At 39.7% G+C, this 60,948-nt stretch overlaps 6 protein-coding genes across 6 annotated transcripts; 4 read left to right on the forward strand and 2 right to left on the reverse strand.

Annotated features, from left to right (window-relative positions):
* The first annotated feature begins 5,376 nt into the window (after positions 1-5,376).
* On the forward strand, positions 5,377-6,541 carry LOC143272162 (vomeronasal type-1 receptor 90-like). The gene has a single exon (XM_076566056.1). The coding sequence runs from the start codon at positions 5,377-5,379 to the stop codon at positions 6,292-6,294; it is 918 nt and encodes a 305-aa protein (XP_076422171.1). The 3' UTR covers positions 6,295-6,541.
* Positions 6,542-17,720: 11,179 nt separating this feature from the next.
* LOC143272163 (vomeronasal type-1 receptor 90-like) lies at positions 17,721-18,713 on the forward strand. Its single transcript, XM_076566057.1, has one exon. The coding sequence runs from the start codon at positions 17,829-17,831 to the stop codon at positions 18,711-18,713; it is 885 nt and encodes a 294-aa protein (XP_076422172.1). The 5' UTR covers positions 17,721-17,828.
* A 3,325-nt stretch (positions 18,714-22,038) lies between these two features.
* LOC143272218 (uncharacterized) lies at positions 22,039-39,359 on the reverse strand. The gene is made up of 3 exons (XM_076566100.1): positions 39,277-39,359; positions 24,974-25,447; positions 22,039-23,245 (listed from the first exon to the last, which is right to left on the reverse strand). Exons 1-3 carry the CDS (start codon positions 39,357-39,359, stop codon positions 23,143-23,145), a joined length of 660 nt encoding a protein of 219 aa, XP_076422215.1. The 3' UTR covers positions 22,039-23,142.
* Positions 22,770-24,967, reverse strand: LOC143272365 (uncharacterized). Its single transcript, XM_076566861.1, has 2 exons — positions 24,793-24,967; positions 22,770-23,977 (listed from the first exon to the last, which is right to left on the reverse strand). The coding sequence occupies exons 1-2, from the start codon at positions 24,948-24,950 to the stop codon at positions 23,722-23,724; spliced, it is 414 nt and encodes a 137-aa protein (XP_076422976.1). The 5' UTR covers positions 24,951-24,967; the 3' UTR covers positions 22,770-23,721.
* Positions 39,360-43,559: 4,200 nt separating the features above from the next.
* Positions 43,560-44,477, forward strand: LOC143272219 (vomeronasal type-1 receptor 90-like). Its single transcript, XM_076566101.1, has one exon. It carries the CDS (start codon positions 43,560-43,562, stop codon positions 44,475-44,477), a length of 918 nt encoding a protein of 305 aa, XP_076422216.1.
* Positions 44,478-54,566: 10,089 nt separating this feature from the next.
* Positions 54,567-55,610, forward strand: LOC143272164 (vomeronasal type-1 receptor 90-like). The gene has a single exon (XM_076566058.1). It carries the CDS (start codon positions 54,702-54,704, stop codon positions 55,608-55,610), a length of 909 nt encoding a protein of 302 aa, XP_076422173.1. The 5' UTR covers positions 54,567-54,701.
* Positions 55,611-60,948: the final 5,338 nt, after the last annotated feature.

Consider the following 60,948-nt stretch of genomic DNA (forward strand, 5'->3'; position numbering starts at 1 on the left):
ATTCTATTGCAATGATTTCTAATAAACTCTATCTTTTCTGTTTACTGCCGAAGTATCTGGAAGCCTCATCTCACTTATTTATGAAACCTTTTAAATTTATCCTTACCAAAATGTAAACTGTAAAATTTCAGCAGCAGTTCCACTCTTTAAATTAAAGTAAATTCATTTTTAATATTTCAAGTTTTTAAAAATGAATCATGTAACATTGATACTGATATAATATTGAGTAAGCTTTTTATTAGCAGTGATAAAAATATTTTCAATTCTCAAATAGTATAAAATTACTCAAAGTCAAAATCCCCAGGGTTTTCTCTAATAGTTACAAAATACAATTGCTCATTAAAATACACATTCACAAAATATGCCAAGTAAATTTAAGTTTAGCTGCTGACTATCAGAAGTTCATTTCAGTTTTGCTAAAATATCATTTACTAATGTATACAGGAGATTAAAATGGAAAATGAAGGCAGGTGTAATGGCACACTTTGAGGGCTAAGACAGGAACATCAAGAGTTTGATTGAAGTCAGTTTGAACTATAGAATGAGACTCTATGTAACACCCCCTTACACACACTACAGCAAAATTAAAGTGGAAAACCGATAATGTAGAATTATGAAATTGTTGTTTTTAAAATATAGAACAAAATGATGCCAGTAAATGTCATTCAGTCCCTGGCCATAGAGTATCCAAACTACAAACCACAAAAAACAAATGACAGAAACATGAGTTTATTTCTGCAAGCATTAAAGAATTTTCAGTTTGTTTTGAGTAATGCACATTAAAAATCTGTGCTGATGCACTGGGCAGGGCCCACAGATCTGGCCAAGTCAACCATAAAATAGAGGACACACTCTCCATTTTCTTTAAGGCTCATTTTATTTCATGAACATATTTGATGTAACTCTCAGTTTTTCACTCAAGTGCTCTATAGTTATTTCTGATAGCAGCTCCAGCACACAATATGATATTGTTCTAGTCTCAGGCCCAGTAGTCCAGTCATTTCACACACACACACACACACACACACACACACACACACACACACACACACACACACACACAGAGTGAACATTTTCATATCTTTCCCAGACTTACACCGTGTGACCTGTGATCCAGCTGTGGTGTGACTGCTTCCCCACAGGCTCTGCAGTGACGTTCTGCTGCTGCTGCTTCATCTCAGGGAAACTGGCTCATAACTGTGAGAATGTCATGTTCTAGTCAGTGTCTGTGGGTTTCCAGTTTCACCTGTGCTAAACTCAATTTCCAAAGAATAAGTTGTGTACTAAAATTATTTGAGTATCAGGCAATTACTATGAATTCATACTTTACAAAAAATAATCACTATTTATTTCTGCTGACATTATGTATTTCATAAAGATTTCATGGACTTAATTTGAGTGGCTAAGGTCTTCACCATTCTGAGATTCCTGAAGATTTATTAATGTTGCGACAGTGGCCCGTGCACCAGCCAACACCATGTATCTTGTCACCTGAAAGTCACACAATCACTCTGTGTTCTCTCTGAGCGGTCCTGCTGCCTTTTGGTCATTACTCACTAACTATGGTAAAATTGAAAATGAAAATGATACTTTTGATCTACTATGTTTGTATGTTTATCATATTATTATCTCTTCAAAGCATCATAAATTCATGTTTAAAATGCAACACTGTGATAATGAATGGGTAAAGTGATGTTTCTCAGAAGAATGTAGAGCTATGCACTAAGGAACTATGCCACTCTACATTGGTTCCTTTTTTTGTACATCTTTCCAGACAGCTGCCTGCAGACTGTTTGGTCTTTGAGTCTGGGTCAATTCAATAGTGATGGCTTCTCCACAATTATGAATGTTTATTGGTACACTTAGGTTTTAGTACTTACAACTTAAACTATTGTGAAAACCAGAAATAGCAATAACATTCATTTCCAGTGTCTGCTTCGAATGTGCTCCAGTGCTTTTGTGGCCTGAGCAGCCCTGACCTTCATACACCTATAGATTACAAGGTATGTATACAGATAGTAAATTTCAGCATGTCACAGAGGGTCTAATTCTCCTCGGCACTATACTACTGTGTAGATCTTATCTCTGGTGTTTTAATCTATTCTATGACTTCCTGGTTAGCATTACATTAGTATAGATGTTTTGAATCTTCTATTTGGGAACTGCCAGAGTCATCAAATAAAAATGTCTGATAAATTCTTAAAATTTAAATTAAATTAAACACCTTGAATTGGCATGCACACCAGTAACTCCAGCACTCAAGATACAGAAGCAGAAGGAACATGAATTTGAGAACATCCTGGACTACATAGCAAGCTCAAGGCCACCATCAGCTATATAGTGAGGTCTGTAAAAGCATAAACAGAAAATAAACAAGTGACAAATACTCAGAGCTTCAGGGTATGCCTTCGTTTTAGAGTGCTTTCCGAGAATGTGCAGATTTACCCCAGTGTTGCATTTTTTTCCAAATAAAACAAATGAGTTTTCTCAATGCATATATGTGTCAACACCTCAGCTTGTACCCATAGTAGCTATGGACTTTTCTGGTCCAGTCTCACCTCCAGTGAGCCTAAGAGATGGATGACGCTTGATAAAGATGTGTCATTTTCTTCATGGGATAAACATTTACAAAGCTATGGATAGGAAAAGAAGGGGCTGAAGTGCTGGCTCATCTTTGGGATAAGAAAAAACATTTGAGATTACTGTCTTCTACCTGATTGTAGTATCATCTTTTTGTATGACTTACAATACATATGTGACATTAAGGAATTGTATATTAATAATATATTAATTACTATTTTTAGTAATTATCTATGAATAGATTAATTCATAATAAATGGTTGTACATATATGGTTTGTGCATTTGCATTTTTGAAGTTGTAATTGGGCTACAAGTCTTTTTGTTTGGAGATCAAGCCTTGAATCAAATGGTACCTTCAAGCTTTTATTTATTTATTTATTTACTTACTTACTTACTTGCTTATATATTTATGATTTTGTCCATCTGTGATAGGAGGATTTGTGCCCATTCTTATTGTATCTTGTTCGGCCATGTTTGGTGGATATCCCTGGGAGGCTGGCTATGAGATTCTTTTTTTGTTGAATGGAAACAGAGGATGAATTGATCTAGGGGAGAGAGGAGGTGGAGGGAGGGACTGGGAGGACGAGAGGGAAGGAAAGAGGGGAAACTGCAGTCCGGATGTAATGCATGAGAGAGGAATGAAAGTTTAAAAAGGTTTATTTTATTTTCCATGTATGAGTGCTTTGTATGAACATATGTCTGTGCTCCACTTTCATGCCTGGTCCGAGAGGGCAATGGATTCTCTGGAATGAGCGTTACAGAGGGTTATGAGCCACCTTGTCATTGCTGGGAATCTAATCCAGGAGAGATGTCTCAGTGGTTCCGAACTCGTTTTACTCTTGCAAAGAATCTGAATTAGATTCCCAGCAACATCATGGTGCAGCTGCTGTAAGTACACGCTGGTGGGGAAATCAGATGTTTGGCTCTGGCCATTGGGATGAATCTATTCCTTTACTAGGTTAAGCTTTTAAAGGGCAAAATTGGCGTGATACCAAATGTGGTTTATTGTCTCGTATTCATAAGGAGCTTTTAGAGGGTCATCAGCCACTAACTCCTGTACTATTTCTATACATATATGCGTGCATGCAACTATAAATGTGAAATATATGAGTGAACTTGAAAATACAATTGGGCACTCTTTTTCTCACAAGAATCTGAGTCACTGTATCAGTTTTCTTTCTTTTTTTTTAAATCACGAAACTAATTTTAAAGCACTGAATTATAGTAATTTGACAAAATAATGACACTGGTAACCAGGACAAATAACTAACATAGGCATCAAAGGTGAGATTGTGGAGTGGAACTGCAAAAACTGTCTGGTGCTGATGACCTCTGATAACACTGGGGCCTTGGTTTCCACTGCATGGGAAGGAATCACTTTTAAAACAGAAATTCCAAAACTGGATCACTAAATGGTCATCTTTGGCAAGTTCAAGTTTTTTCCAGTGTGTTGAAAATAGTGTTTGTCTTAGTCACATGTTTTCTCTTCTTGGAGGCTCCTAGCTCCACATCTTCAGGTTACATAGCCTGTAGCAACTACAGAAAGCAGAGTAACCTTGCCAGGATAGGGGTGGGTTGGTAGGGAACAATGGAGAGGGGACAAGTCATAGAAGGGTACAAGTAGTCTGATCAGGGAAATGGGAAAAGGGAGCGCCTTGTAGGGGCGGGGAAGAGGGTAAAAGACAATGGTAGGATACAAGAGATCTGAGAGTGTATGTGGGGAAATGGGAGCTCACTAGGGAGGGAGAAGGAGGTAAATCCAGAAGAATGCAGGAGAAAAGTAAGGGTAATTGCAGGGTACAATGGATCTGATAGGGAAAATGGAAAAACAGGAAGGTGGCTCCTTCGGTGGTGGGAGGTAGGTAAATAGCAATATGGATGGCTGGAAAAGCTATAATGATTTCATACTGTTAACCATTTACTACCCACCACCTCCACCACAAGGAAAGAAAAATAGTGTTTGTCTTTATAGCTGGGAGTTAGTTCTTTAAACCTGAGGTAAAGTTCTCAAAAGTTTTAAACAGGATGGGAAGTAAGCTGAGAGACATCTAGGGACATTTATAAACATAATGGTTACAATTAATAGGGTGTGGAAAGTGCAATAATGGCCTCCAACTGTATCTATATTTTCAATACCAGATAATGGGGATGTAAGGTTCCATGGAAAAGTAAACATAAAAATAGATGAATTGAGATAGACATTTTGTGGATTAAAACAGTGATATTATCATGAATTATCACTGTAATTCCACTAGAATTACGAATCAAAACATGGCCTAGTTGCAAAATAGAGCTTATTGAAATTATGAAATATGACGCTGACTCACCTCACTCTTTTGGATTTCTTTTGTGATTTTTTCCCAGATCAACATAATTTTTATTTAGTTGTACAGATAAGATTAATATTCTATGTTCCTCACTATTGTTTTAGGTGTTAACTATAAAACAAGGCAATTTAAATCAATAGGATTAGTTTTCTAAGGCATAAGGCCCAGGTGCAATATAGGCACACAAAGTGTGCATTCTGTATAGGATGCAACTTTGAATGCCTTTATTATCTCTAGTATGCTATATATACAGGTAGATACATGGAGAAATATATAGAAATATATGATATCCAGTCTGGAACATCAAAAGTTAAAGAGACAGGTTAATAAAGAATAAGTAGGTAAAACAGAATGATGGTATAGACATATTGACCAGTGAATCACAAGTTTGATGCATACGCTATTATTTTTTCCACATATATGAAATATGCTTCCACTATGATGTTAAGAAGAATGCACTTTCCACGTATGTCCTCATTAAAGAATATACTTTATTTCCAATCTGGACTTGGAGTCATAGCCAATATGTTTCTCCTTTTTTTCTACACTTTCATAATCCTGTGTCACAGACCTAAGCCCATGGACCTGATCTCCTGTCAACTGACCTTCATCCACATAATAATGGTCATCATTGGAGGGGATATTTGGCTTACACACATATTTGAGTACCTGAACTTTGAGAATGACTTCAAATGTAAGGCAACTTTTTACATGAACAGAGTGATGAGAGGCCTCTCCATCTGCATCACCTGCCTCCTAAGTGTGTTCCAGGCTGTCACTATCAGTCCCAGTACCTCATTGTTGGCAAAATTTAAGCATAAACTAAAAACATACATGATGTATGCTTTCTTCTACCTCTGGTCTTTCAATTTGTCTTTCAGTAGTAGGTGGATCTTCTATGTTGGTGCTTTTACCAATGTGAGTGAGAGCAACCAGATGAAGGTCACTGAATCCTGCTCACTCTTCCCCATGAACTACATCACCAGGGCACTTATTTTAACAGTTACAGTCTCCAGAGATGTCTTTCTTGTAGGAGTTATGTTGACCACAAGTGCATACATGGTGATCATCTTGTTCAGACATCAGAGGCAATGCAAGCATCTTCACAGCATCAGCCACCTGAGAGCATCCCCTGAGAAGAGGGCCACCCAGACCATCTTGCTGCTGGTGGTTTTCTTTGTGGTCATGTACTGGGTGGACTTCATCATTTCATCCACCTCAGTCCTGTTATGGACATACAACCCAGTCATCTTAACTCTTCAGAAGTTTGTGATGAATGTCTATCCTACAATTATTCCTTTGGTACAAATCAGTTCTGATAACAGAATAATCAATATGCTGAAAAACTTGCAGGCAATGCGCCACCAGATTTTTAAAAAAGGTTAAATTTTCTCTTCATTCAAAAAACCAATTTATATGTATGAGTGTAGTGCCAGCATGCATGTATGTGTGAATTCCTCATTCCAACAGAGGTCGGAGGAGGTCATTGGCCCTGCCCCCTTGCACTGGACATTTATATAGTTGTAAGGAGTCATGCTGGTACAACACCAATATTTTTTCCCCTAAAAACAGATTCTTCTTAAACTGTTTAATAGTTCAAGTAGCAAAGCATGATTCTTCATATGATTGGAATAAAATGTGTGGTATTACTTGTGTACACTCTTGTGACATTTTTGCTGCCAAGTACTATAAACTTCATTGTACACCAGAAGTTGTTGTTTCCACAGGAATTCTCTTACTTGCTCCCTTTTATTTTATGTCATAAATGTCTGTACAAGTCCTATCATCAAGTCTGTACAGTCCTATCATCTCAGCCTTTGATGGCATCAGGAGTCATGAACCTCATCTCAGACTGTGTCTTCATCAGGGCCATGAACATATATATGGGCCCCTTAGCTGCCCAGGCCCAGACATCACCATGACCTTGGTGGAAATAAGCCACTCACATTTATCTGATCCTTAACTCTTTCATCATTTAGATTACCTCTGTCTATAGTACATGAACTATTCTGTCTCTCTTCCCCCATACCACACCATTCATTTCCTCACTATAATAGTGCCCATCTGCCCAGCACTGCAAAGCATCAGACAGACATATGTTTTCTCCTTGGAATCCAGGACAAAGTGCCCTGAGCTTGAGTGTGGGTCTCCTTGTCCCACTCAGTCCATCATGGTACTGGGTAGGACCACACTTCCTTCTCAGAGTCTGGGATCTTCCACTGTAGGCCTGGCTGTGGGTCTGTTGGAAATTTTCTTTTCTTGTCTTGTCTTTTACTAGTTCTGTGTGTGCATCTCATGTATTTTTGTGGGTATGTCTTTCCTCAGTTTGGAAAAATTTTCTTTTATGACCTTGTTGAAAGTCTTGTCTTTGCCACCAACTTGGGATTCTTGACTCTCTTTTGCCTATAATTTGAAAGTCTGATATTTTCATGGTATTCGACATACACAATACTTTCAAGGAGTGCACTCTATCAGCTGAGTACATCAGTAGCCCCCAGTCTGCTATCTGCTGATAATACAGTTATATCATCTCATGTCTGTGCCATCTGTAAGAAAGATTACTTTACCAAAGGGTGTTTGGAGAAGGTGACATTTTTCTTATTTTTTTCTTCCTATTTTTTTAAGGAAAGGAAGAGTTTATTTAGGTGTATGGATTCACAGGGTCCAGAGTCCATCATGGCATGGCAGCAAGTTACAGACATGGTGTCAGGAGCAGAAAGTTGAGAGTTTACATCTTGAAACACAAGCATGAAGCAGAGAGAACTGGAAATAGCAGAAGTCTTTAAACTCTCAAAGCCTGCCTCCGGTGACATATTTCCTTCATCAAGGTCATACCTCTTAATCATCCCCACTTTTGTGGGATATTTTGTTTGCATTCTGATATTCCTGAAACTGGCAATGAAGTTTACTTTGATTCAGAGGGCAGAAGTAGCTACTAGCTGATCAAAAATTAGCCATAGAAGTTTTGGAGAACTAAGCACAGATAGGGATACACAGGAAGTAGTAGACTGGGACTTAGAGAAAAATCTTGGCTTTTTTGGATCAAAAAACAAGAGAAAGGGTAGTTCAGTGGTCAGTTTTCCCACTGCTTTTCTCATCATTCAGCTTCTTACTCTGATCTCTAACTCCTGAATTCTTATTAACAAGAATAATTAGACGAATGCTCTATCTGGCACCCAATGTGGGGCATAGGGTCACATGTCCACTGGCTTTGCAGCTGCTGCAGGTGTCACTATGGCTGGCTTTTCCGGCCTTCCCCGATGCCCTCTGTGTAAATCTGGGGTTTTCCCATTGTAGGTTATCTACAGTGGCCTCCAACTGCTGCTGTCCCTGGCCCCATACTCCACAGGTGGCTGGGCACCAAATGCCATAGGAGTTAGCTGCCCACTGCCAGCTGGCTCTGTCCTTCAGGCAGTCCCCATGCTCTCGCTTCCTTCCATGCAGGCTTCTTCCATACATCTCCCTGTGTCCACTTTTCAGGTAGTTGACTCCTCCCTGTGGGTGGATGGCTTCCCCTGTGTGCCCTCTTCAGGCTGCTGCCGCACCAGACTGGCTGCCTTGATACCTTCTTGGTCTTTTACTACGATTGTCATCACCACACGTTCTAAACACCTAACTACGGGCAAACGGCTGCAGCTGTCCTCAGCCAAGCCGTGCACCACAGAGCCCGGCCATGCACCACAGTGACAGCCAGCCTCACATCTCATTGTCATCATCATCAGATCTGGAGAGACCCTCGGGAAGTTCTAAGGGGGAATTATTTTATTTTTTTTTAATTTTTTCCACATGTTAATAATGGGGAACAATATTATGATACAGGGAGTTAGTTCTCTGTATGGTTCCATATTGAACGGCTTCAAAATGAAAAAAAAAATTAAATGAAGGGATAAAAACCTACCTGATATTGACATGAGGTCAATGATAATCATTATCACTTTGGTAATTCATGCTTTATCCTTAAAAAATGTGTTTGATTTTGGAGTCAACTATGAAAAATTGGCTGATAAGATACAATCTTTAGAAAGACCTATAAATGAAACTAAGAAAATATTCACACAGAAACAGAGGAAATTTGAGAAGAATCTACTGCTTTTTTTAAAAAAAACTATACCTTTGCAAAAACAAGATAGAGAAAAATTGCCTTCACTGTGCTTACTTATAGTAATTCCCAGCCTGTAAAAAGATATCAGTGGAAAATTGTTCCACAATGGATGTTAAGCAGCCCTACCTTGTGTCAATATTTTGTACAACAACCATTGAAAATAATTCTTAAAAAAACTTCCTCAATCTATAACTTACCCTTAGATGGGTGATATCGTATTAGCTGATTCAGACTCAGATACCTTAGTAAAAGTGTTTAAAGAGGTAAAGAAAATTTTGCCTTGGTGGTGATTATAAATTGTTCCTGAAAATTACAAAGAAGAGATTCTATTAATTAATTACCCATGATATAAAATAGGTTTACAAAAATTCAGCCACAGAAAGTACAAATCAGGAGAGCTCAATTATGAACTCTTAACGATTTTTAAAAATCGCTGGCAGATATTAACTGGCTACAGCCCACGATTACATTGATAACTCAAGAATTTATTTCAAACCTTACAGGGTGATAAGGACTTAAATAATTCAAGAAACTCCACTACCTGCAGGTAGTAACAAAAGGGTACACAAGGAAATGAATTTGGCAAATGGATGTGTTACATTTTGCGGAATCTCAAAAAGTAAAAATGTACACCACACCATAGATACATATTCTGCATTTCAATGGACAACATCTTTGAGTTCTGAAAAGGCTGATTCTGTAATCACACATCTATTAGAAGTTATGGCTGTCATGGGGATGTGGGCATCATTTTTTTTATACTGTTTCTTGTTGTCCAGGCATAATGAAATCTTAAGGGCACCCTTTGTTGCAGAGGAACCTTAGGTGCCTGTCCAGGCAGCCAAATGCTTTGTCATTTCTATATTTTAGAGGTTGTTTGCTCGGCACTTCCTGTTTACTCAGGTAATATTATATCTTCCTTGTGTCTCTAAAGGAGTTGAAGACTAGATAGTTATAGTTACAGTGTTCCTTGTTAACAAATTCAAAAGCGAAACTCACAAAAGTGTTGTAAAGTGTATAAGTTTGAGTGACATAATTAAATTGTTTCTCTAAGAAAATGTTTTGAGGTAAAAAAAATAGTTTTGTGGTGGTAATACAAGTTAGGATAGAAAGTAAATTAGGTACAAAACTTTGGACTCACCGGCATAGGTGAGAAATGGAGTACTTTTTCTGGTTTTGCCAAATGCAAATGGACTGGACATTGTGAATGTAATTCTTACCCACTAATTATTCTTATTGTATATAGTTATATTGTGTTAGAGTTAAAACCTTCTATTTTTATTTAGACTATAAGGGGAAATGTTGTGGGATAATTTGATCACATTCTGATGCTCCTGAGACTGACAATGAAGTTTGCTTTGAATCAGAGGGTAGAACTAGCTACTAGCTGACCAAAATTAGACATAGAGATTTTGTAAGACCAAGAGCACATAGAAAGACACAGGCAGTAGTAGGACTGGAGTTAGAGAGAGTCTCAGCATGTTGACATCTAGGAGTGAGAGGGAGAGAGAGAGAGAGAGAGAGAGAGAGAGAGAGAGAGAGAGAGAGAGAGAGAGAGAGAGAGACCATTCAGGTTCTTACCCCAATATCTGACTTCCAAATTTTTAATAGTAAAGAATAAATAGATGAATGCTTCACACCATACAGCAACATCAACTGGAAACTAAGTGTTCAAATGCCCAAGACTCTGGGTAATATCTCATTTAAACCACCACAGCTCTGGTATGATTTAGATCATCTTTTGTGTGTTTCATATATTAGTCCCTGTCTAGCAACTGCAAAATCTCTGCTTTGGGGTTTATTTTAGTTATCATAGAAAATTTTTGAATATTTCCCTTTGAATAAGAAAAGCACAAGTTTTAGCTATAGAAGTTTCCTTTGCTTTTCTTCTTTATTTTAGCTTAATGTTTAGCTGTGGGTCTGCATCTGTTTCCATCAGTTACTAGGGGAAACTTCTCTGATGACTATTGGGCTAGGCACCAATCTATGTGTATAGCAGAATAACGTTAGGCATCATTACATTGACATTTTTTTCCAGTCGTGTTTGGTTCTATCCTAGGTCTCTGGGTCAACTAGCCTGTGGGTTCTGATGATTACAGCAGTGTCAGGGGTGGGCTTATTCTCCTGCCATGGGTTTTAGGCTTGACCAGTCATTGGTTTGCCACTCCCTCGATCTCTAGGCCACCCTTACCTCAGCACATCCCATAGGCAGGACAGAGTGTAGGTCGAAGGTTATGTGGCTGGTTGGACATTTTCTAATTTTAGCAAAAATGCTGATAATTTCCAGGTGAGACCCTGAAGCCACTATCAAGTAAGTATGGAGGCTATCAGGAATGTTTTGGAAGCAGGAAGGATACCTTGGGGAAGTGAAAATGTTTTTCTACTTCTTTTAAATGGACATTATTAATTTTCCTTTTGTTTTGTCCACAAGGACTGGGATCAGCTCATCCACACAGACAGATATGGCCTGGGGAGAGTAGCTCACACAAGGGAAACCCAGAGCTCAGCTGTTCCCACTCCACTGTTCTCCTGGAATTAGGAAGTTCACTTTCCCATTTGATGGTACATCTTTCTAACAACCTCAAGGTCAGAAGTGCCCTCTACAGAGGACACGATAATTACCGGTCTAGAGAGAGATAAGCCGATGATATTTCTTCCTTATAACTGCTTCTAAAGGCCTCATTCTACACTGATGTTTATCATAGGCCTGGCCAGGTGAGTGTTTGCTTCTTTCTTCATTAATAGTGAGAGCTGTTAAGTGTTAGAATGAAACAGGATTTTCTGTAATAAAATGAGTAGAGAGTTCTCTGCTTAGAACTTTACTTTTGAGCCCTGCTGTGTCAGAAGCACACACTACAGATGCCTGTAGACATAAAATATTAGTGTAATGATCTGTAAAAGAACATAGATTTAACTCACTATGACCTGCTATGCTGTGAATATGTTGCTCTGTATGATTGATAAACAAAACACTGATTGGCCAGTAGCCAGGCAGGAAGTATAGGATAGGTGGGACAAGGGGAGAAGAGAATTCTGGGAAGTAGAAGGCTGAGTCCGGAGACCATGCCGCCACTGTGAGAAGCAACATGGTAAGATATCGGAAAGCCACGAGCCATGTGTCAAGGTATGGATTTATAGAAATGGGTTAATTTAAGATATAAGAGCTAGATAGGAAGAAGCCTGCCACAGCCATACAGTCTATAAGTAATGTAAGTCTCTTTGTGTTTGCTTGGGTCCGACTGGCTGCAGGACTGGTAGGTGAGAAAGATTTGACCTGACCATGGGCCAGGCAGGACCAGGAAAACTTCAGCTACATTGACCGCTAAATATAATATATGTGACAGTATGTGGGGCTCTTGGAAAGAAGACATGGACTAACCGATGTGCGGATAGAGACAGGAAAGGCTAGTAGGGTGAATATTATACATTGAATGAAAATGTCATGAAATCCTTCATTTTTTGCAATGACTGTTCACTAGTACATATGTAAAAAGTAGCCCCAAGTAGAATATTTTAAGCTTATATCAGACTAGTTATTTTCCTGAGTGCATATTCTAAAAATTCTAAAAATGTGGTTCCATCTATCTAATGCCAACTGTGTTAGTCTTACATTCCTGTCATAAAATACCTAAAAAAAACTTAGAGAGTAAAACAGAGAACCCACACTTATTTGTTTGCTGGACTACATTTATAATACTAAATTACATTGAAATGATATTTTTTTTGTCATCTTACTACTTTTCTCATGTTAACTATCTATACATTTATTCATATGAAACTTAAGCCAGAAATATACAACAAATGTTAACTAATTTAGAGTTTATCAGTAATTTTCTGTTCTGTTAAATTTGCATATACTTAGGAATTCTGAGAAAAAATTTCAACTTATTTACTTTTGAATGTATAAATAAGTTTTTAAAAGTTTTACATATTTTTTTATTCTATTGCAGTGATTTCTAAAAAGTATATCTTTTCTGGGTATTTAAAAATATCTGAAAATTGCCGGGCGGTGGTGGCGCACGCCTTTAATCCCAGCACTCGGGAGGCAGAGCCAGGCGGATCTCTGTGAGTTCGAGGCCAGCCTGGGCTACCAAGTGAGCTCCAGGAAAGGCTCAAAGCTACGCAGAGAAACCCTGTCTCGAAAAACCAAAAAAAAAAAAAAAAAAAAAAATCTGAAAATCTTACCTCAGTTATTTACTAAATCCTTGTAAAGTTATCCTTACAAAAATGTAAAGTGGAAAATTTTCAGTTTGATATTAAATGTTTTAATTAAAATAAATTAAGTTTTAATATTTCAAGTTTATAAATTGAACTTTGTAACATTGACATTGATATAATATTGAGTAAGCTTTTCATTGGCAATGAAAAACTAATTTCAATTCTTGAATAGTATCAAAATCCCTACTAGTTACAAAATACAATTGCCTATAAATATGCATTAATAAAACATGCCAAGTCAATTTAAGTTTAGCTGCCAAGTCCCATGAGTCCATTTTTACTTTGTTGGGATCTCATTTACTAATGCATACAGGAGACTCAAATGGAGAATGAAGGCAGGTGTGGTGGCACACACCTGTGATCCCAGCACTTTGGAGGCTAAGACAGGAGCATTGTGAGTTTGATGGAACCTGAACTACAGGTTTAGATTCTCTCTCTCTCTCTCTCTCTCTCTCTCTCTCTCTCTCTCTCTCTCTCTCTCTCTCTCTCTCTCTCTCACACACACACACACACACACACACACACACACACATGAATACAACAAAATTAAAATGGAAATCAGATAACATAAAATTTTAAAATCGTCTTTTAAAAAATGGCACAAACTATGCCAGTAAATGTCATTAGTCACTGGCCACTGATTATCAACACCACAAAAAACAAACGATAGAAGCATGAGTTTACATCTGCAAGAATTACAGAAATTTCAATTTGTTTTGAGTAATTCACATTGAAAGTTTGCACTCAAGCACTGGGCAGCAACTTCATGGATTTGATCAAGTCACCCAGAAACAGAGACATACTCTCCATTTTTCTTCAAGTTCATTTATTTCATGAGCATATGTGGTATAACTCTCAGATTTTCATTCAAGTGCTGTACATGTATTCAAGTTAGCAGCCCCAGCACACACTATGCTATTGATCTAGTCTTAGGCCCATTAGTCTAGTCATTTTCTCTGTCTGTCTCTCTCACTCTCTCTCTGTCTGTCTGTTTCTCTGTCTCTGACTATGTCTCTCTCTGTTTCTCTTTGTCAGTCTCTGTCTCTGTCTCTGTCTCTGTCTCTGTCTCTGTCTCTCTCTCTCTCTCTCTCTCTCTCTCTCTCACACACACACACACACACACACACACTTAGATTGAACATTTTCATATCTTTCCCAGACTTACACCGTGTGACGTGTGATCCAGCTGTGGTGTGACTGCTTCCCCACAGGCTCGGCAGTGACGTTCTGCTGCTGCTGCTGCTTCATCTCAGGGAAACTGGCTCATAACTGTGAGAATGTAATGTTCTAGTCAGTGTCTGTGGGTTTCCAGTTTGACCTGTGCTAAACTAATTTCCAAAGAATAAGTTATGCATTAAAATTATTTGTGTATCAGGTAATAGCGAAGAACTAATACCTTATTAAAAAATAATCACTATTTATTCCTGCTGGTATTATGTATTTCATAAAGATTTCATGGACCTAATTTGAGTGGCTAAGGTCTGCACCTTCTTAGATTCCTGAAGACTTATTAATATTGCTGACAGTGGACCGTGCACCAGCCAACACCATGTATCTTGTCACCTGAAAGTCACACAATCACTCTGTGTTCTCTCTGAGCGGTCCTGCTGCCTTTTGGTCATTACTTACTAACTATGGTAAAAGTGAAAATGAAAATGATTCTTTTTATGGAGTATATTTCTATGTTCATTATGTTATTAAATCTCCACAAGAAGAATACAAAGCTCACCATAAATTCACACACAAGACCGTTTCAAATCAAACATTGTGATAATGAAGGAGTAAAGTGATTTTTCTCAGAATACTGTAGAGCTATGCATGAAGCAGCTCTAGGTTTCTATTGATGCACATCTCTTCAAACAGCTTCCTGAAGGTTGCTTGAACTTTAGGTCTGGGTCAATTTAATAGTGATGGCTTCTCCATATTATGAATGTTTATGGGTACACTTTGGGTTTTAGTACTTTAAACTAAATACTGTAACTTAAATTGATATGAAATGCCTTAGCACTGCAATTTTTTTTCAAATCAAACAAATAATTTTTCCAATCCATGTGTATGTTAACAACTCAGTTAGTAGCCATGGTAGCTATGGTCTTTTCTGGTTAGGTCTCAGCTAGGTGAGCTCCAGAGGAAGATGCCACATGATGGATTAGGAGATGCATCATTTTCTGTAAGTTATAAACATTGACAAATCAATAGATATGAAATATTGTTGACTATACCATTGGGCTAAGGAAAAAACATTTTAGATTACTACCTTTTACGTTATGTTATCAACTTTTTATATTACCTATAATACATGTGCTATATTGATAAATTACAGATGTATAATTAATGAAAAATTTTACAGATATGGTTTGTCCACTTTCAATTTTAAAATTAGAATTGAACTCTAAATCTTTCAGTTTGAAGACCAAGGCTTGAATAAAGTGTTAAGCTGGAGCTTTTATTTATTTAAGATTTATTATTTAAGATTTATTTATTTTATTCTCCATATATGAGTGTTTTGTCTGCATATATGTCTGTATGCCACTTGCATGCCTGGGTCATAGAGGACAATGGCTACCTAGAACTAGAGTTAAAGATGGTTATGAGCTTCCATGTCATGGCTGGGAATCTAACCCAGGTCATTTACAAGAGTAAACATACTCTGACCCACTGAGCTATCTCTCCAGCTTGTATCCCGGAGCTTTTATAAACACAGAGCATCACAGTACAGCTACTGTAGAAGTATATTGGTGGGAGAATCAGATGTTTGTCTCTGGCAATTGGGACGAGTCTATACCTTTACTGGATCAAGCTTTTCAAGAGCAAAAATCATGTAAATATAAAATGTGTGATTTATGGTATCATATTCATGGGAATGTGATAGGGTGGTCTTATTCACTAACTTCTGCATTATTTCTATACATGGAGGCATGCATTAATTTGTATATGTGGGATACGGTAGTGAGCTTGACAATACAATTGGGCACCCTTTTTCTCACAAGAATCTGAGTCAGTGAAGCAGTTTTCTATGTCTTTATCATGAAGCTAATTTTAAAGTACTGAATTGTATTAATTTGACAAAATAATGACACTGGTAACCAGGACAAATAACTAACATAGGCACCAAATGTAAGACTGTGGAGTGGAACTGTAAACACTGTCTGATTCTGATGACCTCTGATAACACTGCAGTCTTGGTTTCCACTGCATGGGAAGGAATCTCTTTTAAAACAGAAATTCCAAAACTGGATCACATTATGGTCATCTTTGGCAAGTTCAAGTTTTTTCCAGTGTGTTGAAAATAGTGTTTGTCTTAGTCGCATGTTCTCTCTTCTTGGAGGCTCCTAGCTCCACATCTTCAGATGTGAGTATGTAGCCTGCAGTAACTACAGACACCAGAGCAAAAGGGGACCATGGCCAGGATGGGGTGCGGCACAGAGAATTAGAGAGGAGAAGGGCAGGGTACATACAAGTGATCTCTTCAGAGAAACGGGCGAAGATTGAGTCCTTAGCAGGGAGGAGGGAAGTAAATATAGAAGAAGGTGGGAGGAAGGTACAGCTGAGTAGCAGGACACAAGTGATCTAATCAGGAAAATGAGAAAATGGGGGGTTCTAAGTTAAAGGGAGGGGACATCAATATAAAAGAAGGAGGTAGGTTAGGTAAAATAACAATATGGATCGCTGAAAAAGTTAGAAGGTGAAAAGAGAAAATAATCATAAAGAATCATACTATTAATGATTTACCCCACCAAAAAACAGTAAAAGCAGTGTTTTTCTTGATAGCTGGGAGTTAGTTCTTTAATCCTGAAGTAGAGTGTTCCAAAGGTGATGGGATGGGAGCTACCCTGGGAGACAGTTAGGATCATTTATAATTATAATTAATGATTACACAATTAACAGGGTGTGGAAAGTGCAATATATGTCTCCAAATGTATCTATGTCTTTAATTCTGGACTCTGGGGATGTAATACTTCATAGTATAAGGGACATAAAAAAAGGAACATATGATCAAAGACTAACATTTTGCTGATTAAAATAGTAGGATTATCATGAATTTTCACTGTGATTCCATTACAATTATGAGTCAAGCATAACTTTCAGTATCTATAAAAATAGAGCATATTAAAATTATACAACGTGAAACTTACTTACCTCACTCTTTTGGTTTCTTTTATGAATATTTTCCAGGTCAATGTAAGTTTTAGTTGGTTGCAAAAATGTGATTAATATTCTGTGTTCATCACTATTGTTTTAGGTGTTAACTATATAATGAGGCAATGTAAATCAATAGGATTGGATTTCTAAGGCATGACACCTAAGTGCAATACAGGCACACAAAGTGTGTGTTCTGATTAGGATGTGACTTTAAATGCCTTTATCATCTCTGGTATGCTATATATACAGGTAGATACATGGAGAAGTATATAGAAGTATATGTTATCCAGTCTGGAACATCAAAAGTTAAAGAGAGGTTAATAAAATTGGTAAGTAAAACAGAATAATGATAATAGACATACTGACAAGTGAATCATAAGTTTGATGAATATTATTTTTTTCCAGATATATGAAATATGCTTCCACTACAATGCTGAGATGAATACACTTTGCATATATGTCCACATTAAACAATATCCTTTATTTCCAATCTGTACTTGGAGTTCTAGCCAATATGTTTCTCCTTTTTTTCTACACTGTCATAATCCTCTGGCACAGACCTAAACCCACAGACCTGATCTCCTGCCAACTGACCTTCGTCCACATAGTGATTGTCCTCACTGGAGGGGACCTTTGGCTTACAGACATATTTGAGTCACTGAAATTTGAGAATGACTTCAAATGTAAGGCAACTTTTTACATGAGCAGAGTGATGAGAGGCCTCTCCATCTGCATCACCTGCCTCCTGAGTGTGTTCCAGGCTGTCACTATCAGTCCGAGGACCTCTTTGTTGGCAAAATTTAAACATAAACTTAAAACATACACAATCTATGCTTTCTTCTACCTCTGGTCTTTCAATTTGTCATTCAGTAGTAGGTGGATCTTCTATGTTGGTGCTTTTACCAATGTGAGTGAGAGCAACCAGATGAAGGTCACCAAATATTGCTCAATCTTCCCCAAGAACTACATCATTAGTGCACTGTCTTCAACAGTGACAATCTTCAGAGATGTCTTTCTTGTAGGAGTTATGCTGACCACAAGTGCATACATGGTGATCATCTTGTTTAGACATCAGAGGCAATGTAAGCATCTTCACAGCATCAGCCAACCGAGAGTGTCCCCTGAGAAGAGGGCCACCCAGACCATCTTGCTGCTGGTGGTTGTCTTTGTGGTCATGTACTGGGTGGACTTCATCATCTCATCCACCTCAGTACTGTTATGGAAGTACAACCCAGTCATCCTTACTGTTCAGAAGTTTGTGATGAATGCCTATCCCACAATTACTCCTTTGGTACAAATCAGTTCTGATAACAGAATAACCAATATTCTGAAAAAGATATAATCAGTGTGCCACCAAATTTTTTAAAAAGCATAAATTATCTCATTTTTTAATAAAATGATTTATTTATTTTTATTTATGTTTATGAGTATTGTGTCAGCTTTTATGCATGTGTCCTGGTCCCCACAAAGGTCAGAAGAGGTCCTTTCCCCCCTGGATATACAGATGGTTGTGAAGAGTCATTTTGGCGCAATTATTTTTTTTAAAAAACACAGATTCTTCTTAAACTGTTAAGTTGTTCAAGTAGCAAACCAAGAATCTTCCTATATTTAACTAAAGTTTGTGGTGTCATGAATGTACATTCTGATGACATTTCTACTGCTGAGTGATGCAGAGTTCTTTAGGTTCATTGTACACCACAAGTTGACATTTCCACAGGGAGTCCCTTACTCTCCCCCTTCTTATTTTATATCATCATTGTTCCACTGATGCCGAATTTACTCAAAGGGAGGAATTTTAATCTACTTTCAGCTACCGAGAATAGTTTAACTATCCTATTGTAGCTTTAATTCTCTTTCCTAATTATAGTTTCTCTGGATCATAAAAATAGTGTGAATTTCAATATTCCATTTTTACCCACAGTTACTTAAATAATCTTGTATGAAAATTTCATTTGCCTGTTTATTTGCACTTCATATCATCCAAACTTACTGAAAATCATCGGTACTAAAAATTGTTTATACATACGTACATGATGTGCAGTGTGGCTTTTGTGAGTGTGTGTGTGCATGTGAATGTTCACGGATGAAGGATATGTGTGCATGTGCACATGGAGACCAGGAGACAACCTTCCCTTTTCTTCTTCATGTGCCATTCATCTTTATTTTGAGAGAGCATCTCTCACTGTAACCTGGAGCTCACCCAATAGACCAAGATGGTAGCTCTAGTTCTTCTCCTGCCTCTGTCTCCCCAGCTCTGGCATTAGAACTGTTCACCACCAGATTCCACCATTTCAATGCTGTGTTTTTCTTTTATTGAAAAAAGATTATTTTTCTTATAATATATTCTAATTAGGGTTTCCTGCTCCCCTCCCCCTCTCAGTTCTTCCTCTCCTCCTCTCAACCAGATTTCTGCCTCTCCTTAGAAAAAAACCAAGCATCTGAGCAATAATAATAAAATAAACAACAAGATAAAACAAACATAAAAAAATCAGAGTAAGACAAAAGAAACCGAAGAAAAGAGCCAAAGAAAAAGCACAAGAATCACATATAGATATAGAAACAGAAATTCACACATAGGAATGTCATAAAAACACAAAAGCAGAAGTCATAATATAATGTGTATATGTATATGTATATGTATATGTATATGTATATGTATATGTATATGTATATGTATATGTATATGTAAATGCAAAGGGCCTGTAGATTCCATTGAGTTCATTTGGTGTTGACAATCTGCTGCTGGGCAGGAGGCCTTCCCTTAAGAGTGGTTTGTTTCCCCAGTGGGACTTATCGGTGAAAACTAATGTTTCACCTGCCAGTGGCTATCAAATGGAGACAGCTTCCGGGTTTGGGATGGGGGCATGTATCCACTTCTGTCTATCCAGGAGCCCATCTGGTTCAGACCTGTGCATCCTGCCATAGTCTCTGAGTTTCCACGAGTGTCTGTTGTGCTTTGTTTACAAGACCTTGTTTTCTTGGTGTTCTCCATCTACTCTGGCTCTTCCAATCTTTCTACCACTACTTCCAAAGAATCCTCTGGGCCCTGAGGGGAAGAATTTGATAGAGAGATCCAGTATAGGGCTGAGGTTTTCAAGGTCTCTCACTCTTTGCACATTTTCCGGCTGTGGGTCTCTGTGTTTGTTCTCATCTGCTTCTGGAAGAAGCCTCTCTGATGATGGCTGCTCAGGACACAGATCTATGAGCCCAGCAGAGTGTCATTTGGAGTCATTTTATTGCTACATTCTTTTAGTACAACACTAGTATTTGATTTTCTCCTTTGTTCTTTGGCTTATTTAGACTCAGATTCTTCACCATGCAAGCAGTGTCCAGTACGAATTCCATGCTTTAAATCAAATCAGATATTGGTCGGTTATACTCACAAGTTTGTGCCATTATTGTACTAGCATATCTTACAGGCAGGACACCATTGTAGATTGAAGGGTCTGCAGCTGGGTTGCTTTTTACTTTTCTCCTTTTGTAGTGTCCATGTTACCTTTCAGTACCATGAACTCTAATCTGTAGGGGTGAAGGCTTTAGATTGCCCCCCACTTGAATTCTTTGAGTTCAATTAGATGTGTAGGTGTGCCAGGGACTGCATATAAACATGCTGCCAGCAGAGATTGGAGAAAAGTGGACCCAAGATTGTGGACCATCAACCCTCTGTGTGTTCCCCTTCGGGTCCCCTCTAGAGGGCCAAGGCAGAAATGCCTGTGTCCCAAGGTCATGCTTTATGGAATGCACATGTCATGTCCTCCTCCATATAATTACTCCTTGTAATACTAGTCTTTTTCTTCTATCTGATCTTCATGTTCTGTGTTCCTAGATTAGTGGTGATTTCTGTGATACAGGAAAGGAGTGAAGTAAATTTCACAGGAAATTATACAGAGATGATCATCCAGGCTGGGGTTAAGGCAGTTATACAGTTCATGGGAAAGAATCTGCAGCCTGGGGAAGCTTTTCAGGCTTGGATAAACTGTACCGAATGTGTGGTCAACTATAGCACATGGTATGATGTGGATCAACACATTGGACTCAGTTTGGCCATGAAGAAAACTTCAGTTTCTGAGGATATTCCAAAGGCATTGTGTAAAACTTGAGACCCTAAGGGGTATTGGCTGAAGACTGTGGATGGAGTAACATATAGATGGGATGACAAACTAAAAGTGTGGGAACCTGGAATAGGAGGAAAATAGTGGCCTCCACCAAGAAAGGGAGATGGCAACTTTAATCCAGATATTTTTTATTCCTCCTGAAGGAGTGTGGAGACAATGTGGCAACTGATGGAGTGATCGCTACATATTTTATTGGGTTCCTAGATTAAAAAGAGGTACCAGGCTGGGCAGTGGTGGTGCACGCCTTCAATCCCAGCACCCGGGAGGCAGAATCAGGCGGATCTCTGAGTTTGAGGCCAGCCTCGTCTCCAAAGTGAGTTCCAGGAAAGGCACAAAGCTACACAGAGAAACCCTATCTCGAAAAACAAACAAACAAACAAACAAACAAAGAAAAAAAAGAGCTGCCAGAAAAGGTGAGCATCCTTTCATGGAAACTCTGTAAATTGGATCAGGTCTTCCTTGGAATTGTTGGGATACAGAAGTGAAAGACCCCCGGCTGAGATCTTTCTCCGGGAGAGACCCCAAACCCAAGGAACACACCGAAACCACAGATCAGATGCAAAAGCAAGAGGGTTTATTTAGACCAGGTACCTGGGGCGAAGTCTCTTGGAGGACTTGCGCCCTTTCCTAGGGCAAGGGGGACTTTTTATGGGATCCCAGGGGCAGAGGCGCGGTTACAGAAGCGAGAAGCATAGTTACAGGGTCCCTATTGGTTGTTTCAAAGAAGGCCAGGGTGAACTTGGGGTCATATGTGTGTGGCTGATTTGGCCTTGTCCAGGCCAGCTGCTTATTCCTCAAGGCCAGGGGCCCGCCATAAAATATCAACTGTCTTACTCCCAAGGCTGCTGACCACAGTTATCTCTCTCAAGGCTGGCCATAGCTATCTCTGTCAAGGCCGGGTAGCTGGCTATGGCTGTGAACTCCTGTTTTTCTGATTCCTGCAGAATGGCGTTTCTAAGGCCAAGTTATTGGGGGGGCATAACATCGGCCCAACGCCCCATATCCTCATAATGGAGCGGGGGTCTTTCATTCCCCCATTTTCTTTTGTACCAAATGAAATCTTTCATTTTAGGATGGAGAATAAGGGGTTAGCTCTATCTCTGACTGTCTGAGCCTCTGATATTGTTTGGTTAGGATCAAAGCCTGGGCAACAGAAACCTTATCCTTGATGAATTGCACCAATCTGTTGAGGATGTATGACCCAAACAATAAAATGAGCAGGAGGACGATTAGGGGGCCCATAATGGTGGAGACAAGGGTCATAAACCACGGTGACCTTTGGAACTATCTTTTAAATCATTTTTGTTGAGCATGGCTACTTGGAGCTGTCTGAATTGGCCGGTCTCCATAAGGGCTGCAGTCCCTGTATCTACCCCAGCAGCTATTTTGTTTATGGTAATTTTTTCCAGTAACAGGGCCAGCGTCAGGGAAACAGGCTCTCTGGTGATGTCCCTCCTTATGTCAGGAGGACTATTAGGGGGATCAAGGGGACCCCCGGGTGAGTCTTATCTTTAGTGGGTTTGGAGAGCGTTGAACTAGATGTCTCGGTGCCCTCAGCTTCGTCGGGTTCCTTGGCAGTCTTTACATGTGACGTGTGGACCCAAGCCGCTGTCCCGTCAACCTCGGCTCTAGGTTCCTGGATTGATGGCGTCGGACCTAGACAGAGTCCCCAATCTTGAATGGGTGAGGCATCACCGGGCGGTTCAGTTGCTCCCGGCAGGCAGGGGTTTTTGCACCGTCTTTTGCATCAATTGGAGGGCTAGTGGCAAAAGAGGAGATATCAGAGTAAAGGAAATTTACAATTGGTGGGGGAGCCCCATACATGATCTCGAACGGGGTTAGGCCATGAGGCCCAGGAGTGTTCCGGGCTCGGTAAAGGGCTAGGGGGAGTAGGAGCACCCAATCTCTAGTGCCAGTTGCAAGCGTTAATTTGGTTAAAGTCTCCTTAATGGTTTTATTTGCACGTTCTACCTGTCCTGAGCTCTGGGGGCTGTATGCACAATGAAGTTTCCAATCGATCCCCCGTAGCCTGGCCACCTCCTGACTTACCTGGGAGACGAAGGCGGGCCCATTGTCTGACCCCAATATCTGGGGTATTCCATACCTGGGAAAGATGTCATCTAGGAGTTTTTTGGTTACCACGTTAGCGGTCTTTTTTTCTTGGTAGGCAAGGCCTCTGTCCATCTATGATGTAAGCGTGTCGCTCGGGGCTTTATTTCGCCCCCATTTTCTTTGTTAGTTCCTGATCCTCCGGGCTTCCGCCATCCGGAGGGCCTGGGTCAGCGCGATCAGCTCTGCCTTTTGGGCCGATGTTCCAGGTGGCAGTGGTGAGGTCCAAACTATCTCCGATTCGGTGGTGACGGCTGCTCCAGTCCTCCGTTCTCTTTCTTGGAGGAAGCTGTTCCCATCCATGAACCAGGCAGCAGGGTTGCGGAGTTGAGGGAGACAACTGGTCTGCACACCATTCGATCTGAGGGCTGCTGGACCAGAGCTTTTACCGCATGGGAGGATAACACAGTTAATGGCTGTCCCAAAGTCAGTTTCCCTGCATCCTTGAGCAAAACAGCAATGGCTACCACATGTAGACAGGGGGGCGGGCCATCCTGCAGCTACCGGGCTTTCATGGCCCCAGTCTCTGTATCAACATTTCTTTTGCAAAGCCTGAGTTCTCGTCCACGAACAGTTTAAAGGGCTAGGACTTGTAGGGGGCTCCCTTTGGGTCCTGTCCAGATGTCAGCTGAACCTTTTTTTTTTTCTCGGTGGTCCTTTGATACCTCCTGTTACCTGTGGCCCCCTGGACCAAAGCTGTGCGGTCATTGAGAGAGCCTCCGGTATGGGTCAGGACTGAATGTTGAGCCCCGGTGTCCACTAGGAAGGTCACTGGCTGCCCCCTAATCTTGAGAGTTATCCTAGGTCGGGGGGAGGGGGTCTCCTGGCCTTGACCTCCCCAATCTTCCAGATTGAGGACCCTTGGCTTAGGTCTCCGAGACCCTTGAGGCTTTTTTTGATCAGTCACGAGCCCAATGTCCTCTCTGTTTACAGTAAGCACTTTGTCTTTGTCAAGCAGTGTTCTTTTTTTGATCTCCCGTCCTAACTTCCTAACTCCCTCTCTGACCTGTCCCTGAGACCTTACAGTGGCCAGGACTTTTTTGTTTGTTTTTTCTCTCCCTCTGTGTCTCTCTAAGTCCTTTTTTTAAAAACGCGCTGCCGGCGTCTCTTTCTGGTAACCTGAGCCCAATCGGTAGGGGGTTAGAGCCCCTGGAGACCCGCTAAGAGCAACTGGCCAGAGATGTAGGTGTTCCCTACCTTCGCTGCTTTGTCCCGCCTTCCTCGTAGGCGACCGGCAATTGGGGAGGAAGCAGGAACTCATCCTCCGCTGTTTGGGGGCCGCTGCAGGAGCCGCCGGTCCCTCCGGCGCTGTCGGGGGGGTTGTAACACTCGGGGCGGGGTGACTCGGCGTCCATGGGTGACGCCGCCCCCTAGTCACCTTCCCCATATTGGGCCGGAGCCGGTCGTGGCACATCGCTGTGGGTCGCCGGCCAGGGGGCGGTCCCTCGCCGACCCCATCCCCGGCCCCGCCTGCGTGTCCCTGCCACATCCCGTGTCCGCCTGCGCCGCCGCTGCCGACTGTGCCGCTCGGCCGCCCATCGCGCTATCCACCGCCCCTCCGAGCGAGCGGCTGTGGGGCGTTGCCGGGACCGAGGCCGCCTGCGCCGCCGCTGGCTCCCCGCCGCCCGGGTCCGGCTGGTCGCCGGCCCCGCCCCTGGCCCCGCCTGTGTCGCCGCGGCCTCCGCCGCCCGGGTCCGGCTGGTCGCGCCGGGGGCCGCCGCGCGCGCGCGCGCGCCGCCGGAGGGCAGTTCCGAGCCCGAGTAGGCGCGGGTGCGGCCGTTGGCGGCGGGGCCACTCTGCTTGGTGCCCATGTCCGCGCCGCCCCGGGCCTCCGCGATCAGATTCCCCTGGTCTGCACCAGCTCCAAGTCCGCTGTTAGGCGCCACGCGGAAAACCACGGCCCGGCGGGGCGGACTCCTCCGCCCGCACGGGAGACATGGACAGCCGGGGAGAGCGGGGAGTGAGGGGAGCCCCCCCCAGCGCCGTCCCGGACCCCCGCGACCGCGCCGCGGCCGCGCGGACGGGAGGAGGCGCGGGGAGCTCCGGCACCCGCCGCCGCCACCGCCATCACCGCTGACGGCCTGCGGGGACTGGGCAGGGGGCGTCCCGGCGCCCTAGCTTCCCGGCAGCCCCGCCTGCGCGTTTCCTTTTCCCGCACCCGCCTGCAAGCCTGCCCGCGCGCCCGCCTGCGCCGGAGCAGCGGCCCGCGGGGAGAGGAAAAGACTTGCTGGTGTGGGGTTAGGGAGGAACAGGGAGTGGGAGGGATCCGCCGATCTGGCTTCCTCGGCTCCGGGATTCGGCGAGCGCTGCTGCCGCCGGGGGGCTGAGGGGAAGAGAAACGGCTTAACCCATGGGGGAGGTTCTGTTGTCAGGAGTCTCCACATGGCAATGTATGGGACCTGGTCCGGGTGGCCATGGGGACTGGAAGCAAAAACTTTTTTTTTTCCACCTGTGAAATAAGACTGAGGTTAAAGGTTTCCTGACGAGGCCATCCTACATCCATTTTAACCCAATCGGCCTCGCAAAGAGTGATCTATTTTTTTTTCTCTTGATTACGACTCCTTTGTTGTTGGCTCGTGTCTTTCTTTACGTCTGACCAGTGTTTAAGCATGAGGCTCAAGGGGGTGATGGCAGTCTGTCCCATGGTTGTTTTTAAGAGGAGAACGGTTAAACAGAAAACAAAAAAAAAAAACGACAGACCAATATAAATAAGACTAAAACTCGCTGCGCGGCTTCGGTTCCAAACCGAAAGCAAAACCAGAAAAACCGTGCCCCCAGAGGGGTCTTCAGACCGTGCCACAGAGGGCACTTCAGATGAACCGTGGAACGTCTTCCAGGTTCCCAGATTCCCCTAGGACGTCTCCCAGGGTTCAGTGGCGAAGTCCAGACCCGTCGGTCCCCCCTTTCAGATCCACTGACACAGACAGATTATCAGACGCAGGCGCGGAGACAAACAAACAACATTTAACACTCAGACAAACAGACAACCCTCAGACTGGACAGGGATGACATAAATCAAGGCCGGCCGGCTTACCTCCTGATGGTGGGTCGGTGGTCCCAGGGAGGGGTCTCAATCCCCGTACGGGCCACCAAATGAAAGACCCCCGGCTGAGATCTTTCTCCGGGAGAGACCCCAAACCCAAGGAACACACCGAAACCACAGATCAGATGCAAAAGCAAGAGGGTTTATTTAGACCAGGTACCTGGGGCGAAGTCTCTTGGAGGACTTGCGCCCTTTCCTAGGGCAAGGGGGACTTTTTATGGGATCCCAGGGGCAGAGGCGCGGTTACAGAAGCGAGAAGCATAGTTACAGGGTCCCTATTGGTTGTTTCAAAGAAGGCCAGGGTGAACTTGGGGTCATATGTGTGTGGCTGATTTGGCCTTGTCCAGGCCAGCTGCTTATTCCTCAAGGCCAGGGGCCCGCCATAAAATATCAACTGTCTTACTCCCAAGGCTGCTGACCACAGTTATCTCTCTCAAGGCTGGCCATAGCTATCTCTGTCAAGGCCGGGTAGCTGGCTATGGCTGTGAACTCCTGTTTTTCTGATTCCTGCAGAATGGCGTTTCTAAGGCCAAGTTATTGGGGGGGCATAACATCGGCCCAACGCCCCATATCCTCATAATGGAGCGGGGGTCTTTCAGAAGGACTGAATTGTCTGACTTGCAGGGACAGATTTCTTGTCTGAGGTCATTGTGGCCCACCAGTCATGGAGTTTGGTGTTGCTGGAGGGCTTCTCTCCAGGATCCACCAAGCCCTGCAGTCCCACAATCCACGTATAAAATAATCACTCAGACGCTTATATTAATTATAAACTGTATGGCCGTGGCAGGCTTCTTGCTAACTGTTCTTTTATCTTAAATTAACCCATTTCTATAAATCTATACCTTGCCACGTAGCTGGTGGCTTACCGGCGTCTTCACATGCTGCTTGTCCAGGGGGTGGCTGCAGTGTCTCTCCTTCTTCTTGTTTCCCCGATTCTCTTCTCTCTTTGTCCCGCCTATACTTCCTGCCTTGTCACTGGCCATCAGTGTTTTATTTATATAGAGTGATATTCATAGCAGCTTGGTGTTTGCAGAGGGCTGAGGAGGAACTCAGGCGCCTGCAGGGGTCTTGAGGTCAGAGCAGGCTGTGTGAGAAGGAAATGACTGTCTGGTACATTGACCACTGTTCTTATTTTTACCTTTTTTTTTTTTGTGAAATTGCATGTTATTAGCCTCTGGGTCAAGTGCTCAGAAGATTGTATAATCATTAATAATAAAAATAGATTACGCTGACTTCGGTGTTAAGTCTGGGATAGTTCCTGTGTTTAGCAAAAGATGATGAAGATTATATTGGTGATTTTCTAAGAATAACCTTTGGAATCATGAGAACATTTTATATTGGGTGATTTCCCCTTTTCTTTCTGTTCCCCCTTGCTTATGATAATAAAAGACTGAGGTTACCAGGGCAAAAATAGAAGCTAGGGACGCTAAGGAAGCTGTAGCAAAGAGGATACTTAGCAACTGCAGAAGCCGGAAGTGACCTCAGCTTGCACAAACACTGTCTCTGAATCATTACTGTGCCTTCCAGGTATCCCATCCTTCGGACACCCGGAAGTGCTGAGGCTGGTTCCCGGCATAACTGTTGTCCTCAGGATCAGTTTGTAGAGAGCAGACAACAACCTTGACAATACCCTGGGTTGTTTTCAGATCCTCATGAGACCCCTTTGGCCAACAGCTCAGTTAGATGTAACTAATTCCTGGTAGTGGAAGTTTCATTTGGTGTTGAGAGATTTAATTTGGGGTTCAGTACCCCCGTTATTTGGTGATTTCATTTAGATTGCTTTCATATATGTATATACTTTAGGAAGCTTCTTCTGTATTAAGTTCTCCACATGATCCCTTAAATGTTCCCTAGTTTTAGCTATCCCTCCCTGTACTCCCTTCTTGTCCCTCTTCCTCCTCCCCTTTCCCATTTGATCCCCCTTTCAGCCTTCCTCATCCATCCATAACTATCTGTTCTATTTTCCCTTCCTAGTGAGGTCTCCTGATCCCTGTTCCCTAGCTTTATGCCTAACCTCTGTGGTTATATGGATTATGATTTGCTTATCAATGATTTAATAGCTCAAATCCAAATATAAGCAAACATAACCATGTTTGTCTTTCTGGGTCTGTGTTACCTCACTCAGAATGACTTTTTCTAGTTTCATCCCTTTGGCTAAAAATTTCATTACTTTTAATGACTGAGTATTGTTCTATTATGTAAATAGATCATATTTTCTTTATTCATTCTTCTGTCAGTGGACATCTGGTTGTTTCCAATTTCTGGGTACTATGAATAAGCAAGTGTCTTTGTAGTAGAATGAAGTGTCCTCTGGGTATATGCCCAATCGTGGTAGAGCTGAATCTTGAAGTTGCTCTACTCCCAACTACCTGAGGAACCACCACACTGGTTTCCATAGAAGATGTTCAAGTTTTTGCTGCCGACAGCAATGGATGAGTATTCTCCTTAGCCCACAACCTTGCCAGCATAAAATGTCATTTGTGTTATTCATCTTGGCCATTCTGATTATATAAGGTGAAATCTCAAAGTAGCTTTAATTTTCATATCCCAGATGATTAGGGATGTTGAAACATTCTTTAAGTGCTTCTCAGCCATTTGATTTTCCACTTTTGATAATTCTCTGTTTAGATCTGTACCCCACTTTTAAATTGGGTTATTTGTTTTCTTAATGTCAATGTTTTGAGTTCTTTATATATTTTGGATATTAGCCTTCTATTGGTTATGTAGTTGGTAAAAATCTTTTCCCATTCTGTAGTTTTCTAATTTCTCTAAATGATGGTGACTTTTGCCATGTAGAAATTGTTTAGTTCATGAGGGCCCATTTATTAATTGCTGTTCTTAGTGCCTGTGCAATCAACATTCTGTTCAGAAATGTTTTCCTGTGACAATGAGTTCAAGGCTATTACCAACTTTCTCTTCTAATAGGTTCAGTGTATCTGGCCTTATGCTGAGGTCTTTGATCCATTTGGAGCTGAGTTTTGTATGGTGTGATAAGTATGGATCTATTTGCAGTCTTCTACATGCAGACATCCAGTTTGACCAGTATCATTGTTAAAGGTACTGTCTATTTTCCAGTGTGTATTTCTGATTTCTTCATCAAAAATCAGATGTCCATTGGTATGTGGATTTATGTGTGGGTCTTCAATTAGATTCCATTAATCAATGTGTCTGTTTTTGTGACAATACCATGCTGTTTTTATTACTATAGCTCTCTAGTACAACTTGAGATTGGGAATGATGCTATTAAAGAACCAGCCTGTCTTTATCTTAGGCTATATTAAAAGCTACCTTACAGTAAAGATAAACAGGGTCACTCCTGTCTATGATTAAACCTCTGTTTCTCAAAGATTGGGCTATGCCTCACCTGTAACCTTAACTACAAATGGCTCTCTCCTGCCTGTTCCAGGAATGCCAATCATGTCTTTGTTTCAACAAGTTGTTTATAACCATCTTGAAATCCTAACTTTGTTTCAGAATGGTTGTTATGGCTACCTTGTTATAACTACCTTACTATACCTACCTTGCAACCATGTCTTTGTTTCTGGAGGGACTTATGTGTTAAATTATGTTCTGCTCCTGTAACCTGGCCTATTTTGCCCACAAAATCGGCTATTTAGAAACCCCCTAACCTTGAGCTATAAAGGCTTTGTCTTCCTTACATTCAATACTGATCATAGGGAGAGGTGTCATATGTATATGAATTAAAAAGCTTGCTTTAATCAATTGTTTGCTTTTATTATTTGAGCACGATGATTTCGGTCAGTGGACTTTCTCTTACCATCTTTGGAATTAATAATAACTCCAGCAGTTCTTTTATTATTCAGTAGTGTTTTAACTATCCTGTGGATTTTTTTGTTTTTGTATTTCCATATGTGTAGTAGGACAGGCCCATAGGGTCGAGGAAATTGGCTCAGACCAGTAGCCAAGGCATTCACACAATGTACTCCTGGAGTCTTTCTGAGGGCCTAGCAACAGGAGCTCTCAGAGTTCCTAGTCGATGTCAGAGTTCCTGATCATGCCAAGTATGCCTGAGGACCTAGCAACAGTTGCTGTCAGAGTTTCTGATTGTGCCCAGTCAATGAGGAATGACAACATAGACTGGTGGCTGGGAGGGGGTACATAAGGCCTTCCCTGTTATTGAATAAATGAGTTTGGTATTTTCTTTCAATGGACTCCTGGTGTCTGTGTCGTTGATGCCACACCTTTTCACCCCCTCCCCTGTGGGAGCCCTTAGGATCCAAGCAACACATATGAAGTTGAGAACTGTCCTTTGAAGTTCTGTGAAAATTGTGCTGGAAATTTGATTGGGACGGCATTGAATCTGTAGATTGCTTTTGGTAGGATGGCCATTTTTACTAAATTAATCCCAATGATCCATGAGCATGGAGATCTTTCCATCTGCTTATATCTTTTTCAGTTTCTTTCTTCAATGTCTTAAAATTTTTATCACACAAGTCTTTCATTGCTTGGTTAGAGTTAACCCAAGTTATTTTATATTATTTGAAGCTCTTGTGAAAGGTGTTGTTTTCTTGATTTCTCTTTCAGTCCATTTGTAATATGTAGAAAGGCTATTTATTTATTTATTTTTGATTTTTCGAGACAAGATTTCTCTGTGTAGTTTTGGTGCCTGTCCCGGATCTTGCTCGGTAGAGCAGGCTAGCCTTGAACTCTCAGAGATGCACCTGACTCTGCCTCCCAAGTGCTGAGATTAAAGGTGTGTGCCACTGCCACCCGGCAAGACTACTTATTTTTGTGAATTAATTTTGCACCCAGTTAATTGTTGAAAGTGTTTAGCAGCTGTTGGAATTTCCTGGTGGTAGTTTTAGAACAGTGATTCTCAACCTGTGGATCACAACCCCTTTAGGGTTGAATGACCCTTTCATAGGGGTCACCTAAGATCTTAAGAAATATTAGATATTTACATAATGATTCATAACAGTAGCAAAATTAGTTATGAAGTAGCAACAAAAATAATTTTATGATTGAAGGGGTGACTACAACATGAACTGTATTAAAGGGTCACAGCATTGGGAAGGTTGAGAGTCACTAAACTAGAGTCATGTAGTATAATCTGTATTATTCAGGTTTCTCTAGAGAACAGAACATGTAGAATGAATACATTCTATATAGAAAGCACATTTATTAGAATGGCTTATGTACTGTGGGCCAACTAATCCAATGAATGCTGCCTATCACAGGAAAGTCCACAGATCCAGTAGTTGTTCAATCCACAAGGCTGAATCTGACAGCTGGTCTTTGGTATATGATGAATCCTGAAGAAGTAGTCTCTAATGCCAGTGAAAGAATGGACTTTCAGGAAAGAACAAGAGCAAGTAGGCAAAGAGAGCATGCTTCCCTTTTCCGTGGCCTTTAAATAAGCTACCAGTATAGGTGTTGTCCAGAGTAAAGATGGATCTTCCTACCTCAGAGATCCAGATTAGGAGTGGGAAAACCAACTTCTAATGACTAAGGAAAAACTGCACAAGTGTCTCCAGTCATTTTGGGTTATAGTTCATTCTAGATGTAAAAAAGTTGAAAACTAAGACTAGAGTCACTCTATCATAGCACGTACAAACGAAGATACTTTAACTTCTTTCTTAATTGTATCTTCTCAATCTCCTTCAGTTATTTTATTGCTCTATTAAGACTTTGTGGTAGTTTGAATGTAATCAGGTCCCATAATCCCAAAGGGAGTGGCACTTTTAGGAGGTGTGGTCTTGAGGAATAGGTGTGGTCTTGTCAGAGGAAGTGTGTCACTGTGCAGGAGGACTTTAAGTTCTTCTTTGCTCAAGCTTCACTCAGTGTGACACTCAGTTGACTCTGTTGCCTGCAAGATGTAGGACTCTCAACTACTTCTCCAGCACCATGTCTGCCTGCATGCCACCATACTGCTCCCCACCATACTGATAATGGAATGAACCTCTGAAAATGTAAGCAAGACACCCCAATTAAACATTTTTCTTTATAAGAGTTGCCATGGCCATGGTGTCTCTTCACAGCAATAGGAACTCTAAGATAGACTCAAGTACTATATATATAATAGGTATGGAGAGAGTGAGCATCCTTGTCTTCTTTCTGATTTTAGTTGGATTCTTTTAAGTTTCTCTCTGTTTAAGTTGCTGTTGGCTATGGGCTCACTATAAATTGCCTTTATTATGTTTAATTATATTCCTTGTATTCCTAATATTTCCAAGACTTTTTTCATAAAGGGGTTTTGGATTTTGTCAAAGGCCTTTTCTTTATCTAATGAGATGATCATGAGTTTTTTGTCTTTCAGTCTGTTTATATGTTCTATTATATTTATCAGTTTATGTATGTTGAATTATACCTGCACCTCTGGGATGAAGCCTACTTGATCATGCTGAGTGATCTTTTTGATGTGTTCTTGGATTAGGTTTGCAGGTGATTTAGTGATAAACTTTTGCATCTATGTTCATAAGGGAAATTGATCTAAATTCTCTTTCTTTATTGGGTCCTTATGTAGTTTGTATATCAGATTAACTTGGACACACAAAAAAGATTTGGGCAGTGTTCCTTCATTTTGAAATTTGGTGAATAATTTGAAGAGAATTGTGAGGGATGGCTGGAGTAAGAATGGTCCCCATTAGGCTCATAGATTTGAATGCTTAGAGAGTGGTACTATTTGTTTGAGTAAGTATGGCATTTTTGGAGGAAGTGTGTCACTGGGTGTGGGCTTTGAGCTTTTGAAATCCCAAGCCAGGCCCCATGCATGACTCTCTTGCTGCTGCCTCTGGGTCTGGATGTTGAATTCTCAGCACCATGTCTGCATGGCACCATGCTCCCCACCAAGACATAAATGGAAAAAACTTCTGAACCGTAAGCAAGCCCCAGTTAAATGCTTTCTTATACAAGAGTTTTCAAGATCATGGTGTCTCTTCACAGCAATAGAACTCAGGCCAAGACATGGGTTTAACGTCCTTTTGGAAGTCATGGAGAATTTTGTGTTAAAATCATCTGGCCCTTGCCGGGCGTTGGTGGCGCACGCCTTTAATCCCAGCACTCGGGAGGCAGAGGCAGGCGGATCTCTGTGAGTTCGAGGCCAGCCTGGGCTACCAAGTTAGCTCAAGGAAAGGCGCAAAGCTACACAGAGAAACCCTGTCTTGAAAAACCAAAAAAATAAAAAAATAAATAAAATCATCTGGCCCTGGCACTGGTTTTTTTGTTTTTTTGGTTTTCTTTCCTTTTATTTTTTGTTGGGAGACTTATAATTACTGCTTCTAATCCACTGGGGTTATAGGTCTGTTTATATTTATACCAAAAGAAAGTGTAATTTTATTAATAATTTATATGGTATACATCATCATGTTATTCATGATATTTTGCCATCAATAATATACTAATTAATATATATTTTTTCATATTTGAGTTCTTATGAATAATGCAATTATTTCTTTGGGATATAAATTTAATGTCCTGCATATATGTTCACAAATTGGAATCTTAGTTTGAATTTTGTAATTCTACTTTGAATCTATGTGAAGAACCACAATAGTTTTTCACACAATGCCTGCATGTTTCATGGAAAATGAATGGGTATTCCTTTTCCTCCTAACCCTTGTTATCTGTTGAGATTTTGATTCAAATCCTTCTAATATATGTAAAGCAATATCCATATTGTTTTGGTTTGCATTTCCATAATAATGAGTATTATTGTGTGCATTTTCATGCAACTGTTGACTGTTTATATTACTGGAAAAAACCTGTTTACAATCTAGTATCAAATTGAGTTATTTATGTATTTATTGAATTATATTAATTCTTTGTGTATTTCATTAGCCAATTTATTAATTGGATTGTGTGATTTCTTTTTTAGTTTCTTATTTCTGTGTATAATTTAGAATAATCCTCTGTCAGATATATAGCAGGCCAAGATTTTTCTCCCATTCTGTGGGTTGTCTTTTCACTTTATTAACTGTCTCCTTTTCAATGAAGCTGTTTAATTTCATGACATTCCTTATTTCAATTTTGCCTTATTCCCTGTGCAACTGGAGTCTGAATTAGAAACTTGTCTGTCTATATGTTGAAGTGTCCCCTACTTTTTCCTTTAATTGTTTCAGATTTGGGTCTTAACTTAATGTGTCTAAGGCTCCTAGAATTAATTTTTTTGAGGGTGAGAGAAAGGGCTATAGATTAAGTATCTTACATGTGGACATAATATTTTCATGCACTGAAAGGTGAAGAGGCTGGCTTTTCTCCAGTGTGTATTGCTGGCATCTTTGTCAATGATCAGTTGCTACACCTTAATGACCTCATGCCAGTATCTCCTATGTTATTACACTGATCTATCTGTCAGGTTTGATGCAAGTATGATGTTGTTTTTCCTAATATGGCTCTTTAATATAGATTGAAATGAAGTATTGTGATACCTTCTGTAATAGCTAGTGTGTGGGAAATAAATAATTACTTTATTCTATACTATAAATCTCAATATTCTTCCAACAAAATTGAAACCAAACTAGCTACACTGTAAAATAAGCCACATGTCAGTAATACCAACTAGAAAATCTCTAGGAGAAAGGTTAGCCCAATGTGTAATGGTTTAATATAACAAGTTCAATCTTTTCTAAAATGGTTACTATTTATGCACAGATATCCTTTCAATGTATCTCAGAAGTTATGTCTCATTGTTTTCATTTTGATTTAGTTTCACAATTTTTTTTATTGATTTCTTCTCCAACACAGTCATCATTCCGTAAGACATTGTTTCATTTCCATGAGTTTGAGTTTTACTAGAGATTCGTGTGCTGTCAATTTTAGGCTTAATTGCACCATTGTCATATAGAATACAAAGTGATTTTCTTCTTTCTGACTTGTATTGGTTTGTTTTGCATTTGAATGTATTGTCTATTTTAGAAAAGGTTCTTTGTGCTGCAGAGTAAAATGTGGACTCTTTAATATTTGGGTAGACTATTCTGTAGATATTTTTAAGTCCATTTGATGTGTGATGTCAATTAATCCTGATGTTTCTCTGTTAATTTTCTGTCTAGATGACATGTCTATTGGAGAAAGTTGGGTATTGAATTCACCTAATATTAATGGATTAGTGTTAATCTTTATCTTTTAACCCAGAAATAGATTTTGTTTTTTAAATTTTGTGTCCCTGAGTTTGGTGTGCATATGTTTAAGGTAGTAATGTCTTCTTGATTAACAGTTTCCTTGATTGGAATGCTTGATTAGAAAGTTTCCCTCTTTATTTCATTTGATTAGTTTTAGTTCAAAGTTTATTTTGTCAGATGTTTGGATAGTAACACTTGCTTTCTTCCTGGTTCCATATGATTGGAGTACTTTGTCTATCATTTTACTCTAGGGTGGTGCCTATCTTTATAACTAAAATGTGTTTCTTGCAGGCAACAGATAGATTTTGTTTCTTGATCTATTCAGGCACTCTCTGACTTGATTGGAAAATTGAGGCCATTATGTTTGAATTATTATTGAAATGTGTGTGCTAGTTCTGGTCATCATGTTGTTGATTTTTGGTGTTGTGTTCTCAGTGGGACTTTATGTCTTAATAATTATGGCTCATATTTATTTCCACAGTGTCTCTGTTTTCCTCATTCCTCTCTTTACCCCAAAATAATGCTTCCTGTATTACCCTAGGTTTGGTTTGTTGCACATAAAACTTTTAGGCTGCCCATGATATGGAAAATTTTTCCTTCTCTTCAACCATGGCAGTAGTTTACCTGGGTATAGTATTTTAGATTGGTTGTCATTTAGGCTTGTATTATTCCAGGCTCTTCTGGGTTTGAAAGTTTCCTTTGAGAAATCAGGTGTTCTTTTGGTGGGTTTTCTTGAGCTGTGACCTGCAGCTTTTCTCTTGCAGCTTTCAATCCACTTTTCTGTTCTGTATACTTAGTGTTTTAACTATGAGATGCCACTGAAGTGTTCTTTTCTGGTCTTGTCTTTGATGTGTTCTGTGTGCTTCTTGTATTTGTATGGGTGACTCTTTCCTTAGTTTGGGACAGTTTTCTTCTGTGATCTTATTGCAGGTCTTGTGTCTGCCATTGACTTGGGATTCTTCTCCTTCACCTGTACATATAATGTGAAGTTTGATTTCTGCATGGTGTACCACATAAACAATACTTTCTAGGCATGTACTCTACCATTTGAGTTACATCCTTAACCCCACAGCTCACTATCTGCTGATTATATTGCTTTACATCTGTGCCCTTTGTAAGAAAAATTATGTTTCCCAAGTGTCTTTGGAGGAGGTGACATTTTCTTAAGTTTAACAAAAGTGCTGTTAATTTCCAGGTGAGACCCAGAAGACACTGTCAAGTAAGCAAGGAGGTTATCATGAATGTTTTGGAAGCAGGGGATGCCTTGGGGGAGTGAAAATGTTTTCCTACTTCTTTTAAATGGGACATTATTATTTTTCCTTTTGTTTTGTCCACAAGGACTGGGATCAGCTCATCCACACAGACAGATATGGCCTAGGGAGAAGAGCTCACACACAGGAAACCCAGAGCTCAGCTGTTCCTACTCCACTGTTTTCCTGGAATTAGGAAAGTTCATTCTTCCATTTGATGATACCACTATTTAACAACCTCAAGATCAGAACTGCTCTCTATAGATGACATGATAATTATGGGTCTAGAGGGAGATGATCTCATGATATTTTTCCTTATAACTGCTTCTCAGGGCCTCATTCTACATGGATGTTCATCAAAGGCCGGGCCAGGTGAGTGTTCATTTTTCTATTCATTAATAGTGAAAGCTGTGAGTAGGCAGTGAAGTGAATCAGGGTTTTCTGTAATAAAATGATTAGAGAATTCTCTGCTTAGAAATGTACTTTTGAGTCATATTGTATCACAAGCAAACACAGCAGATGCTTGTAGACATAAAACATCTGGGCAATGATTTGTAAAAGAACATACATCTCACTTTCTATGACAGTAGAAAAGAGGCTACTGGCAAGAGGACAGGCCTAGCAGAAGTGTGGCTAGAGACAGGAAAGGCCAATAGGGTGAAGACGATCAATGGATATTATATATTGAAAGTAAATGTCATGAAGCCCATCTCTTTTCACAATGAATGTACACTAGTACATACATAAAAAGTAGCCCCAAATAGAATATTTTAGTGATCGTATCTGACTATGGATTCTCGTGAGTGTGTGCTTTAATAATTCTAAGAACATGGTTCCATCTAGGTGATGCCAACTGTGTTAGTTTTCCACCCCCGTCACAAAACACCCGAAATGACTTAGAGGATGAACACCGAAGAACACACATTTACTCCTTTGCAGAAGTACATTTATATATTAAGATACATTTAAATTGTATTTTGTATTTTCTCATTTTACTACTTTTTCTTAAGTTAACTGAGTATATGCATTGATTTATATGAAACTTAAGCTATAAATATACCACAGACATTAACTAATTCAGTGCTTATCAGTAATTTTCTATTCTGTTAAGTCTGCATATACTTAGCAGTTTTTTTAAGGAAAGTTTCAACTCATTGCCTAGTAACACATAAGATGTTCTTAACATTATACAGTGAGTTTTAAAAATTGTTTACATAGATTTGTTTATTTTATTGCAATGATTTCTAATAAACTCTATCTTTTCTGTTTACTGCCGAAGTATCTGGAAGCCTCATCTCACTTATTTATGAAACCTTTGTAAATTTATCCTTACCAAAATGTAAACTGTAAAATTTCAGCAGCAGTTACACTCTTTAAATTAAAGTAAATTCATTTTTAATATTTCAAGTTTTTTACATTGAATCATGTAACATTGATACTGATATAATATTGAGTAAGCTTTTATTAGCAGTGATAAAAATATTTTCAATTCTCAAATAGTATAAAATTACTCAAAGTCAAAATCCCCAAGGTTTTCTCTAATAGTTACAAAATACAATTGCTCATTAAAATACACAATCACAAAATATGCCAAGTAAATTTAAGTTAGGCTGCTGACTATCACAAGTTCATTTTAGTTTTGCTAGAATATCATTTACTAACTTATACAGGAGATTAAAATGGAAGATGAAGGCAGGTGTAATGGCACACTTTGAGGGCTAAGACAGGAACATCAAGAGTTTGATTGAAGTCATTTTGCACTACAGAATGAGACTCTATGTAACACCCCCATACACACACTACAGCAAAATTAAAGTGGAAAACTGATAATGTAGAATTATGAAATTGTTGTTTTTAAAATATAGAACAAAATGATGCCAGTAAATGTCATTCAGTCCCTGGCCATAGAGTATCCAAACTACAAACCACAAAAAACAAATGACAGAAACATGAGTTTTATTTTTGCAAGCATTAAAGAATTTTCAGTTTGTTTTGAGTAATGCACATTAAAAATCTGTGCTGATGCACTAGGCAGGGCCCACAGATCTGGTCAAGTCAAGCATAAAATAGAGGACACACTCTCCATTTTCTTTAAGGTTCATTTTATTTCATGAACATATTTGATGTAACTCTCAGTTTTTCACTCAAGTGCTCTATAGTTATTCATGATAGCAGCTCCAGCACACAATATGATATTGTTCTAGTCTCAGGCCCAGTAGTCCAGTCATTTCACACACACACACACACACACACACACACACACACACACACACACACACAGTGAACATTTTCATATCTTTCCCAGACTTACACCGTGTGACCTGTGATCCAGCTGTGGTGTGACTGCTTCCCCACAGGCTCTGCAGTGACGTTCTGCTGCTGCTGCTGCTTCATCTCAGGGAAACTGGCTCATAACTGTGAGAATGTAATGTTCTAGTCAGTGTCTGTGGGTTTCCAGTTTCATCTGTGCTAAACTCGATTTCCAAAGAATAAGTTATGCACTAAAATTATTTGAGTATCAGGCAATTACTATGAATTTATACTTTACTAAAAATAATCACTATTTATTTCTGCTGGCATTACGTATTTCATAAAGATTTCATGGACCTAATTTGAGTGGCTAAGGTCTTCATCTTCCTGAGATTCCTGAAGACTTATTAATGTTGCGACAGTGGACCGTGCTCCAGCCAACACCATGTATCTTGTCACCTGAAAGTCACACAATCACTCTGTGTTCTCTCTGAGCAGTCCTGCTACCTTTTGGTCATTATTCATTAACTATGGTAAAACTTAAAAATGAAAATGATACTTTTGATCTACTATATTTGTATGTCTATCATATTATTATCTCTTCAAAGCATCATAAATTCATGTTTAAAATCAAACGCTGTGATAATGAAGGGGTAAAGTGATGTTTCTCAGAAGAATGTAGAGCTATGCACTAAGGAACTATGCAACTCTACATTGGTTCCTTTTTTATACATCTTTTCAGACAGCTGCTTGCAGACTGTTTGGTCTTTGAGTCTGGGTCAATTCAATAGTGATGGCTTCTCCACAATTATGAATGTTTATTGGTACACTTAGGTTTTAGTACTTACAACTTAAACTATTATGAAAACCAGAAATAGCAATAACCTTCATTTCCAGTGTCCGCTTCGAACGTGCTCCAGTGCTTTTGTGGCCTGAGCAGCCCTGACCTTCATACACCTATAGATTACAAGGTATGTATACAGATAGTAAATTTCCAGCATGTCACAGAGGGTCTAATTCTTCTCGGCACTCTACTACTGTGTAGATTTTATCTCTGGTGTTTTAATCTATTCTATGACTTCCTGGTTAGCATTACATTAGTATAGATCTTTTGAATCTTCTATTTAGGAACTGCCAGAGTCATCAAATAAAAATGTCTGATAAATTCTTAAAATTTAAATTAAATTAAACACCTTGGATTGGCATGCACACCAGTAACTCCAGCACTCAAGATACAGAAGCAGAAGGAACATGAATTTGAGAACATCCTGGACAACATAGCAAGCTCAAGGCCAGCATCAGCTATATAGTGAGGTCTGTAAAATCATAAATAGAAAATAAACAAGTGACAAATACTCAGAGCTTCAGGTTATGTCTTCGTTTTAGAGTTCTTTCCTAGAATGTGCAGATTTACCCCAGTGTTGCATTTTTTTTCCAAATAAAACATGACTTTTCTCAATGCATATATGTGTTAACACCTCAGCTTGGACTTTTCTGGTCCAGTCTCACCTCCAGTGAGCCTAAGAGATGGATGACGCTTGATAAAGATGTGTCATTTTCTTCATGGGATAAACATTTACAAAGCTATGGATAGGAAATGAAGGGGCTGAAGTGCTCGCTCATCTTTGGGATAAGAAAAAACATTTGAGATTACTGTCTTCTACCTGATTGTAGTATCATCTTTTTGTATGACTTACAATACATATGAGACATTAAGGTATTGTATATTAATAATATATTAATTACTATTTTTAGTAATTATCTATGAATAGATTAATTCATAATAAATGGTTGTACATATATGGTTTGTGCATTTGCATTTTTAAAGTTGTAATTGGGCTACAAGTCTTTTTGTTTGGAGATCAAGCCTTAAATTAAATGGTACTTTGGAGCTTTTATTTATTTATTTATTTATTTATTTATTTATTTATTTATTTTCTTACTTACTTACTTACTTATTTATATATTTATGATTTTGTCCATCTGTGATAGGAGGATTTGTGCCCATTCTTATTGTATCTTGTTGGGCCATGTTTGGTGGATATCCCTGGGAGGCTGGCTATGAGATTGTTTTTTTGTTGAGTGGAAACAGAGGATGAATTGATCTAGGGGAGAGAGGAGGTTGAGGGAGGAGAGGGAAGGAAAGAGGGGAAACTGCAGTAATGCATGAGAGAGGAATGAATGTTTAAAAAAGGTTTATTTTATTTTCCATGTATGAGTGCTTTGTATGCATATATGTCTGTGCTCCACTTTCATGCCTGGGTTTGAGAGGGCAATGGATTCTCTGGAATGAGCGTTACAGAGGGTTATGAGCCACCATGTCATTGCTGGGAATCTAATCCAGGAGAGATGGCTCAGTGGTTCAGAGCTCATTTTACTCTTGCAAAGAACCTGAATTAGATTCCCAGCAACATCATGGTGCAGCTGCTGTAAGTACATGTTGGTGGGGAAATCAGATGTTTGGCTCTGGCAATTGGGATGAATCTATTCCTTTACTAGGTTAAGCTTTTAAAGGGCAAAATTTGTGTGATACCAAATGTGGTTTATTGTCTCATATTCAAAAGGAGCTTTTAGAGGGTCATCAGCCACTAACTCCTGTCCTATTTCTATACATATATGCGTGCATGCAACTATAAATGTGAAATATATGAGTGAACTTGAAAATACAATTGGGCACTCTTTTTCTCACAAGAATCTGAGTCACTGTATCAGTTTTCTTTCTTTCTTTCTTTCTTTTTTTAATCACGAAGCTAATTTTAAAGCACTGAATTATAGTAATTTGACAAAATAACAACACTGGTAACCAGGCCAAATAACTAACATAGGCATCAAAGGTGAGAATGTGGAGTGGAGCTGCAAACACTGTCTGGTGCTAATGAACTCTGATAACACTGGGGCCTTGGTTTCCACGGCATGGGAAGGAATCTCTTTTAAAACAGAAATTCCAAAACTGGATCACTATATGGTCATCTTTGGCAAGTTCAAGTTTTTTCCAGTGTGTTGAAAATAGTGTTTGTCTTAGTCGCATGTTCTCTCTTCTTGGAGGCTCCTAGCTCCACATCTTCAGGTTACATAGCCTGTAGCAACTACAGAAAGCAGAGTAACCTTGCCAGGATAGGGGTGGGGTGGTAGGGAACAATAGAGAGGGGACAAGTCATAGAAGGGTACAAGTAGTCTGATCAGGGAAATGGGAAAAGGGAGCGCCTTGTAGGGGCGGGGAAGAGGGTAAAGGAGAATGGTAGGATACAGGAGATCTGAGAGTGTATGTGGGGAAATGGGAGCTCACTAGGGAGGGAGAAGGAGGTAAATCCAGAAGAAGGCAGGAGAAAAGTAAGGGTAATAGCAGGGTACAATGGATCTGATAGGGAAAATGGGAAAACAGGAAGGTGGCTCATTTGGTGGGGGGAGGTAGGTAAATAGCAATATGGATGGCTGGAAAAGCTATAACGAATCACACTGTTAACCATTTACTACCCGCCCCTCCCCAACAAGGAAAGAAACATAGTGTTTGTCTTTATAGCTGGGAGTTAGTTCTTTAAACCTGAGGTAAAGTTCTCAAAAGTTTTAAACAGGATGGGAAGTAAGCTGAGAGACATCTAGGGACATTTATAAACATAATGGTTACAATTAATAGGGTGTGGAAAGTGCAATAATGGCCTCCAACTCTATCTATATTTTCAATTCCAGATAATGGGGATGTAAGGTTCCATGGAAAAGTGAAAATAAAAACAGATGAATTGAGATAGACATTTTGTGGATTAAAATAGTGATATTATCATGAATTATCACTGTAATTCCACTAGAATTACGAATCAAAACATGGCCTAGTTGCAAAATAGAGCTTATTGAAATTATGAAATATGAGGCTGACTCACCTCACTCTTTTGGATTTCTTTTGTGATTTTTTTCCCAGATCAACATAATTTTTATTTAGTTGTACAGATAAGATTAATATTCTGTGTTCCTCACTACTATTTTAGGTGTTAACTATAAAACAAGGCAATTTAAATCAATAGGATTAGATTTCTAAGGCATAAGGCCCAGGTGCAATATAGCCACACAAAGTGTGCATTCTGTATAGGATGCAACTTTGAATGCCTTTATTATCTCTAGTATGCTATATATACAGGTAGATACATGGAGAAATATATAGAAATATATGATATCCAGTCTGGAACATCAAAAGTTAAAGAGACAGGTTAATAAAGAATAAGTAGGTAAAACAGAATGATGGTATAGACATATTGACCAGTGAATCACAAGTTTGATGCATACTCTATTATTTTTTCCACGTATATGAAATATGCTTCCACTATGATGTTAAGAAGAATGCACTTTCCATGTATGTCCTCATTAAAGAATATACTTTATTTCCAATCTGGACTTGGAGTCATAGCCAATATGTTTCTCCTTTTTTTCTACACTTTCATAATCCTGTGTCACAGACCTAAGCCCATGGACCTGATCTCCTGTCAACTGACCTTCATCCACATAATAATGGTCATCATTGGAGGGGATATTTGGCTTACACACGTATTTGAGTCCCTGAACTTTGAGAATGACTTCAAATGTAAGGCAACTTTTTACATGAACAGAGTGATGAGAGGTCTCTCCATCTGCATCACCTGCCTCCTAAGTGTGTTCCAGGCTGTCACTATCAGTCCCAGTACCTCATTGTTGGCAAAATTTAAGCATAAACTAAAAACATACATGATGTATGCTTTCTTCTACCTCTGGTCTTTCAATTTGTCATTCAGTAGTAGGTGGATCTTCTATGTTGGTGCTTTTACCAATGTGAGTGAGAGCAACCAGATGAAGGTCACTGAATCCTGCTCACTCTTCCCCATGAACTACATCACCAGGGCACTGATTTTAACAGTGACAGTCTCCAGAGATGTCTTTCTTGTAGGAGTTATGTTGACCACAAGTGCATACATGGTGATTATCTTGTTCAGACATCAGAGGCAATGCAAGCATCTTCACAGCATCAGCCACCCGAGAGCATCCCCTGAGAAGAGGGCCACCCAGACCATCTTGCTGCTGGTGGTTTTCTTTGTGGTCATGTACTGGGTGGACTTCATCATCTCAACCACCTCAGTCCTGTTATGGACATACAACCCAGTCATCTTGACTCTTCAGAAGTTTGTGATGAATGTCTATCCCACAATTACTCCTTTGGTACAAATCAGTTCTGATAACAGAATAATCAATATGCTGAAAAACTTGCAGGCAATGCGCCACCAGATTTTTAAAAAAGGTTAAATTTTCTCTTCATTCAAAAAACCAATTTACATGTATGAGTGTAGTGCCAGCATGCATGTATGTGTGAATTCCACATTCCAACAGAGGTCGGAGGAGATCATTGGCCCAGCCCCCTTGCACTGGACATTTATATAGTTGTAAGGAGTCATACTGGTACAACACCAATATTTTTTCCCCTAAAAACAAATTCTTCTTAAACTGTTTAATAGTTCAAGTAGCAAAGCATGATTCTTCATATGATTGGAATAAAATGTGTGGTATTACTTGTGTACACTCTTGTGACATTTTTGCTGCCAAGTACTATAAACTTCATTGTACACCACAAGTTGTTTCCACAGGAATTCTCTTACTTGCTCCCTTTTATTTTATGTCATAAATGTCTGTACAAGTCCTATCATCAAGTCTGTACAGTCCTATCATCTCAGCCTTTGATGGCATCAGGAGCCATGAACCTCATCTCAGACTGTGTCTTCATCAGGGCCATGAACACATATATGGGCCCCTTAGCTGCCCAGGCCCAGACATCACCATGACCTTGGTGGCAATAAACCACTCAAATTTGTCTTATCCTCAACTCTTTCATCATTTAGATTACCTTTGTCTATAGTACATGAACTAGTCTGTTTCTCTTCCCCCATATCATACCATTCATTTCCTCACTATTACAATGCCCATCTGCCCAGCACTGCAAAGCATCAGACAGACATATGTTTTCTCCTTGGAATCCAGGACAAAGTGCCCTGAGCTTGAGTGTGGGTCTCCTTGTCTCACTCAGTCCATCATGGTACTGGGCAGGACCACACTTCCTCCTCAGAGTCTGGGATCATCCACTGTAGACCTGGGTATGGGTCTTTTGGAAATTTTCTTTACTTGTCTTGTCTTTTACTAGTTCTGTGTGTGCATCTCATGTATTTTTGTGGGTGTGTCTTTCCTCAGTTTGGAGGAATTTTCTTTTATGACCTCGTTGAAAGTCTTGTCTTTGCCACCAACTTGGGATTCTTGACTCTCTTTTGCCTATAATTTTAAGGTCTGATATTTCATGGTATTCGACATACACAATACTTTCAAGGAGTGCACTCTATCAGCTGAGCTACATCACTAGCCCCCAGTCTGCTATCTGCTGATAATACAGTTATATCATCTTTTGTCTGTGCCATCTGTAAGAAAGATTACTTTACCAAAGGGTGTTTGGAGAAGGTGACATTTTTCTTATTTTTTTCTTCCTATTTTTTTAAGGAAAGAAAGAATTTATTTAGGTGTATGGATTCACAGGGTCCAGAGTCCATCATGGCATGGCAGCAAGTTGCAGACATGGTGTCAGGACTGAAAGCTGAGAGTTTACATCTTGAAACACAAGCATGATGCAGAGAGAACTGGAAATAGCAGAAGTCTTTAAACTCTCAAAGCCTGCCTCCAGTGACATATTTTCTTCATCAAGGTCATACCTCTTAAACATCCCCATTTTTGTGGGATATTTTGATTGCATTCTGATATTCCTGAAACTGGCAATGAAGTTTACTTTTAATTCAGAGGGCAGAAGTAGCTACTAGCTGATCAAAAATTAGCCATAGAGGTTTTGGAGAACTAAGCACAGATAGAGACACACAGGAAGTAGTAGGCTGGGACTTAGAGAAAAATCTTGGCTTTTTTGGATCAAAAAACAAGAGAGACGGTAGTTCAGTGGTCAGTTTTCCCACTGCTTTTCTGATCATTCAGGTTCTTACTCTGATCTCTAACTCCTGAATTCTTATTAACAAGAATAATTAGACGAATGCTCTATCTGGCACCCAATGTGGGGCAGAGGATCACATGTCCACTGACTTTGCAGCTGCTGCAGTTGTCACTATGGCTGGCTTTTCCGGCCTTCCCCGATGCCCTCTGTGCAAATCTGGGGTTTTCCCATTGTAGTTTCTCTACAGTGGCCTCCAGCTGCTGCTGTCCCTGGCCCCATACTCCACAGGTGGCTGGGCACCAAATGCCATAGGAGTTAGCTGTCCATTGCCAGCTGGGTCTGTCCTTCAGGCAGCCCCCATGCCCCCACTTCCTTCCATGCAGGCTCCTTGCACACATCTCCCTGTGTCCACTTTTCAGGTAGTCAACTCCTCCCTGTGGGTGGATGGCTTCCCCTGTGTGCCCTCTTCAGGCTGCTGCCACACCAGACTGGCTGCCTTGATACCTTCTTGGTCTTTTACTACGCTTGTCATCACCACACACTCTCAACCCCTAACTACAGGCAAACAGTTGCAGCTGTCCTCTGCCAAGCCATGCACCACAGAGCCCGGCCATGCACCACATTGACAGCCAGCCTCACATCTCATTGTCATCATTTGGACAGACCCTCGGGAAGTTCTAAGGGGGAATTATTATTTTTTTTTAAGTTTTTCCACATGTTAATAATGGGGAACGATATTATGATACAGGGAGTTAGTTCTCTGTATGGTTCCATATTGAATGGCTTCAAAATGAAAAAAAATTAAATGAAGGGATAAAAACCTACCTGATATTGACATGAGGTCGATTATAATCATTATCACTTTGGTAATTCATGCTTTATCCTTACAAAAATATGTTTGATTTTGGAGTCAAATATGAAAAATTGGCTGATAAGATACAATCTTTAGAAAGACCTATAAATGAAACTAAGAAAATATTCACTCACAAACAGAGGAAATTTGAGAAGAATCTACTGCTTTTTAAAAAACTATACCTTTGCATAAACAAGATAGAGAAAAATTGCCTTCACTGTGCTTACTTATAATAATTCCCAGCCTGTAAAAAGATATCAGTGGAAAATTGTTCCACAATGGATGTTAAGCAGCCCTACCTTGTGTTAATATTTTGTACAACAACCATTAAAAATAATTCTTAAAAAACTTCCTCAATCTGTGACTTACCCTTAAATGGGTGATATCTTACTAGCTGATTCAGACTCAAATACCTTAGTAGAAATGTTTAAAGAGGTAAAGAAAAATTTGCCTTGGTGGTGATTATAAATTGCTCCTGAAAATTTCAAAGAAGAGATTCTATTAATTAATTACCCATGATATAAAATAGATTTAAAAATTCAGCCACCGAAAGTACAAATCAAGAGAGATCAATTATGAACTCTTAATGATTTTCAAAATTTGCTGGCACATATTAACTGGCTATGGCCCACGATTACATTGATAACTCAAGAAGTTAGTAATTTATTTCAAACCTTACAAGTAGATAAGGACTTAAATAATTCAAGAAACTCCACTACCTGCAGGTAATAACAAAAGGGTACACAAGGAAATGAATTTGGCAAATGGATGTGTTTCATTTTGCAGAGTCTCAAAAAGTAAAAATGTACACCACACCATAGATACATATTCTGGATTTCAATGGACAACATCTTTGAGTTCTGAAAATGCTGATTCTATAATCACACATTTATTAGAAGTTATGGCCATCATGGAGATGTGGACATCATGTTCTTTTATACTGTTTCTTGTTGTCTAGGCATAATGAAATCTTAAGGACACCCTTTGTTGCAGAGGAACCTTAGGTGACTGTCCAGGCAGCCAAATGCTTTGTCATTTCTATAGTTTTAGAAGTTATTTGCTCGGCACTTCCTGTTTACTCAGGTAATATTATATCTTCCTTGTGTCTCTAAAGGAGTTAAAAACTAGATAGTTATAGTTACAGTGTTCCTTGTTAACAAATTCAAAAGGGAAACTCACAAAAGTGTTGTAAAGTGTATAAGGTTGAGTGACATAATTAAATTGTTTCTCTAAGAAAATGTTTTGAGGTAAAAAAATAGTTTTGTGGTGGTAATACAAGTTAGGATAGAAAGTAAATTAGGTACAAAACTTTGGACTCACCAGGATAGGTGAGAAATGGAGTACTTTTTCTGGTTTTGCTAAATGCAAATGAACTGGACATTGTGAATGTAATTCTTACCCAATAATTATTCTTGTTGTATATAGTTATACTGTGTTAGAGTTAAAAACCTTCCATTTTTATTTAGACTATAAAGGGGAAATGTGGGATAATTTGATCACATTCTGATGCTCCTGAGACTGACAATGAAGTTTGCATTGAATCAGAGGGTGGAACTAGCTACTAGCTGACCAAAATTGGACATAGAGGTTTTGTAAGAACAAGAACAGATAGAAAGACACAGGCAGTAGTAGGACTGGAATTAGAGAGAGTCTCAGCATGTTGGGATCTAGGAATGAGAGAGAGGGAGAGAGAGAGGAGAGAGAGAGGAGAGAGAGAGGGGGGAGGGAGGGAGGGGGGGAGGGAGGGAGGGAGGGAGGGAGGGAGGGAGAGAGAGAGAGAGAGAGAGAGAGAGAGTTCAGTAGTCATGTCTCCACTTCTCTGATCATTCAGGTTCTTACCGCAATATCTGACTTCCAAATTTTTAATAGTAAAGAATAAATAGAAGAATGCTTCACCACATACAGCAACATCAACTGGAAACTAAGTGTTCAAATGTCCAAGACTCTCAGGAATATCTCATTTAAACCACCACAGCTCTGGTATGATTCAGATCACCTTTTGTGGGTTTCATATCTTAGTCCGTGTCTAGCAACTGCAAAATTTCTTCTTTGGGGTTTATTTTTGTTATCATAGAAAATTTTTGAATATTTCCCTTTGACTAAGCAAAAGCACAGGTTTTAGCTGTAGAAGTTTTCTTTTCTTTTCTTCTTCATTTTAGCCTAATGTTTAGCTGCAGGTCTGCATCTGTTTCCATCAGTTACTAGAGGAAACCTCTCTGATGACTATTGGGCTAGGTACCAATCTATGTGTATAGCAGAATAACATTAGGCATCATTTTTGATGTATTTTTCTCCAGTCATGTTTGGTTCTATCCCAGATCTCTGGGTCAACAAGCCTGTGGGTCCTGATGATCACAGTAGTGTCAGGGGTGGGCTTACTCTCCTGCCATGGGTTTTAGGCTAGATGAATCATTGGTTTTCCACTCACTCAATTCCGAGGCCACACTTACCTCAGCACATCCCATAGGCAGGACAGACTATAGGTCGAAGGTTATGTGGCTGGTTGGACATTTTCTAATTTTAGCAAAATTGATGATAATTTCCAGATGAGACCCTGAAGCCACTATCAAGTAAGTATGGAGGCTATCAGGAATGTTTTAAAAGAGGGAAGGGTACCTTGAAGAAGTGAAAAGGTTTTTCTACTTCTTTTAAATAGGATATTATTAATTTTCCTTTTGTTTTGTCCGTAAGGACTGGGATCAGCTCATCCACACAGACAGATATGGCCTGGGGAGAGTAGCTCACACATGGGAAACCCAGAGCTCAGCTGTTCCCACTCCACTGTTCTCCTGGAATTAGGAAGTTCACTTTCCCATTTGATGGTACAACTTTCTAACAACCTCAAGGTCAGAAGTGCCCTCTACAGATGACACGATAATTACTGGTCTAGAGAGAGATAAGCCGATGACATTTCTTCCTTATAACTGCTTCTTAGGCCTCATTCTACACTGAAGTTTATCAGAGGCCTGTCCAGGTGAGTGTTTGCTTCTTTCTTCATCAATAGTGAGAGCTGTTAAGTGTTAGAATGAAACAGGATTTTCTGTAATGAAATGAGTAGAGAGTTCTCTGCTTAGAACTTTACTTTTGAGCCCTGCTGTGTCAGAAGCACACACTACAGATGCCTGTAGACATAAAATATCAGTGTAATGATCTGTAAAAGAACATAGATTTAACTCACTATGACCTGCTATGCTGTGGATATGTTGCTCTGTATGATTGATAAACAAAACACTGATTGGCCAGTAGCCAGGCAGGAAGTATAGGATAGGTGGGACAAGGGGAGAAGAGAATTCTGGGAAGTAGAAGGCTGAGTCCAGAGACTCTGCCACCACTGCGAGAAGCAACATGGTAAGATACCGGTAAGCCACGAGCCATGTGTCAAGGTATAGATTTATAGAAATGGGTTAATTTAAGATATAAGAGCTAGATAGGAAGAAGCCTGCCACAGCCATACAGTTTATAAGTAATGTAAGTCTCTTTGTGTTTGCTTGGGTCCGAGTGGCTGCAGGACTGGTAGGTGAGAAAGATTTGACCTGACCATGGGCCAGGCAGGACCAGGAAAACTTCAGCTACAATGACCGCTAAATATCATATATGTGACAGTAGGTGGGGCTCTTGGAAAGAAGACATGGACTAACCGATGTGCGGATAGAGACAGGAAAGGCTAATAGGGGGAATATTATACATTGAATGAAAATGTCATGAAATCCTTCATTTTTTGCAATGACTGTTCACTAGTACATATGTAAAAAGTAGCCCCAAGTAGAATATTTTAAGCTTATATCAGACTACGTATTCTTCCGAGTGCATATTCTAAAAATTCTAAAAATGTGGTTTCATCTATCTAATGCCAACTGTGTTAGTCTTACGTTCCTGTCATAAAATACCTAAAAAAACTTAGAGAGTAAAACAGAGAGCCCACATTTATTTGTTTGCTGGACTACATTTATAATACTAATTTACATTGAAATGATATTTTGTTCTTGTCATTTTACTACTTTTCTCATGTTAACTATCTATACATTTATTCATACAAAACTTAAGCCAGAAATATACAACAAATGTTAACTAATTTAGAGTTTATCAGTAATTTTCTGTTCTGTTAAATTTGCATATACTTAGGAATTCTGAGAAAAATTTCAACTTATTTTCTTAACAATGTATAAATAAGTTTTTAAAAGTGTTACATATATTTCTTTATTTTATTGCAGTGATTTCTAATAAAGTATATCTTTTCTGGGTATTTAAAAATATCTGAAAATCTTACCTCACTTATTTATTAAATCCTTGTAAAGTTATCCTTACAAAAATGTAAAGTGGAAAGTTTTCAGTTTGATATTAAATGTTTTAATTAAAATAAATTAAGTTTTAATATTTCAAGTTTATAAATTGAACTTTGTAACATTGATACTGATATAATATTGAGTAAGCTTTTCATTAGCAATGAAAAACTATTTTCAATTCTACATTAGTATCAAAATCCCTAATAGTTACAAAATACAGTTGCCCATTAAATATGCATTAATAAAAAATGCCAAGTCAATTTAATGTAGCTGCCGTGTGCCATGAGTCCATTTTTACTTTGTTGGGATCTCATTTACTAATGCATACGGGAGACTCAAATGGAGAATGAAGGCAGGTGTGGTGGCACACACCTGTGATCCCAGCACTTTGGAGGCTAAGACAGGAACATTGTGAGTTTGATGGAACCTGAACTACAGGTTTAGATTCTCTCTCTCTCTCTCTCTCTCTCTCTCTCTCTCTCTCTCTCTCACACACACACACACACACACACACACACACACACACACACAAACACACACACACACACACACACACACACACACACACACACACACACACTTAAAGTGAACATTTTTATATCTTTCCCAGACTGACACCGGGTGATGTGTGATCCAGCTGTGGTGTGACTGCTTCCCGACAGGCTCTGCAGTGACGTTCTGCTGCTGCTGCTTCATCTCAGGGAAACTGGCTCATAACTGTGAGAATGTAATGTTCTAGTCAGTGTCTGTGGGTTTCCAGTTTCACCTGTGCTAAACTAATTTCCAAAGAATAAGTTATGCATTAAAATTATTTGTGTATCTGGTAATAGCGAAGAACTAATACCTTATTAAAAAATAATCACAATTTATTCCTCCTGGTATTGTGTATTTCATAAAGATTTCATGGACCTAATTTAAGTGGCTAAGGTCTGCACCTTCTTAGATTCCTGAAGACATATTAATGTTGCTGACAGTGGACCGTGCACCAGCCAACACCATGTATCTTGTCACCTGAAAGTCACACAATCACTCTGTGTTCTCTCTGAGCGGCCCTGCTGCCTTTTGGTCATTACTCACTAATATGGTAAAAATTATACTTTTTATCTAATATATTTCTATGTTCATTATTTTATTAAATCTCCACAAGAAGAATATAAAACTCACCATAAATTCACAAGACAAGACGGTTTCAAATCAAACATTGTGAAAATGAAGGGGTAAAGTGATTTTTCTCAGAATACTGTAGAGCTATGCATGAAGCAGCTCTAGGTATCTATTGATGCACATCTCTTCAAACAGCTTCCTGAAGGCTGCTTGAACTTTAGGTCTGGGTCAATTTAATAGTGATGGCTTCTCCATATTATGAATGTTTATGGGTACACTTTCGGTTTTAGTACTTCAAACTAAATACTGTAACTTAAATTGATATAAAATGCCTTAGCACTGCAATTTTTTTCAAATCAAACAAATAATTTTTCCAGTCCATGTGTATGTTATCAACTCAGTTAATAGCCATGGTAGCTATGATCTTTTCTGGTTAGGTCTCAGCTAGGTGAGTTCCAGAGGAAGATGCCACATGATGGATTAGGAGATGCATCATTTTCTGTAAGTTATAAACATTGACAAATCAATAGATATGAAATATTGTTGAATATATCATTGGGCTAAGGAAAAAACATTTTAGAATACTACCTTTTACCTTATGTTATCAACTTTTTATATTACCTATAACACATGTGCTATATTGATAAATTACAGATGTATAATTAATGAAAAATTTTACAGATATGGTTTGTCCATTTTCAATATTAAAATTAGAATTGAACTCTAAATCTTTCAGTTTGAAGACCAAGGCTTGAATTAAGTGTTATGCTGGAGCTTTTATTTATTTAAGATTTATTATTTAAGATTTATTTATTTATTTTATTCTCCATATATGAGTGTTTTGTCTGCATATATGTCTGTATGCCACTTGCATACCTGGGTCATAGAGAACAATGGCTCACCTAGAACTAGAGTTATAGATGGTTATGAGCTTCCATGTCATGGCTGGGAATCTAACCCAGGTCATTTACAGAGTAAACATACTCTGAACCACTGAGCTATCTCTCCAGCTTGTATCCTGGAGCTTTTATAAACACAGAACATCACAGTGCAGCTACCGCAAATGTATATTGGTGGGAGAATCAGATGTTTGTGTCTGGCAATTGGGATGAGTCCATACCTTTACTGGATCAAGCTTTTCAAGAGCCAAAATCATGTAAATATAAAATGTGTGATTTATGGTATCATATTCATGGGACTGTTATCGGGTGGTTTTATTAACTTCTGCATTATTTCTATACATATAGGCATGCATTAATTTGTATATTTGGGATATGGTAGTGAGCTTGACAATACAATTGGGCACTCTTTTTCTCACAAGAATCTGAGTCAGTGAAACAGTTTTCTATTTCTTTATCATGAAGCTAATTTTAAAGTACTGAATTGTAGTAATTTGACAAAATAATGACACTGGTAACCAGGACAAATAACTAACAAAGGCACCAAAGGTGAGACTGTTGAGTGGAACTGTAAACACTTTCTGGTTCTGATGACCTCTGATAACACTGGGGCCTTGGTTTCCACGGCATGGGAAGGAATCTCTTTTAAAACAGAAATTCCAAAACTGGATCACTATATGGTCATCTTTGGCAAGTTCAAGTTTTTTCCAGTGTGTTGAAAATAGTATTTGTCTTAGTTGCATGTTCTCTCTTCTTGGAGGCTCCTAGCTCCACATCTTCAGATGTGAGTATGTAGCGTGCAGTAACTATAGACACCAGAGCAAAAGGGGACCATGACCAGGATGGGGTGGGGCACAGAGAATTAGAGAGGAGAAGGGCAGGGTACATGTGATCTCTTCAGGGAAACGGGCGAAGGTTGAGTCCTTAGCAGGGAGGAGGGAAGTAAATATAGAAGAAGGTGGGAGGAAGGTACAGCTGAGTAGCAGGACACAAGTGATCCAATTAGGAAAATGAGAAAATGGGAGGTTCTAAGTTAAAGGGAGGGGATATCAATATAAAAGAAGGAGGTAGGTAGGTAAAATAACAATATGGATTGGATTTCTAAGACATGACACCTAAGTGCAATACAGGCACACAAAGTGTGTGTTCTGACTAGGATGTGACTGTAAATGCCTTTATCATCTCTGGTATGCTATATATACAGGTAGATACATGGAGAAGTATATAGAAGTATATGTTATCCAGTCTGGAACATCAAAAGTTAAAGAGACAGGTTAATAAAATTGGTAAGTAAAACAGAATGATGATAATAGACATACTGACAAGTGAATCATAAGTTTGATGAATATTATTTTTTCCAGATATATGAAATATGCTTCCACTACAATGCTGAGATGAATACACTTTGCATACATGTCCACATTAAACAATATCCTTTATTTCCAATCTGTACTTGGAGTTCTAGCCAATATGTTTCTCCTTTTTTTCTACACTGTCATAATCCTCTGGCACAGACCTAAGCCCACAGACCTGATCTCCTGCCAACTGACCTTCGTCCACATAGTGATTGTCCTCACTGGAGGGGACCTTAGGCTTACAGACATATTTGAGTCACTGAAATTTGAGAATGACTTCAAATGTAAGACAACTTTTTACATGAACAGAGCAATGAGAGGCCTCTCCATCTGCATCACCTGCCTCCTGAGTGTGTTCCAGGCTGTCACTATCAGTCCGAGGACCTCTTTGTTGGCAAAATTTAAACATAAACTTAAAACATACACAATCTATGCTTTCTTCTACCTCTGGTCTTTCAATTTGTCATTCAGTAGTAGGTGGATCTTCTATGTCGGTGCTTTTACCAATGTGAGTGAGAGCAACCAGATGAAGGTCACCAAATATTGCTCAATCTTCCCCAAGAACTACATCATTAGTGCACTGTCTTCAACAGTGACAATCTCCAGAGACGTCTTTCTTGTAGGAATTATGCTGACCACAAGTGCATACATGGTGATTATCTTGTTCAGACATCAGAGGCAATGTAAGCATCTTCACAGCATCAGCCACCTGAGAGCATCCCCTGAGAAGAGGGCCACCCAGACCATCTTGCTGCTGGTGGTTGTCTTTGTGGTCATGTACTGGGTGGACTTCATCATCTCATACACCTCAGTGCTGTTATGGAAGTACAACCCAGTCATCCTGACTGCTCAGAAGTTTGTGATGAATGCCTATCCCACAATTACTCCTTTGGTACAAATCAGTTCTGATAACAGAATAACTAATATTCTGAAAAAGATACAATCAGTGCGCCACCAAATTTTTTAAAAAGCATAAATTATCTCATTTTTTAATAAAATGATTTATTTATTTTTATTTATGTTTATGAGTATTGTGTCAGCTTGTATGCATGTGTCCTGGTCCCCATGAAGGTCAGAAGAGGTCATTTCCCCCGTGAATATACAGATGGTTGTGTGGAGACATTTTTGGCGCAATTATTTTTTTAAAAAAACACAGATTCTTCTTAAACTGTGAAATTGTTCAAGTAGCAAACCAAGATTCTTCCTATATTTAACTAAAGTTTGTGGTGTCATGAATGTACATTCTGATGACATTTCTACTGCCGAGTGATGCAGAGTTCTTTAGGTTCATTGTACACCACAAGTCGATATTTCCACAGGGAGTCCCTTACTCTCCCCCTTTTTATTTTATATCATCAATGTTCCATTGATGCCGAAGTTACTCAAAGGGAGGGATTTTAATCTACCTTCAGCTACCGAGAATAGGTTAACTATCCTATTATAGCTTTAATTCTCTTTCCTAAGTATTGTTTCTCTGGATCATAAAAATAGTGTGAATTTGAATTTTCCATTTTTTACCCACAGTTACTTAAATAATCTTGTATCAAAATTTCATTTGCCTGTTTATTTGCACTTCATATCATCCAAACTTACTGAAAATCATCGGTACTAAAAATTGTTTACACATACTTACATGATGTGCAGTGTGGCTTTTGTGAGTGTGTGTGTGCATGTGTGTGTTCATGGATGAAGGGTATGTGTGCATGTGCACATGGAGACCAGGCGACCATCTTCCCTTTTGTTTTTCATGTGCCATTCATCTTTATTTTGAGAGCATCTCTCACTGTAACCTGGAGGTCACCCAATAGGCCAAGATGGTAGCCCCAGTTCTTCTCCTGTCTCTGACTCCCCAGCTCTGGCATTAGAACTGTTCACCACCAGACTCCACCATTTCAATGCTGTGTTTTTCTTTTATTGAAAAAAGATTATTTTTCATACAATATATTCTTATTAGGGTTTCCTGCTCCCCTACCCCTCTCACTTCTTCCTCTCAATCAGATTTCTGCCTCCCCTTAGAAAACAGCCAAGCATCTGAACAATAATAATAAAATAAACAAGATAAAACAAACATAAACAAATCAGAGTAAGACAAAAGAAACCGAAGAAAAGAGCCAAAGAAAAAGCACAAGAATCATATATAGATATAGAAACAGAAATTCACACATAGGAATCTCATAAAAACACAAAAGCAGAAGTCATAATATAATGTGTATATGTATATATAAATACAAAGGGCCTGTAGATTCCATTGAGTTCATTTGGTGTTGACAATCTGCTGCTGGGCAGGAGGCCTTCCCTTAGGAGTGGTTTGTTTCCCCAGTGGAACTCATTGGTGAAAACTAATGTTTCACCTGCCAGTGTTTATCAAATGGAGACAGCTTCCGGGTTTGGGATGGGGGCATGTATCCACTTCTGTCTATCCAGGAGCCCATCTAGTTCAGACCTGTGCATCCTGCCATAGTCTCTGAGTTTGCATGTGTGTCTGTTGTGCTTTGTTTACAAGACCTTGTTTTCTTGGTGTCCTCCATCTACTCTGGCTCTTCCAGTCTTTCTACCACTACTTCCAAAGAATTCTCTGGGCCTTGAGGGGAAGAATTTGATGGAGAGATCCAGTATAGGGCTGAGGTTTTCAAGGTCTCTCACTCTTTGCACATTTTCCGGCTGTGGGTCTCTGTCTTTGTTCTCATCTGCTTCTGGGAGAAGCCTCTCTGATGATGGCTACTCAGGACACAGATCTATGAGCCCAGCAGAGTGTCATTTGGGTCATTTTATTGCTACATTCTTTTAGTAGAACACTAGTATTTGATTTTCTCCTTTGTCTCTTGGCCTATTTAGACTCAGGTTCTTCACCATGCAAGCAATGTCCAGTACGAATTCCATGCTTTAAATCAAATCAGATATTGGTCGGTTATACTCACAAGTTTGTGCCATTATTGTACTAGCATATCTTACAGGCAGGACACCATTGTAGATTGAAGGGTTTGCAGCTGGGTTGGTTTTTACTTTTCGCCTTTTGTAGTGTCCATGTTACCTTCCAGTACCATGAACTCTAATCTGTAGGGGTGAAAGCTTTAGATTGCCCCCCGCTTGAATTCTTTGAGTTCAATTAGATGTGTAGGTGTGCCAGGGACTGCATATAAGATGGCTGACATGCTGCCAGCAGAGATTGGAGAAAAGGAGACCCAAGATTGTGGACCATCAACCCTCTGTGTGTTCCCCTTCGGGTCCCCTCTAGAGGGCCAAGGCAGAAATGCCTGTGTCCCAAGGTCATGCTTTATGGCATGCACATGTCATGTCCTCCTCCATATAAATATTCCTTGTAATACTAATATTTTTCTTCTATCTGATCTTCATGTTCTGTGTTCCTAGATCAGTGGTGATTTCTGTGATACAGGAAAGGAGTGAAGTAAATTTCACAGGAAATTATACAGAGATGATCATCCAGGCTGGGGTTAAGGAAGTTATACAGTTCATGGGAAAGAATCTGAAGCCTGGGGAAGCTTTTCAGGCTTGGATAAACTGTAGTGAATGTATGGTCAACTATAGCACATGGTATGATGTGTATCAACACACTGGACTCAAATTGGCCATGATGAATAATCCAGTTCCTGAGGATATTCCAAGGGCATTGTGTAAAACTTGAGACCCTAAGGGGTATTGGCTGAAGACTGTGGATGGAGTAACATATAGATGGGATGACAAACTAAAAGTGTGGGAACCTGGAATAGGAGAAAAATAGTGGCCTCCACCAAGAAAGGGAGATGGCAACTTTAATCCAGATATTTTTTATTCCTCCTGAAGGAGTGTGGAGACAATGTGGCAACTGATGGAGTGATTGCTACATATTTTATTGGGTTCCTAGATTTAAAGAGGTACCAGGCTGGGCAGTGGTGGTGCACGCCTTTAATCCCAGCACCCGGGAGGCAGAATCAGGCAGATCTCTGTGAGTTGGAGGCCAGCCTCGTCTCCAAAGTGAGTTCCAGGAAAGGCACAAAGCTACACAGAGAAACCCTATCTCGAAAAACAAACAAACAAAGAAACAAACAAAAAAAAGAGCTGCCAGAAAAGGTGAGCTTCCTTTCATGGAAACTCTGTAAATTGGATCAGGTCTTCCTTGGAATTGTTGGGATACAGAAGGACTGAATTTGCTGACTTGCAGGGACAGATTTCTTGTCTGAGGTCATTGTGGCCCACCAGTCATGGAGCTTGGGGTTGCTGGAGGGCTTCTCTCCAGGATCCACCAAGCCCCGAGTCCCACAATCCACGTATAAAATAATCACTCAGACGCTTATATTAATTATAAACTGTATGGCCGTGGCAGGCTTCTTGCTAACTGTTCTTATATCTTAAATTAACCCATTTCTATAAATCTATACCTTGCCACGTGGCTGGTGGCTTACCGGCATCTTCACATGCTGCTTGTCCAGGCGGTGGCTGCAGTGTCTCTCCTTCTTCTTCCTGTTTCCCCGATTCTCCCCTCTCTTTGTCCCGCCTATACTTCCTGCCTGGTCACTGGCCATCAGTGTTTTATTTATATAGAATGATATCCACAGCAGCTTGGTGTTTGCAGAGGGTGGAGGAGGAACTCAGGCGCCTGCAGGGGTCTTGAGGTCAGAGCAGGCTGTGTGAGAAGGAAATGACTGTCAGGTACATTGACCACTGTTCTTATTTTTACCTTTTTTTTGTGTGTGTGAAATTGCATGTTATTAGCCTCTGGGTCAAGTGCTCAGAAGACTGTATAATCATTAATAATAAAAATAGATTACGCTGGCTTCGGTGTTAAGTCTGGGATAGTTCCTGTGTTTAGTAAAAGATGATGAAGATTATATTGGTGATTTTCTAAGAATAACCTTTGGAATCATGAGAACATTTTATATTGGGTGATTTCCCCTTTTCTTTCTGTTCCCCCTTGCTTATGATAATAAAAGAATGAGGTTACCAGGGCGAAAACAGAAGCTAGGGAAGCTAAGGAAGCTGTAGCAAAGAGGATACTTAGCAACTGCAGAAGCCGGAAGTGACCTTAGCTTGCACAAACACTGTCTCTGAATCGTTACTGTGCCTTCCAGGTATCCCGTCCTTCGGACCCCCAAAAGTGCTGAGGCTGGTCCCCGGCATAGCTGTTGTCCTCAGGATCAGTTTGTAGAGAGCAGACAATAGCCTTGACAATACCCTGGGTTGTTTTCAGATCCTCATGAAGCCCCTTTGGCCAACAGCTCTGTTAGATGTAACTAATTCCTGGTACTGGAAGCTTCATTTGGTGTTGAGAGATTTAATTTGGGGTTCAGTACCCCCGTTATTTGGTGATTTCATTTAGATTGCTTTCATATATGTATATACTTTAGGAAGCTTCTTCTGTATTAAGTTCTCCACATGATCCCTTAAATGTTCCCTAGTTTTAGCTATCCCTCCCTGTACTCCCTTCTTGTCCCTCTTCTCCCTCCCCTTTCCCATTTGATCCCCCTTTCAGCCTTCCTTATCCATCCATAACTATCTGTTCTATTTTCCCTTCCTAGTGAGGTCTCCTGATCCCTGTTCCCTAGCTTTATGCCTAACCTCTGTGGTTATATGGATTATGATTTGCTTATCAATGATTTAATAGCTCAAATCCAAATATAAGCAAACATAACCATGTTTGTCTTTCTGGGTCTGTGTTACCTCACTCAGAATGACTTTTTCTAGTTTCATCCCTTTGGCTAAAAATTTCATTACTTTTAATGACTGAGTAATGTTCCATTATGTAAATAGATCATATTTTCTTTATTCATTCTTCTGTCAGTGGACATCTGGTTGTTTCCAATTTCTGGGTACTATGAATAAGGAAGTGTCTTTGTAGTAGAATGAAGTGTCCTCTGGGTATATGCCCAATAGTGGTAGAGCTGAATCTTGAAGTTGCTCTACTCCCAAATACCTGAGGAACCACCACACTGCTTTCCATAGAAGATATACAAGTTTTTGCTGCTGAAAGCAAAGGATGAACAGAATATTCTCCTTAGTCTACAACCTCACCAGCATAAAGTGTCATTTGTGTTATTCATCTTGGCCATTCTGATTGTATAAGGTGAAATCTCAAAGTAGCTTTAATTTTCATATCCCAGTTGATTAGGGATGTTGAAACATTCTTTAAGTGCTTCTCAGCCATTTGATTTTCCACTTTTGAGAATTCTATGTTTAGAACTGTACCCCACTTTTAAATTGGGTTATTTGTTTTCTTAATGTCAATGTTTTGAGTTCTTTATATATTTTGGATATTAGCCCTCTATTGGTTATGTAGTTGGTAAAAATCTTTTCCCATTCTGTATTTTTCT

Source organism: Peromyscus maniculatus, chromosome 3 (genome assembly GCF_049852395.1).
Source record: "Peromyscus maniculatus bairdii isolate BWxNUB_F1_BW_parent chromosome 3, HU_Pman_BW_mat_3.1, whole genome shotgun sequence".
Lineage (NCBI taxonomy): Eukaryota > Metazoa > Chordata > Mammalia > Rodentia > Cricetidae > Peromyscus > Peromyscus maniculatus.

What these genes read in the sequence shown, in the direction of transcription:
- LOC143272162 (XM_076566056.1), top strand. Translation starts at nt 5,377, where the DNA reads ATGTCCTCATTAAAGAATATACTTTATTTCCAATCTGGACTTGGAGTC.
- LOC143272163 (XM_076566057.1), top strand. Translation starts at nt 17,829, where the DNA reads ATGTCCACATTAAACAATATCCTTTATTTCCAATCTGTACTTGGAGTT.
- LOC143272365 (XM_076566861.1), bottom strand. Translation starts at nt 24,950, where the DNA reads ATGGACGCCGAGTCACCCCGCCCCGAGTGTTACAACCCCCCCGACAGC. An exon ending in GGCGGGACAAAGCAGCGAAG is followed by an intron (nt 23,978 to 24,792) that starts GTAGGGAACACC and finishes ATGCGGTAAAAG; the next exon opens with CTCTGGTCCAGCAGCCCTCA.
- LOC143272218 (XM_076566100.1), bottom strand. Translation starts at nt 39,359, where the DNA reads ATGAAGCAGCAGCAGCAGCAGAACGTCACTGCAGAGCCTGTGGGGAAG. An exon ending in TGGATCACAGGTCACACGGT is followed by an intron (nt 25,448 to 39,276) that starts GTAAGTCTGGGA and finishes GAGCTGGTGCAG; the next exon opens with ACCAGGGGAATCTGATCGCG. An exon ending in TCCGGCCCAATATGGGGAAG is followed by an intron (nt 23,246 to 24,973) that starts GTGACTAGGGGG and finishes TTTTGCCACTAG; the next exon opens with CCCTCCAATTGATGCAAAAG.
- LOC143272219 (XM_076566101.1), top strand. Translation starts at nt 43,560, where the DNA reads ATGTCCTCATTAAAGAATATACTTTATTTCCAATCTGGACTTGGAGTC.
- LOC143272164 (XM_076566058.1), top strand. Translation starts at nt 54,702, where the DNA reads ATGTCCACATTAAACAATATCCTTTATTTCCAATCTGTACTTGGAGTT.